This window comes from Tenrec ecaudatus, chromosome 2, assembly GCF_050624435.1.
Source record: "Tenrec ecaudatus isolate mTenEca1 chromosome 2, mTenEca1.hap1, whole genome shotgun sequence".
Classification (NCBI taxonomy): Eukaryota; Metazoa; Chordata; class Mammalia; order Afrosoricida; family Tenrecidae; genus Tenrec; species Tenrec ecaudatus.
The window spans coordinates 60,057,983-60,130,071 of NC_134531.1; the positions used below are offsets into that span (position 1 = coordinate 60,057,983).

A 72,089-nucleotide genomic window follows, 5' to 3' on the forward strand; every position below is an offset into this window, starting at 1 on the left:
GAAGACAAACGGGTGCATAGGCAGGTGTGGTGAAGAAAGCTGATGGTGCCTGGCTATCAAAAGAGATAGTGTCTGGGGTCTTAAAGGCTTGGGGGTGAACAAGCGGCCATCTAGCTCAGAAGCAAATAAGCCCACATGGAAGAAGCACACCGGCCAGTGCGATCACGAGGTGCCCAAGGGACCAGGTATAAGGCATCATGCAAAAAAAAAAAAAGATATAAGTGTGTGTATGTATGTGTATATATGTGTATATGTATATATGTGTGTGTATATATGTATATATATATCATATCAAATGAAGGGGGAAGTGCAGAGTGGAGACCCAAGGCCCAAGTGTCGGCCAATGGAGATCCCCTCATAGAGGGGTTTAGGAGAGGAGATGGGTTAGTTAGGGTGTGAGGTAGTATCGATGAAGAACACAGCTTTCCCCCAGATCCTGGATGCTTCCTCCCCCCAACTACCATGATCCGAATTCTACCTTGCAGGGCTGGATAGGACAGAGGCTGTACACTGGTACATATGAGGGTTGGAGGTACAGGGAATCCAGGGTGGATGATACCTTCAGGACCAAGGGTGTGAGGGACGATGCTGGGAGAGTGGAGGGTGAGTGGGTTGGAAAGGGGGAACTGATTACAAGGATCCACATGTGACCTCTTCCCTGGGAGAGGGACAGCAGAGAAGGGGGGAAGGGAGACTCCGGATAGGGCAAGATATGACAAAATAACGATGTATAAATTACCAAGGGCATATGAGGGAGGGGGGAATGGGGAGGGAGGGGGGAAAAAAAAGAGGACCTGATGCAAGGGGCTTAAGTGGAGAGCAAATGCCTTGAGAATGATTGGGGCAGGGAATGTATGGATGTGCTTTATACAATTGATGTATGTATATGTATGGATTGTGGTAAGAGTTGTATGAGTCCCTAATAAAATGTAAAAGAAGAAAAGAGAAAAAAAATGATTAGGGCAAAGACTGTACAGATGTGCTTTATACAATTGATGTATGTATATGTATGAACTGTGAAAAGAATTATATCAGCCCCAATAAATTGTTAAAATAAATAAATAAATAAATTTAAATTAAAAAAAAAAAAGAAAAGTGCCTTGTAAGGCATGTGAGATTTGTAAGAACCATGCCTTTTAAATTCTCTTATATGTAACTTAACATGGGTCACATTCAAAAGGACTGATTATTTTAAATTGATTTGATTATTTCAAATACTTTGCACATTTTAAAATAATAATGTACCACATATATAATAACATACAGTTATACCTCTTATACATATTATTTTAATTTTATAATCTTATAAATACATACACACAGAATATAGAAGAAGGGAGAATCTTAAATTCATCCAAATGATCATTCTTTTTTAATATCATGGACCTGGAAAGCTTAGTGGTAACCGACGAAGATGGTAGCAAAGCCAGCGTCTCTTTTCCAAACACATTTACTCTTCTCAGCGCTCGATGACCAAGTCATGCCAAAGGCTATAGAACTGGTGTCTCCCGCGCAGAAGATCAATGTTCTGAGTTTGACCCTCCGGGCCTTTTCCAAGGAAGAAGCCCAAGGTCTCCAGGGCCTCAGTCAACCAGTCTGACTTAGTGCTCATTCACTTAAATCAGCACCTCTGGTTAAAGAAGAATTACAAGAAAGTGGACCAGCATGAGGCTCATTCATTGATGCTTTCTTTTCGAAGATTTTGTTCAACTACATATCAAAATCTACAGATAGCAGTGTTTTGTTTCTTTGTTTATTCACTCACAGCTTAACGCCCATGTTTCCCTTGCTGTGAAGGTGCAATCTGAGTTACAGGAACTGGCTGAACTCCCTCCAGACACACATGAACCGTGCTATAAACAGATGTCAATATGCTGCACCTCCACCACTTTTAAAATATGTGCTTCTCCGGTTATAATTTCCCAATAGTGTATTCCTACGAAGAAATCAACTTTGACTGCTGCTGCTGGGTGGCATCAAGGGGGCTCCCCGTCCGAGCGGCCCTGTTTATGGATCACAACCCACCCTGGGCACCGTCTTCATGGTTGTTATGTTTAAGGCGATTGTTGCAGCCACGGTGTCACTCCATCACATCTCCCTCTTTTTCACCGACCCGCTGCCAAGCGTGGGGAAGTGAAATTGTCAGGTCAGGGTCTTTCATCCACAATGTCTGTATCTCTCAGCACCTGATGGTGGGAACATGTGCCTGTGGTGTGTGAAACTCCAATAAAGGGCCTTGGTCGGCCTTGCCATTTCAGCGAGGCGTCTCCGAGGCAAGAAGATAGAAATCCCTGGACAATTCGAAAGGAAAACCAACAGCAGGATGCATTTAAGTCCCTGCTGGCTGCTGCAACAGTCAAGAGAAGCCATCGCACGCAGACCATAAGGCAGCGAGAACCGTGCTCTTCACGGCCCGTTGACCAGGAGACTGGCTTGCATAGTGGGGTGTCTCCTGGCCAGTTATCAGGGCTAAAGGAGGGTTGGTACACTTGCACGTGCAGTACTTAAGGTACAGGGTTCATGGCTGAAGGGCCAGGGAACAGAGAGAGACAGGACTGCTGGTATGACGTGTGTGGCTGGGTACAAAACACTGAATTTTTCATGTATTCTGATCCCTGCTGGGGTGACCTGTTAGTCACCTAATAATCCCCAATAATTGTGAATATTGTCTGTGAATTCTGTGTGTCCTTATGACAGATGATCAAACACGCAGAAAAGCAGACTGGCATAGGAGCAATGAGAGGTACCAGAACAGGATAAAGAAGGTTGGCGGGTGGCCGCAGGGTTCATCTCTGCCTTGTAATTGACGCTGGGCTAGTGCGGAGTTGAATTCTACCTTTCCACTTGGTGTACCCAGAGGAAGTCAGACGGGCTCCCAGTCCATGTCCTCACCAAGCGGGACCTTCCTTTCCTGGTCTTCCTAACATGCTCAACGCACAGGAGATACATCCTTTCCATCATTGTTTCCGAGGAGCATTCTGACTTTATTTCTTTCCACATCGATTTATACTGTCTTCTGGCAGTCTGTGCTCCGTTCAGTGTTTTTCACCAACAACGTGATTCAGACGTATGGACTTTTCTGTAGTCTTCATCTCTGAGCATTCGAATGCAAAGGTGGAGATGGAAAAGACTGGCTTGGGTCAAGCAGATCCTGCACCTGAAAGGATTATTTTTGCTCTTTAAAACAATGGAAAGGGTTGTGTATAACAGATGTGCCCAATGTGGCAGGTAATTTAATTATTTGACTGCTGCTTACATGAATATGGATGGTGGGTTCAAATAAAGACCTTGATAATGTCAATCTTTTCTCCACATGAAGATGATGTTCCCTGGTCCAGTTATGAGGATTTTTGCTTTATTTACATTGAGTTGTCATCCATACTGAGACCTATAATCCTTGATCTGCTTCCAGCTCTCTTGGCATTCAACTCTTAAGGTTGTGGCATCTGAATATATCAGATGTTGCAATCTTCTTCACATAGACCAGCTTCTCTGATCGTTTGTTCCGATGGAGTCAGTAATCGTAGTGACAGCATGTCACCCAGATGCACGTGTTTCCTGACATTAAACTCTGCAGTGTCCTTTGTTCTGTTCAAGCAACTGCCTCTTTGAACAGGCTCCACAAGAGCACAATGAAGTGTTCTGGGAATCTCATTCTTCACAACATTATCCATAGTTTTTTTCGTGTGTGTGATTTGCATGGTCACACATACTTCTAGTATTTTCTGGGTTCAGCTAAATTGATCTGATGTTAGCAATGATAACTCTCCTTTCATGTCCTCTTCTGAATCTGGTTTGAACTTTTGGCAGTTCCCTGTCATAATACTTTGACCACTTTTGGATTACCTTCAGCAAAATATGGTAAGGATGAATGAAATAATTAGAGATGGGGTAGATTAGAAAAATGGGTGAACTATTTAGGCAGATTCAAGTCAGTTGGAATAAGAGAATGATTTAAGTATTTTTGTGGCCAGCAGTTTCATCTTAAAGTTCTTTTTCTTTGATCTAATGTTCTGAAGATTCTTTTATATGCTATAGTCATATATATTCATATATATGTATATCTATAAAAAAAATTCACTGCTGCAGAGTCAATGCTGACTCATAGAGACCCCACCCCTCCCACCCTCCCTGCCATGTGTTTCTGAGACTGCAACTGCTGGTGAGAGCAGAGAGCCCAGTCTTTCACTGCCAACCATGTGGGGTGCAGCCCATGTGTAACCACGACTAGTATATCTGAGAGAAGGAGCTCTTGGGACATAGTGGTTATGCCTTAGACTGCTAAACAGAAGGCCAGCAATTTGAAACCACGATCCGCTCTACTCCTGTAAAGAGGTAGTCTCAGAAACCCACAGGGGGCTGCTCCAACCTGCCCTATAAAGTTTCTATGAGTCCAAATGGACTCTGTGGCGGTGAATTTGGTTTTGTATCCAAGATACTCTGCTAAATAGTAGGAATGTAGTTGTCAACCTGAAAAGAGCTCTTGCCCTCATCTTGTAACTCTCCAACACCTCGTGACTCAAGGTGCACACCCCTGTCTTATTTTAGACTATTTTGACTGGAGACAGTTTCTCTTTGGACTACTGTGTGAAGTCCATTCTCCCATCACCCCACTAACACCTTGCCCAAATAACAATCCCTAAATATTCACCCATTTCCCTTTTTGTCCTGTTAAAAGTCAACGTGTAATTGTGATATTTTTGCACCAGATTGACTTGGCTAGACATAGATCTTGTGTTCAACTACTAACCTAAAAGTTGGAGGTTCATGCCTTCCCAGTGGTGCTATAATGTGATTTGAAGAGAAACCCCTCTTACTCTGCTTCCTTACAGGTGATAGCTGCTAACATCGCACGGAGTAGGTCCACTCTATAATGCATGAGGTTGCCATGAGCCCACATCAACTCAGCAGCAGCAGGTTTTAAATGTCTCTTCTCTAAATAAGTAGAGCAATAGAGAAAATAAATTTAACTTCATGTTCTGTAAGGCCACTATAGGCATTGTTGATTTCAAGCAAAGTTGGGAGTATAGCATATAAGTAGAAGCTAACCACTCTGTTATTTCTTATTTCTTGTAGGTGATCTCTGAAGAGTGGAGCATGTAAGGTGAAATATTCTCTATTATTCAATATGTAGAAATTATATTAACTCTATATGTATCTTTGGATGAAATGAGATCATAATGAATGCCTATTAATGATGATTTAACATGTACATAGATCAATTGTTTTAAACATATGTCTCTTGTAGACCATGGAGAGAAATGCTACTTTTCTGATATGGTTGGGCAGAGTTATAGAAGGGGGGTGTCTAATAGGTTATGTGGTAGGCAATCTGTAATAATCTCTTCAGACCTACATGAACTATTATATATCTTCTCTAAGAATATACCAAACATTTTGAAAAAAAAAAGTAATCCACAATTTGAGGCAGAAAAAGACAAAAGAAACTATAGAAACTGTATGTGGATGGTAAAAAAGGTGGAAACAGAATGATATACTGGAAATATTTCCGAACATGGGGGACTGAAGACAAGCATTTGTGTCCTGGTTTAGCCATGTACTTACCCAAAGGTTTTAGTGTATTCATAAATACTGTAAGCATTCGTTGCTTTATTTATTTAAGAAAGCCGTGGAACCATTTATTTTATATTATTTCACAATATTGCTGAAAGGAGGGAAAGTTGAACATGTTTTGGGAAACTCCAAGAACTAATATATATTTTCAAGAGGTTTTGCACTAATGGTAACTTGAGAGCTGACACAGAAGTTCAAAGGCTTAGAAGGCCTTCTAGGATGATACCTTACAACAGAAGTGCCAGAGAAGGTGACTTTAATCAAATAAATTTATTTTCTCACAATTCAAGAGCTTGTGTCAAAATTCAGAAAAGAGCTCTTGAGAAAAACATTCATTGTCAATTTCAGTTTCTAATAACACCCAATACTTGATTATTGGTGACCTTCATGCAGCGTCAATTTTACCTTGTTTCTTCTCATGCTTCTGGGTCTAATCTGCTCTCCTTTTTAGAGCTAAAGTGCTTAGCTTTAGAATATTTCTGACATTGTTATAGTCTTGTTACCATAAAGAGAAAACCCTCTTATTGTAAAACAGAGCCACATCCAAGTATTTAGGTGTTAGTATTCCAACGCTTTTCTTTGGACATGAAAACAATCCATGCCACATTGGAAAACTGGACTGAGTAATGTAACCAAAGAACTTGAACTTGAAGAGATTAAAAATGAAGAGTATATAATGTGTGTGTATGTGTGTGTGGGACAGGGATTACATTAGGACAGACCAGATTCATAAGGTGGACTGAAGTGGGTGGGAATGTATCTTTAGATTTTTATTGTTGTTTTCTTTGAGCTGTCTTTTGGCCCGTAGGCAGAAAGCTTCTTTAAACTGGAGTTAAGGAAATGAGGACAGGACAGCTCTCGTTGCAGTAGCTAAGGATTCCTGGTTCATTCAAAGTCTTTGCTAAGAACAATAATAAAAATAGAATAATAGAGGTCATACCTTTCCCCAGTAGGACACTCACATCACTGATTACAAACCCATCTCAGCACTTCTGTCATCAGTAATAAAAAGAGGCTGCGCCAGCTATGTATGGTAATTCCAAGTTAAGGAGTCTATTGAATGATGCATTTGTTGCCCATCTAACCGCCCGCCACAGCATTATAGGAAGTTAAAGTTTGTTATTCCCTCATATATCAAAGTCTGCTTGCTGGCGCTATATTTATTGACCTGTCCAACTCCTTTTCCATGATTGATCACTTTTGCTACCCAAAGGTTTTGCCTGTTGCCTTGTCACAGCAAAGTTCTCTACAGTACTTTGGAAATGAAATGCCCCTTTACTCGTTCTCTGGGAAAATTATAAAATTTGTAGGAACAAGGGCATCTGGTAATGGGGCATATTTTGTATTTGCCTGTAGTACATATTCCTTCTGCCTTTATTACCCACAAACCCTCTATTTTATTAAAACTGCAAGTTGCCTGTCTTCAGGTATGATCTCTCAGCCATCCTTACAGCTTACCAATAATTAAGCTACATACTTCAGTTAAAAAGTATATAAACAATGATCTACGGAGTCAATTTTAAGAAAACTCTTTCTTCTTAAAAAGGGAGAAATCACCTAACATTCATCTTGTCTTTCTTTGGCACCACTTTTCCTTGTGGTAGGTGTCCATGCTACACGGTGATGAAAATGACCATATGACCAGGATCGTTTCATACGGATCGCATGACAATGATCCATGAACAAGAGACTGCAACAACTCAGTAAGTTTACTGATTTCTGTATTCCTTATGGCAATTTTAGGAGTCACCCTGCCAGCTTGGATCTGGTGACTTCTGAACTTTTTGTTGATTGAAAGAAGCAAAAACAAAGACAAAACTCCGTATTACATTTAAGACACTGGCATTTGGGTCTTTGGTCACAGACCAGTGAATGCAATAATAGACAGGTTATGAGATCTATTATGTAGGTGCATCATTCCAAAATAGCTGGGCTTTTTTGATATTTTGTATTAGAAGGGCAGTGTCTTTTTCTACATATCAATTTTAAGTTTCAAACACAGTATTCAGAATTATAACAACTTACATACTTGGATTGTTAATATTACATATATAGAAGAAATTATATTTGTCTTTCCTTCTATTCTTGAAAATGTTATAAATATTTTACACCTGACAATTGCCCTATGGTAACTAGTCTGTTGCTAGCCTAGTACTTCTCCATGTTGTTGTTTTTGATTTCTGCCATTTCTCTGATGCATAAATAACTCAGGAGAACCAAACCAAAAATCAAACTCACTTCCATCGAGTCAATTCTGACTTATAGTGACCCCACAGGACAGTGTACAACAGTCTCTAAGTTTGAGAGACTAGAAAGTCCCACTTTTCTCACTCGGAGTGCTTGGTGGTTTTGAACTGCTGACCTAGGTGATTACAGCACAATGGGTAGCCACTACCCCCAGGGCTTCTCAACTCAGGAGGACAGTCTCTCCTTATAGCTTCTCTCCCAAGAGATGGGAATGAGGGACCAAATTACTGTTCTAATTTAGTAAACAGGCGCATGACTGTGAGTCTCTAGTCAGCCTTTTCTCATATAGGAACCAATCTGGTTTGAGAACTTCCTTTTCAAGACTCAGGCCTTCAGGATAAAATATCTAGGCCTAGTAATACAGTCAGAAATGGTGAGAAGTGAATATTAGAGTTTGAAGGGTCGTATTTCCCAACCCACCTCCAACTCAGCTCAGCAGATGCCTGATTCCATGAGATGTCCTATAGGAAAAGGAATCAGTTGTGTAATAAGTGAGAAAACACTGCTCCCTCTGACTCACTTATGGGGAAGTACAGCATGCAGTACCAAAGGCTCTAAAACCTTTACTTATGAAGTACAAATGATAATGATAGAGTACATGAATAATAAATAATATTTGTTAGCTCTATTAACAATATAATATGAGTATTACACCTACTTTGTAGCTTTGTTTCAAGGTTTGAATAAATGAGATGGTACTTGTAAGACATTTATCACACTGTGTAGCATAAGATAAAAATTCAAGAAATGCTATTATTGATTTTATTACCTAACTTTGTTTAACCCAGCATTTCTCTGATATACTAGATTACCATCCATAAGTTTGTCATACTATAGTGGCTTGTATGTAACTGTGATGCTGGAAATTATGTCACCAATATTTTAATCCCAGCAGTCATGTGTTAGGCAGGGTTCTCTAGAGAAACAAAGCCAGGACACTTATGATTAGAGAGATAGTTAGATAATTAGATAGATAAAGATATGTGTATACAGCTAGAAGGAATATTAGACAACACAGTGGTACAGAGGGCTCAGTTCAACTCATTTTCGTGGAAGAGTTAATATACTGAAGGTCCTTCAATTCATGCAGGCTGCCAGTCCAAGGTCAAGGAAGCAGACAGTGGAGTCTTCCCTCGGGCAAGGCAGGCAGAGACAGCCTGCAGGCACAGGCAGCAGGGTGGGGCAGCAGCAGCTTAGTGAAGCAGACCTGATGGGCTCTGGAACTCAATGGATGCATGGGGACACGGGGTCCACCATGTGCACACCAGCAGCGTGGTGAAGCAGGTCTCAAAGGAGCCTCAAGCTCTAGGGACACAATCCATGGGTCGACTTGGCCCACAGGGAGTGCAGCACATGGTTGAGACAAAGAACTAGCTCAAGCAGCAGCACACTATTCCTATCATCAGGGAGGAAGAGAGACAGGATGCTGGCATGGAAAGCATTTATCTCGGTTGCCCTCCAATCAAGCTGCTAGCTGGTTAAACTCTATCCACACGGTCTTTTGGAGGCCTCGTTGGCACAGTGAATCTATCAAAGTCACCTGTGGAGAACAGGTTTTAACAGAACTTCCAGACTTATGACAGGCAAGGAAGAAGAACCTGGCGACCATCTTCTGAAGATAAGTGGCCAGTGAAACTTATAAATAGTTCAGATCATTGGCTAATAAAATGTTAACAGATGAGGCCCTCATTCCTTGAAAAGAATGACTAAGGAAGAGCTGTCCCCTCAAAGTAGAGTTGACTTCAATGACATGGGTGGAATACACCTTTCAGGACAATAGTTTACTAATATGCCACAACTGACAATGAAAACAAATAACTGCAAACATCCATTACTTATCAGAACATAAAATGTATGAAGTGTAGATCCAGAATAACTACAAGTTGTAAAAGGTGAAATGGAATAATTAAAGATAGATATCCGCGGTATTGCTAAGCGGAAAGTGACTGATACTTAGCATTGTACATAAGACAATCATATAGCCCACAATGCTTTTGGTTGTTAGGTGCCATAGAGCCAGAACAAAGCATCGACCATTCCTGCTTCATCCTGCGGCTGTGCTTGCTCACCAATTGCTGCTTAGACTTTATGTAAATCCATCTTGTTGCAGGTCTTCCTCTTTTTCGCCGACCCTCTACTGTATCAAGCATGTTATCTTTTTCCACGGACTGGACTCCTCTGAGAAAATGCTGAAAGACCGTAAGACAAAATCTTGTCAAGTTTATGTGTATGGTGCATGTTAGTTATACTTCCTCGGTGAGACTTCTTTCTTCTTCTGATAGTCCATATTACTTCTAAAATTCTTTGAAAACATGAAGACTAAAATGCATTGGTTGTTCTGTGATCTTTCTTATTCATTCACATATATCTTTCACATGCATATGAAGCCATTGAAAATACGATGGTGTGCTTCTGACACGCCTGGTCCTCAGGAGACATCTCAGCTGTTTTACACTTTATATAGATCTTCAGCAGTGTATTTGTCTGATGGAATTCATTGGTTGAACCCTTGACTGCTACTTTCATGAGCACAGATTGTGGATCCAAGAAAATTAAATCGTTGGCATTTTAAATCTTTTCTTTGTTTATCATGGTACTTTCTATTGGTCCAATTGTGTTATGCAATTTTTTTTCTTCACAGTGAGATGTAATATATAATGAAGCCTTTCTTTATCTTCAGTGGGTTGTGCAAGTCCTGCTGGTCTTCAGCAAGCACAGTTGTGTCATCTGTGTATCACAGACTGGAAATAAGCCATCTTTAGATTCCAATACCAATTTACATTTCATATAGTTCAACTTCTCAGATTACCTACTCAGCATACAGATTAAATATGTATAGTGAAAAGATATAACACAGACATATATTTCCTGACTTTAACCCATGCAATATCCTTTATTCTATTCCAATGCCACTTGGTACAGGTTTCTCATGAGTACAATAATGTATTCTTCTCAAAGTTTCCTATTTCCATTCTCCCATGTTTTCCCTTGTGAGCCAAAATACCCACAGATTACTGCTTTTGGAAAGTCAACAAAACACATGTAGATATATTTTTTGTATTCTCTACTTTATGGATTTCAGCCAAAATCTATGATCAATACTATCTCTGGTCTCAAGTTCTTTTCCGAGTACTGCTTGAGGGGAATGATAAATTAAAGAGGAATGACATGATATTCATTGTCGAAAAGAACAATTTAAAGTGTAACCTGAATATCACTACATATATTTTATATGGAATTAAAACATATATATGATTATAGTAGAACATACAGGGAGTGTGTTAGCCTGGGTTCCTTACTGAAGCAAAACCAATGACATTTATATATGTATAAGGACATTTTATAAATTTCATCCCACAGACAATGTTTTATATACTTGGTGAGTAGTAGGAGCATTGGTGGTGTAGTGGTTACCTGTTGGTGTGCTATCTTGCAACAGTTCCAAACAACCAGCTACCCTATGAGAGAAAAGGGATTTTCTACTCCCATAAAGAGTTATAGTCCATGATAGTGGGGGAAGGAAGCATTAAAGAAATAGAGAAATGTTGTATGTTTTGTCGGTGCTGTACTGCAGTCTAGCCGCCTCATCCCTTCCTTGTGATCCTTCTGTGAGGAATGTCCAATAGTCTATAGGTGGACTTTGGATCTCCAATTCAGCCCTCTTATTTGCATTGATATATTATTTGTTTTGGGTCTTCTGATACCCGATCCTGTCGACAACTTGCAATAACACAGGCTGGTGTGCTTCTTCCATGTGGGCTTTGTTTTTCCCAGCTAGATGACTGCTTGTTTATCTTCAAGCCTGTAAGACCCCAGACACTATATCTTTTAATAGCCAGGAACCATTAGCTTTCTTCACCACATTTGCTTCTGCATTCATTGTTTTCTTCAGCGATTTTATCAGAAAGGTGGGCATCACAGAGTTCCAGTTTATTAGAGCAAAGTGTTCTTGTGTGAGAGACTACTTAAGTAGAGGACTAATGTCCATCTGCTACCTTAATACTTAACATATAAATATATGTACATAGACCTATATCCCTATAATTATATATAAATAGATTTACGTATGTGAATGCCCATATTTATACTTCTATAATTGCCTTTTTCTAGTTCTTTCCTCTATTTCCTTTTACTTTCCTCCTGTCCCACTATCATGCTCAAACTTCATTTGACTCTCAGTAATTGCTCTCGACAACCTTGCACTTGATCAAACCCCACCAGGCATTCTACAGCCTCTCACCATTGATTTTAAATCTCTTGTTGTATTCTTATTCCTGAGTTTGTTGGCTCCCTTCTTCTTTGCCCCCACTTCCACGTCTCCCATGTCTCCCTGAAACCATCGGTCCCATTGTTTTCTTCTCGGTATTGTTTATCCTGCCTCTCTTATATAGATAGACATTTTCAAAAGTCTATAAATATTCCTGATGAGGTGCAAAGCCCTGCTCCCAAAGTTTGTTTGGGGGATTCCTTGGTGACTTCATTGCTTTGCTCCCCTTGCTGCTCGGTTGCACTCCCTTTGTGTTTACCCTGGTGAATGGTGGGGGGGGGGGTTCAGTCTGGGCACAATTTCTGCACTGTGTCTCCAGTGCTGTCCCTCATAGTGCTATGGCCCAGTGAGGGGATGCCATGTCTTGTGTTGGGGCTGGACCTACGGTCCTCTCTGTGCATTGGATACTCTGAACAGGAATGTCACCCTTGAGGCATGGTGGGCCAGGATGTGGTTCTCTCTGTCTGTCTCTCCTGCCTTCTTACTTTGCTCCAGTGTGGTCTGTGCAGACCTGCCTCTCTTCTTGGGCTGTATCTTCAGTGCTGTCCTCTGTAGTGCTTTTTTCTGGAGAGGGGTCCACATAGCTTGGATGGAGGCTGGCCCTGTTGACCTCTCTGTTAGTTTATTGCTTCATGCCAGTGTGTTGACTTCAAGGCTTGGCACAGCAGATTGAAATCTTGTCCCTCTCTCCCTTTCCTGTGGAGACATAAATAATACCATAGTGTGTACACTGATATATATACAAAATCTCTCATCAAATGAATGGAACCCAGGACAGATAACCCCCTCAGGAACAGTAATGGGAGTACCAATACCATGAGGGTAATCCCCCTCTCCACACAGGGTGACAAACAACAGAAACATGGGTCAAGGGAGATAGCAGACAATGTAAGATATGAAAATAATACTTTATAATTTATCAAAAGTTCATGGTGGGAGGGGAGAGAGAAAAAAAAGAATGTGCTGATACTAAGGACTCAAGTAGAAAGCAAATGTTTTGGAAGAGATGATGGCAACATGTATACCAATCTACTCCATACAATGGATGTATGGATTGTTATAAGAGTTGTAAGAGCCTTCAATAAGATGATTTATTAAAAAAAACTTATTAAAAGAGTTATAAACTCTGAAACTCACGGGGGCAGTGCTACCTGTCCTTTAGACTTGCTATGAGTCACCGTCGGATATATGGCAGTGAATTTGTTTTGGGAGATTTTTGATGAGTACTTGGTCTTAAAATTTTTTGAATGGCTATCTAAGACCTAACTATTAGTCTCACCCAGTCTGGGACAAAGAAAAATGGAAACAGACCAAAGACCCATGAAAACATATCACTCTAAGGACTAATCAACCTCAGGAACCCAGCACAACCACCCTGAGACCAGAACTAAATATTGCTTATTCACTACTGCTGACTACCCTGAAAGAGAGCACAGTAGGAGGTCCCTGATAATGTGTGGGGGTGGAGGTGCGGGTGGGGTCCGAGGTAAAGGCTGGTGAGGAAATGGAGTAAAACTCATACTAATAGAAGAGAGTAGGTTTACTTGTCAGATAAAGACTGGTGAAGCCAGAAGCCACCCTTCAAGCCTGGAACTGAATTCAAAGCCCAGTGATCATCTCAAGCCAAAAGTAAGTAGGCTTGTAAGATGGGCAACAACACCAGGGAGATATGCAGTCCTTAGAACAATCAGTCACATGACATCAAAAGGGCCACCTCTGCCAAGGGATAAATCTTAAGAAGCCAGAAGTAATAGGAAAGAATGTCAAATGGAATCAGTAACCACGGGGAGATAGTTGAAGAGCACTGCTATATTGCAGGATCGAAATCAATGTCATGAAACAAAATGTGTAGGGATTGTTGAATGGAAAACCAATTTTCTCTTAAACTTATACTAAAAACACTATTTTAAAAAGAAAAAGGAACATCTGCAAAGAAAATAATTATATAGGGGGGAGCGGGGAGGGAGGGAAATAAAAGAGGACCTGATGCAAAGGGCTTAAGTGGAGAGCAAATGCTTTGAAAATGATTAGGGCAAAGAATGTACAGATGTGCTTTATACAATTGATGTATGTATATGTATGGATTGTGATAAGAGTTGTATGAGCCCCTAATAAAATGTTTAAAAAAGAAAATAATTATATAGCTTTTAAAGGGAGACCAAAGGGAAGGGGACATAAAGACACACAGAAAAGAAGGTCTTTGATGATAGAGATACAGATTAGATTTATTCAACCACAAACTTTGAATTACCAGTCACCACCAACAGCTAGACAAGACAAGGCAACGTCTTCTCTGAGGGCTGTTAGAAAGATGGCTCCTGCTGTCTCCTTGATTTTGGACTTCTCTACAGAAAATGAATAGATAGATAAAATATCTGCCCTGAAGGACAATGCGCTCATCAATAGGATCATATCCATATGCTTACAAGTAAGACTAGTTTATACAAGTATCATTCAAGTCTATGAACCAACCATGACAAAGATGAAAAATTGAAGATTTTTATCAAGTTCTGCAATCTGAAGTGGCCCAAACATGCAATTAGGTGCATGGATAATTACTCGTAGTCTAAATGCAAAAAAAGGAAACAAAGAAGGATCAGTAGCTGAAAATATGGTCCTCATGATAGAAAGTCCAGAATTCACTTGATAGCATTTTATAAAACCAGCATTGTATTCATTGGAATTAGTTGGACCTCACTAGATGAAATGCATGTGAATCAAATTGACTACATCCATGGGAATAGACAATGGTGAAGTCTGATATCATTGGTTAGACCAAGCCAGGGGCTGGTTGTGGAACACATTATTAACTATTCATATGCAAGTTCAAGAAAAGCTGAAGAGAATAATAACAAGTGGGAGCCAAAGGACAATCTTGAGTATGTCTCATATTAATAGAATAGATTTGATACACTGAATATTAATTAATAAGCAAGATCAGAGGAGTTGAAGGATGACATCAAAAACATAACTTCCAATGAAAGCAAAAGATCCTTTAAAAGATAAGAAACGCAGACCTTAATTTCAACCAGTTCTACCGTAAAAATCATGTTAGAATGGCGGATCTACATTGGTACAGACAAGAGCTATTGACACATGGAATTCAGCATAGATAAATCCCTTGGAAGCAGTAAAGGGAGTAATGATTCCATGAGGGGTGGGGGAGGAGAGGAAGGAGGTACTGATGGCAATGATGGATGTATAATCCCCCTGAAGGGGGATGAATAACAGAACTATGGGTGAAGGGATACATCAGATAGTGTAGATATGAAATAATAATAATAATATATAATGTATTAAGTGTTCACTTAGGGTGGGGGAGAGAAGGAATAAAGAGGAGCTGATATCAAGCAGCTTAAGTTGAAAGAAAATGTTTTGAAAATGATGATAGCAGCATTTGTACAAGTTCAATTCATTTATCCAAAAAAAAAAAAGACAAGAAAAAATCAAAAGACTAAATTGAGTGTCAAAAGAAACTCTGAAACATATTCTTGAATATAGACTAGCTAAGGCAAATGGAAGAAATGGTACATTAAAATAGCTGAACAAATTTCAAAGGACAGCTCAAGATGATAAATTATAATGAAATATGCAAAGACCTGGACTTAGAAAACTAAAAGGAAAGGACATGCATAGCATTTCTCAAGTGGAAAGAACAGAAGAAAAAAATTGAGGTTACAATACTGAAAGTTTCTATGGGCAAAATTATGAACAATGTAGGAAGTCTGGAAAGGAGGCAAATGGAGTACCCAGAGACACTGTGAAAAAGGATTAGTCAATATTATGACTAATAGAGAAAAGTTTAAAGTTGTCAGCGATTCTATTTTTATTTGGATCCACAATCATTGCTCCTGAAAACAGCACTTAAGAAATTCAAGAGCACTCATGTCCCTCTCCTCTTCCCCTGCATGCCACGCCCACTCCAATCTTTGGTCCCTTGGCTGTCTCCTTGGGATTCCTTATCCTGCCTATCTTGTATAGATACACACACACACACACACACACACACACACACACACATGAGACAGAGAAAAAGAGAGAGAGACAGAGAGAGAGAGACAGAGAGAGATAGACCATACAAATAGTTCCAAGTCTAACTGGTATACTGACCCAGAGTAATGAAATATCTCTCTGTTAAAATGTGAGCAGAACTTGTTATAATCCATCAGCCCAAACTCGTTTTCTTTCAGGGTGTCATATCCCATGTCCTGCTTACCTAACAACACTTATACCCCATTAGTCTTCTGGGGAATAGCAAGGATTCTAAAATTGACTCTGAGGAGGGTGGATTGTTCTTAGTCATGTTTGATTATTGAGAGTTGATTGATGGGTAAACATGATTAGTGGGGCAGGAGGAAAGACAAAGAAAATAAATATTATGTACATAAGTAAAAACACAGATATGTATATATGTAAACATGTAAATATAGGATATATATATACACACACACAACAGATGGAGTTAATTCTTGCCTATGTAGAAGAACAGTCTGTTCTAAGAATATGGCACTGTATGATACCCACCTTCCCAAACATGATTGCTGCAGGCAAAATGGTGCATAAGCAAATGTGGTGAAGAATGTTGATGGTGCCTGGCTATTAAAAATATAGCATCTGAGGTCTTACAGACTTAAAGATAAACAGTCATCTATCTGGGAAGCAACAAAGCCCACAAGGAAGAAGCACACCAGTCCGTGTGATCATGAGATGTCAACAGGAATGGGGATCAGAAGTTCACAAACAAGCAATCAAATGGGTATGACGGAGTGTAGACAAAGTGAAGACTCAAACCCACCTGTTAAGACAATTGGACAGTCCCTCACAGAAAGGCCACACAAAAGAGATGATAAATCCAAGGTGCGGTATAACACTGATAAAACATATAACTATACCCTAGTTTTTTAACATTTCCTCCACTTACTATTATGGTTTTGGTTTTACCTCATTAATCTTGTTAGCCCTACGTAGGTTCAATTACATAATTAAGATCATTCGATGCATGGAAGCCAGGATAGATAACCCTTCAGAAGCAGTAACAGGAGTAATGTCTTCCTGAGGATGGGGTGAGAGAGGAGGGATGGAAGGGAGAGCTAATAGCAAGAACAACAGGATTGTAGATGAGTGGATATATTGGATGGGGTTAAACACAGCAAAAAGGTAAAATAACGAATAATAAATTAATAATAACAATAAAGGTTCCCGGGGGATGGAGAGGATAAAGGTGAGCTGATACCAAGGAGTTCAAGAAGAAAGAAAATGTTTAGAAACTGATTGTGGTAGCAACTGTACAATTATGCTTGACCAAATTGAATTATGGATTCGTATGGAATCTGTACAGCTCCCTATAAATGGATTAATAATAATAAAAAATGCAATGAGATGAAATGTGTACAAATTGTTAAATGGGCTCTGTAAACCCCAACCAACTCACAATAAAAAGTTTAATATAAAAGAGAGAGAGAGAGAGAGAGAGAGAGAGAGAGAGAGAGAGAAAGAAAACAATATATTGGACAAATCTATTATAAAGATTTCTTTAAAGTGTAGCTAAACAAAGGTGTCACTTAGAACATGTAGTCCTGATGACGGAGGAGATTGGGCCGCTAAGTATCAGGTCAGGAATTCCAATCTACCAGTTGTTCTGGGGGGATAAATGACAGGTGACAGTAGGTTTGGTTTTAGGTTTTGGTATCACTTTGAGGACTAAGGAGCAGTTGAGTCAAGTTACAATATATTCAATTGTTTCAAAAGCATGCAAAAACTGCACAGTTCAAATGGGAGATTGAAGGATTGATGCATTTGAATTATGGTGTTGGCAGAGAATATTGTATAGACAGATCTTATCAAAAGAATAAACAAATCTGTTTTAGGACTACCTATAAGAATATCCCTTACATAATAAAACAATAGTGCATTTGTTTGATTTTTATAATAGATGGTTCTTCCCACTTTGCATTGCTTTATTTTCCTCACTTAATAGCTCAAAATATGTCCACTGGCAAGAACTCTGGTGTGTAAGGCAAGGACATCTTATGAAATATCTAGAATATGGTGGTGTATAGAGGCAAACGTTTATTTGTGGTTACGATGAATAAGAAGGAGGGAGAAAATGGGCAAGAAAAATGGTTTAGGGAGCTGTGAATTTCTATTAAGGGCTATAGAAAAATTTAGAAACAGATAGTAGGGATGACCACATGAAGAATGCAGCTAATGTCACTGGATTATTTAGGTAAACAAAGTTGAAATGCAAGTGTGTTATTTAACATATATGTACACACATATGTGAAAAATAATAATCCATTGGTCTTCAGTCTGTAATTTATGCCAGAAAGGTTGTTTTACCTTGCCTTATTTTTGTATGTAACAATTGGTGTAGTTTAGTGACCTAGTGTGGCCTCAAATTTTGGGGTCTGGTCACATGCCCTACCTTCAATCAGCCTGAGAAGCTTCTCCTTGGAAAGAAAGAAAAGAGAGAAAATCTTCAGACTTGAACACTTTTTCAAGTATCTGATCATATCATTTGCAACGAAATGCACATAACATGGCTGAATCCAGACTAATGAGATGGGTGGAATGTCCCTCCTACAATATAAGAGCACTGAAAACTTAGCAGGGATCCAAGGAGGGTTGAATATTGGAACCATTAAAAAATTAACCTATCATCAGCCCAACCCACTCTTTTTCCTCTGATTGCATGAGAATTTGTTTACTTCTTTTCCATTCTGTTACCATGATTTCATCTAATGCTTTAGTGTAGTTCAGTGAATTCACGCTTTTTAAAGAAGGGTGCTTGGAAATCACACTTCCTTTTATTTTATGTTTTTAAAATGCTTTTCAATTTTTAATATTTTATGACAAGCTTTGCTGGGAATAAATTTCATGGAGGCCATATGTTTTGCATTAAAAATGAACATTGATTTTTGTATCCTAGCATTCAAAGTTACTAAGAAGAAAAACCTATTGGGCATTTTTAATTGCTGTGCTACTCATAAATACTTCAATTCTGAGAACCTGGCTAAGGCTCAACTGTTTCTACAAATGTGGTTGGAAGGCTGCCGGAAATGAGATAACTGATTTCTGTCTTTCCTATTTTAAGAACCAGAATATGTTTATTTTTAGAAAGGTGAATCATTTTAAAAAGTAAGATTATACTTTGCCTGACAGTTAGACTGATCATTTTATGATTTAGGGTTTTCCTACATAATTTAACTAAGTATTGATAAAAATTCTGGACAATAGTTCTGATCAAAAGGTTGGAAATACTGAATCGAATTTAAGCTTTTCAGAGAATCCAGGTGGTCTGGAGCCATTGAGGCTGGATGAAATCCTCAGAAGTGTTTCCATGAGAAAAGAATTACTACAGAAACCTTTGCCCAAAAATTTCCTGTAAAGCTTTCTTTAAACAATAGTTTAATAGCAAAGACTGCCTGCATAGAGATTTGCACTCATTTAAAGAAATATCTATATCATGAGATCAAATTCGCAAGAGCAACTCAAAAGGTTAGGGGCAGTGAGTTTACATTAAAAGGGGACAAACGACTCAGAAAAGGAAGGCAAGGATAATTTGAGATTATGCAAGTAGCAAGATGTAATCGCCATCACTGCATGAAACATGTAGAAATTGTTGGAGTATGTTTTGGTGGGCATGTGTTCTACAAAGTTAAAAAAATACTTCAAAAAAAGGCCCTGGAAAGCAAAAATAAAGGTCACACTCCCAGTTATGAGAGAGAGAGAGAGAGAGAGAGAGAGAAAGAGAGAGAGAGAGAGAGAGAGAGAGAGAGAAACACTTTTCTTACCATATAAAAAAAGAGTCCATCCATCCATGGTGTCAAGCACATTTGTACATGTGTTGCCATCATCATTCTCAAAACATTTGCCTTCTACTTGAGACCTGGATATCAGCTCCTCATTTTTTTTTGGTATGTGTGAATTATGATAAGAGTTGTATGAGTCCCCAATAAAATGATTTTAAAATAAAGCAAAACAACAACGGAGTCAAAATACTGCTTCAGTTATCATTTTCACTCTTCCCAAATCTATTCAAATGAAGGACATCGCAAGAATTATTCCTCAAGATGTCTGTCCTTCCTCTTCACTGCCACAGAAAATCGTTCTTTTTGTAATGTGGAAGTTTATGGCACTCTAGAATATAAGTTGCAGGAGTCGTTCCTTGTTTTCCATGTCAACAACTGCTCATGTATCAGCTGCCTCATCTCACAGTCATATTCTTCCCTTTCATTATATATTAATTTGCACTTCCAGGACCAGCAGTCTTTAAATAATAGCAGAGACTACCACATGTGCAAGAATTTAAGTGTTATCTACTAAGCTTAGTATGTGGTTCAATATCTGTTTGGTAAAATTTTCTCTCTTAACTCAACATTTTTTTCTGATCATATTGGAGGAGGAGAACTGAATAAGATTAATTTTGCATTTTTAATGTTCAAATTTTATTCTTGAGCCAAGTGTTTTTCTTCCCATTATTTTTGATTGGAGCTAATAGAAAAGTGAGTTTATTTCCTGCTTGTTACTTTCCAAGCTGTCATTATTGGAAACCATTTGCTTTCCTCTGGTTTCTGCAACAGACTTCAGTTGGAATTGGAAAGATTTTCATTGGTGATAGCTAATTGCCTTACGTTCTGGTATTAGTTAAGGCAGAGCTGTTTCGTGCATTCAGTTAAAATATGAGATGTCTGGAAGACTTTATCAGTCTTAACAATGGCAAAAAAAACCCCAACCCTTTGATAAGTAAATATTATATCCATTTTAAATAACCAAGCTAGATTCAAAGTTTGGTTACATTTTCCAAATACTGTGTCTAAAACTTGATTTCTTCTTATTCTATATTAAGTAAGCTGATCCTACTAAAAAATAGAATATTTGGCATATCACAGGACAAGTATTTATTTTTTAAAGAAAAGCAAATATAATTGGAAAAAACCACTCAGCATAAATGTGTCTTACTTTTATGATCTTATAAAGAAAATCTCGTTGCTTTATAGGAGATAGGTGCAGTGTTGTTAGTTTTATTATCACGATTTCATGTTATTAAAAGTGTTATGATTGTATATAAAAATAGTAAAAATATAAAAATGTATATTGTTGTTGTTAGATGTCATTGAGTCAGACACCTAGCAACCCTCTGTACAACAAAGCAAAACACCCTCGCGTTTCTAGGCTCCAGCCCACGGTCACAGTCACTGCGTCAGTCCTTCTTCTCAGGGCCGTCCTCTTTTTCATCGACCCTCAACTTTACCAAGCTTGTTATCCTTCTCCAGGGAAAAGGGTCTTTCTGAACAACATGTCCAAAGAGCACAAGATGAAATATTGCCGATCTTGTTCTAAGGAGAGTTCTGGATGTGCTTCTTCCAAAACAGATTTGTTTGTTCTTTGGAAGTCCATGGTACTTTAAAAATTCTGCAACACCACCAAAATTCAATTATTTGTCTATCTTCCTTATTCAATGTCCTATTTCCCCGTCTCATTAAGGTAATTTAAAATTCCATGACTTGGTAAGGCACACCTAAATCCTCAAAGTACCCTCCTCATGTTTCAATACTTTAAAGAGGTCTTTTGCCTCAGTATGTGTTGCGTCTTTGATCTATTGACTGTGGCTTCCATGAGCATTGATTATGGATCCAAAAAGAAAATTCTTGACAGCTTCAATCTTTTCTTAGTTTATCATAATGTCACCTGTTGATCTGTGAGGACTTTGCTCTTTACAATTAAGTTGTCATCCACACCAAAGGCTGCAACCTTCATCTTCATCAGCAAGGGCCTCAAGTCCTCCTTACTTTCAGCAAGCAAGACTGTGTTGTGTGCAAAAAGCAGGTTGTTAATAAGCCCACTTCCATTCCTGATGTCACATTTCTCTTCACATAATCCAGTTTCTCTGACTCTACGCTCCATAACCAGATTGAATACATATGGGGAGAAGATACAAGCTGAGCACACACCTTTCTGGATTTTAAACCATGCAGTATGACCTTGTTCTGTTTGAATTGCTACCTGGTGATCCATATGTAAGTTCCACATGAGCACAATGAAGTGTTCTGGAATTCCCATTCTTCTCAATGCTATCTATAATTTGTTATGATCCACACCATTTAATGCCTTGGCATAGTTAATGAACACAAGTAAACATCTTTCTGGCATTCTGTGCTGTAAGCCCAAATCCATTTGGCATCAGCAATTATATTCCTGGCTCCACATACTCTTCTGATCTGACCCGAATCTGGCCTGAATGTCTGCCAATTCCCTGTCAATGTTTTGCTGCAACCGTTCTTGAAGGATCTTAAGCAGTATTTTGCTTAGCTTACATATGATATTAATGATGTTGTTTCATAATTTGAGCAGTCTGTTGGGTTGCCTTTCTTTGGAATGGACACAAATATGGATCTCTTCCAGTCAGCTGGCCAAATAGCTGTCTTTCAAATTTCTTGGCATAGTGATTGCTTCCAGTGCTTCCTCAGCTTGGTCAAACATTTCCATCTGCATGTCATCCATTCCTGAATCCTTGTTTTTGGAAAAAGTTTTCTGTGCAGCTTGGACGTCCTCCTTAAACACTATCGGTTCCTTCTCATATGCTGCCTCTGAAGTTGTGGAGTGTTGACCAGTTCTTTTTGACACTGTGTCTTCTGTCCACTTTCTATTGGTGCGTCCTGCAGCATTTAATATTTTGCCCATGGAACCTTTCAAGATTGAATCCTGAGGTTTGATTTTTTTCTTAAGTTTTTTAAGCTTTAGGTATATGGTGTGTGTTCTTTCTTTTTGGTTTTCTAATTCTTAGTCTTTGCACATTTCATAATATTTTACTTTGTCTTCTCCAGTTGCCATTTGGCATTTTCTGCTCAGCTCTTTGACTTCATTTCTTTTATTTACCTTAGCTACTGTACAGTTGAGGGTAAGTTTAACCCCTCGGACAACCACTTTGATCTTTTCTTTCCTGTCTTTTACTGACCTCTTGCTCTTTTCGTGTATAATATTCTAGATGTCCTCCCACAGCTCATCAGGTCTTCTTCCATTACTATTCAACGGAGCAAATCTGTTCTTATGATGCTTTCGAAATACAAGTGGAATATACTCAAGATGGTATTTTACCTCTCAGAACTTCTTTAAATATTCTTCACCTTCAACCCGAACTTACATAAAATCAATTTGTAGTCTGTTCCACAATCATCCCTAACCTGGTTTTAGCTTCTGATATTGAGCATCTTCATTCATTGTCTCACCCCACAGATGTAGCCAATTTAATTCCTGTGTAAGGCATCTGGAGAAATCCGTGTGTATAGCTGCCCTTTTCATTGTTGAATAAAGGTATTTGCTATGAATAAGTCATTGGTCTTGCAAAACGCTGTCATGGGATCTCCAGCTTCATGTCTATCACCAAAATTATATTTTCCAATTGCTGTTCTTTCCTCTTTGTTCCCAACGTTTGCATTTCAATTGGCAAAAATTATCAATGCATCTTGACTGTATATTGAATCAATTTCAGATTGAAGACATTTGTAGAATTCATCAACTTGTTCATCACTAACTGTAGTGATTGGTGCATAAATTTGAATAGTAGCTCTATTGGTTTGATTTCCTTCAAGGTCGATAGATATAATCCTATCACAGACAATATTGCTCTTCAAGATAGATCTTGAAATTCCCTTTTTTGATGATAAATGCCACGCCATTCTTCTGGACTGTGTCATTCCCTGCATTGTAAGGCGTATGGTTTCCTGACTCGAGGTGTCCACTGTAGTTCACTAACACGTAGGGCGTTATCTTTCTGTGTTCCCCTTCATTTTTGAGGACTTGGCATGCGCTAGATTTGTGTATCAGACATTCCGTTTGGATTATTAATAGAAGTTTGTAGCTAGCTGTTTCTTTTCATTTTGAATCCTGCTCCATCAGTAAATGAAGATACCAAAAACTTAATCCCACAAGATTTACTCCAGGTATGTCATTATGTTCAACTCTATTTTGAGAAGGAAGATCTTCCTCAGTCATACTGTGAGTACCTTCTGAGTTTAGGGGCCTACAGTCTGGCTCTATCTCTGACAATGCTCTTCTTCTGTTCATAAACTCTTCAGCACCTGACAATGTCCTCATGCTCTGCATGCAGTTTTCAATGGCTAAGTTTTTCAATGTTGCCAGGCAGTTCCTTCTTCCTCGTTTGTTCTTAGGCTGGATGCTTCACTGAAACATGTTCATTTTCAGAGTCTACCTCATTTGAAATGCCTGTGGCATATCTTTCAGCATCACAGCAACACACAAGCCACCGCATCCACCGAACTGACAGGGAGTGCAGAAAACGTCTGTTAAAGCATTTTTATAATTTGTTTGCGTGTGCCTTAAAAGATATATGCTAAGACAAAATCACAAAAATGACATTCATCCAATAATTCGGGAAAAAATGGACCATTAATTCCTTTGACACCATTTCCTCTACCTGAATACATTTATGTAGAACTCTTATCATAGATGCTCACAAATAATCATTCATTCCTTGTATTGTGAAAGTTGCAATATGATTGCCCACTGGAATCATTATCTAAAGCATAAACTATAAATATCATAAATCTGCCTATTCCTTGGAGCTCTGTTGGCACTGTGGAATATGTCACTGAGTTAGGCCAGGTTGACTAAAGAAATAAAACTATATATATATATATATATATATATATATATATATAAAAGAGCTTTATATCAAGAAGTAATTACACATGAAGCAAACATTCCAGTCCAGTCCAGAGCAAGTCCATAAGTCTAATACTAGTCCACAAGTCTGATGCTAATCCATAAATCCTTCTTCAGACTCTCACAGCCATATTCAACGATGCAGAATGCAGGAAGATCACAGGCTGGTGGGTACTAAGTCTCGTGGATCAGATGGTGGTAGTTACATCACAAGGCTAGCAGGTCTCCGTGTGGCTTGCCAGCAGGAGAGCAGAGAAAGAGGGGTAGGTCACACCCACCAGGAGGTACTAACAGACTGTGACCTAATTGACAGGCTAGATTCCACCCCTACACTTTCAAATCTTCAAAGTTGATACGAAATTATATAACTACCACAGTCATTAACTGCTAACTGCAAGGTTGGCAATTCAAATTCATCAGTCATTCCAAGTGAAAAAGATGAGGCAATTTGCTCCTATATAGGTTTATAATTTCAGAATTCCTACATTAGGTCATCCTGAGTCTTGATGGCAGTTAGTTTTGTTTGGGTGTGTTACTCCTTAAGAAGCTCACGTGGTTCAGTGTTTAATGCTCAGCATGGAGTGAAAAGGTCAGTGATTCAACCCCTTTTCCTGCTCTACAGGAAGAAGACATGGCAACCTGCTTCCATAATGATTTCCAACCTTAGAAATCCTCGGGGGGAGTTCTACTGTATCCTCTAGTGCTTCTATGAGTTAGAATAAACTCAACGGTTACATGCTGGTGGTTTTGATCTACTCCCAATCTGAACTGAACTTCGGCAAAACAGTGAAATAAAAATGTTCTGTGATTTCAGCAGCGAGAAAGGTTACCTTTTCAAAAACTTAACAGAATATCAGCAAACACAGAATAAGTTATCACATTGTATGATTGTAAATTGTTCCTAGTTACTAAAGGTAATTTCAGGCAGGAATGGACTCTTCCTTTCCTATTTTTATACACCGAGGCCTTCTGCTTTTGTTTTTATCAGCTACTCATTCCCCCCCACCTCAACTCTGCGCAATAGAGGATCATTATGAGTCAGTATTGACTGAATGAAAGTAAGTTTCAAAAACCAGCATTGTGTGATCACCTTCCTCACATAAACGCTGAAGACGAATGTGTGCATAAGTAAGTGTGGTGAAGAAGGCTGATGGGGCCCGGCTATTGAGAGGTATAGCGTCTGGGGACTTAAAGGCTTGAAAGTAAACAAGTGGTCATCTAGTCCAGAAGCAACAAAGCCCACATGGAAGCAGCATACCAACATGTGTGATCATGAAGGGCCGAGGGGACCAAGTTTCAAGCAACAAAGGCGGGGGAAAACATGATATCATCGTGAATGAGAGGAATGCATGATGGGGACCCAATGCCCATCTGTAGACAGCTGGGCATCCCTTGCATAGGGGTAGTACAGAGGAGATGAGTTACTCAGGGTTCAGTGTAGCAATAATGAAGCTCACAACCTTCCTCTAGTTCTTAAACGCTTTCTCCCCTCCAACTATCATGACCCCAGTTCTGTCTCGCAAACCTGGTTAGGCCAGAGGATGCACAGCGGTACAGTTGGGATCTGGAAACACAGGGAATCTAGGACAGATGAACCCTTCAGGACCAATGGTAAGAGTGGCAATACCAGGAGAGAAGGGGATCTAGAAAGGGGGAACCGATCTCGGGGATTTGCGTATAACCTCCTCTCTGGGGGATGGACAACAGGAAGGTGGGTGAAGGGAGATGCCGGGCAGTGTAAGATAAGATAAAATAATAATTTATAAGTAGTTAAGGGTTCATGAGGAAGAGGGGAATAGGAAGGGAGGGGGAGAGAAAAAAGGAAAATGAGCTGATTCCAGGAACCCAAGTGGAAGGTGAACTTTGATGGACATCAATCCTGGGTTTCATATACTGAAAAGAGAAAAACATAACACAAATTCAAGAGGGTGACCCCAACAATATGGCACATCTGAGTTAAACCCCAATATGAACAAACAAAAAAAATACAGTTAATATTGAAAAACAGATCAGGCCTAATGTGCATCAGAGGGGGGAGGCACTGACAACATTTTAATCCATCCAAGCCAGGTTTATCCTTTGATCTTCTATAGTCATCTCTCCACTCTACTCTGCTTAGTAGCTAATTTCCTCCCATCCCTTTATGAAGGAGAGAGGGAAATCACTGGAAGCTTATTAACACAACAATCCTGGGATGTTAAATGGCATTTTCAAAATGAAAGGCATGTGAGATCCAGGAAAAGGTGGTTTTGGCTTGGGATCCACATACCTCAATAGTCCTTTTAGCTAGGGAAAGAACCAGTCTTTATTCATGAAAACAATTCTTTGGTTTTCGTTTAGTCTCTGGCTAACTCTTCAGAAACTGAACACTCAAACATGGTGTGGTAAGAAATGAGGGGAAAAAGAAGAGCTGATACCCAGGGCTCAAGTAGAAAGAAAATGTGTTGAGAATGATGACGGCAACAAATGTACAAATGTGCTTGACATAATGGATGGATGGATTGTGATAACAGTTGTATAAAATGATTTTTAAAAAAAGGAAGTCATAGAAGTACCTGGAAGAAACACCATAAACTGATATCCTTTTGTGATTCAAGTGGTTGAAAGGCAGGAGGCATCCCTAATCCTGTATCAATTAATGTAAATGCAGTCTCCACAAATCTTTCAGTTGTTTCTCAAGGGGAAATGAATGAAACTGATTTTGTGCTTTGCTTCCTTAATGCATTCCCCAAAGGCCCCAATCTAAGGTTAAATTCATTTGAACGCATATTTGCTTATGAATAGAGAATCCAAAGTGATTAATAAGTAATTAAATATTCTTGGGTGGCAATCCTGCCTCACCTCAGTTCAGCCCTTCTTATTGATAGGCAAAATGGAACATACCTTCAGAACTCTCAATGTCTTTTTGGATTGATATCCGTGAACTCAAAAGAGCAGAAACAAAAAACTGGAAAACTGCTCACAGATTCAGAGAAAATCAGGATCTTCCAGGTAAAAGATAGGTCTTTTTTAAAAGTTCATATTCCCTGTCTAAATATTTTATTTCCTGTTAAAAACCTTTTGCTTCATATGGTTTCAGACAGGTCTAAAACTTTTTGTTGTTATTGCTTCCTGCAAATACTCCTTTAAACCTGAGTTCCCAAAGTTCAGGGATCTCATTTCTGTGTGGAGGGAGACTTGAGATTTTCTAGAACAACATCTGTGGTTGATGGATGCAAAGACACTTGGTAGTGTGGTCATTTATCAATATATGAGAGATGAGTGATTCTAAAATTGTAATTATTTCAGGAGAGTAATGATGATCCACTTTAAAGCCTCAATGTCTAATTTGTAAGGGAAAGATTTTGAAATTAATGTCCCTGGAAATTTTTTATGTATATGGAGAATATGACGAAATTTTCTCAAAAAAGTTTTGTGATTTGAAGATATATTGCCCTAATTAGTTCTTTTTCTTTATTCATCCACTAACCCCGTTATTGAGAAATTATTTATTATATACAAGGTCACCATCAACCATTGCTGACTTGATGGTAGAAAACATCTATTTAACATGAGCCCAATACAACCACTACCCAATAAATAATCCCAATATTAGGAATCCAAGAGTAGGAGGAAGAAATACAATATCAGAATCAGTTTGCTCCACAAATCTCACATGACACATATTGGTTTGTTGGTAGAAAAGCGGGGTTGTCCTTTAACAACTGCCCCTTCATTACATAGGTTTTGCTTTAATGTTGATATTTCTCTGAATTGGTCCTTCTCCACCTTTAAAATGACAAATTTGGGGATTCAATGCCATTATCTATTGAGTTATTAAACAGGCTCTTTGTTCCCCTCTGTTAAAAATAAAGGTGGGGCAAGAAGGGGAGAAAGGGGAAACTGATCACAATGATCAACACATAAACACACACACACACACACACACACACACACACACATACATCCTAGGGGGACGAACAACAGAAACCAAGGGGGAAGGGAGAGAGCGGTCGGTATCAGATATGAAAATAATAATTTATGACTTATTAAGTAGTAACAGTGGGGGGGGGGCGCTGATACCTAGAGCTCAAAAGAAAGTAAATGTCTAGAAAATAATGATGACAATATATGTACAACTATGCTTGATAAAATTGATATACGGGGGGAAAAAAAACGTCGTGACGCGCGTCTCCTGGAGGTGGCCGCCAAGTTTGCCAAGGCGACCGGCACTACCTATCAGGATGCCAATGCCTCTTCCCTCTTGGACATATACAGTTTCTGACTCAAGTCCAACAAGGCTCCAAAGCAGAAGTTACAAGCCAATGGGCTTGTCCCTCAGAAGGCGAAAAAGACTTCCTCCAGTGACAGCGGTGAGGACAGCAGCGACGAGGAGGAAGCCCAAGTGCCTCCAGCTTAGAAGGCTGCAGTAGCTGCCAAGAGGGCCAGTCTGCCCAGGACCCAAGAAAGGCTGTAGCCAAAGCTTCGGAGAGCAGCAGCAGCAGTGACGAATCCAGTGAAGATGAAGAGGGGGACAAAAAGAAACGGCCTGTCCAGCAGAAGGGAATCAAGCCCCAAGCTCAGGCAGCCAAAGCTCCACCCAAGAAAGCTGAGAGCTCAAGTTCCGATTCGGATTCAAGCTCCGAGGATGAGGCACCAAAGAACCCGAAGCCAAAGACAACGCCCGTGCCAGCCAAGGCCCCAGTGAAAGTCCTAGCCAAACCAGGCACACGAGTTCAAGCTGCACCTAAGGTAGCCAAGGGCAACGCCGCGAGCAGCAGCAGCAGCAGCGATGACTCAGAGGATGAGAAGGCAGCAGCCAGCTCTAAGCCTCTACCGAAAAAGCAACTTGTAGCCAAGGCCCCAGCGAAGGCGGTCTCCACCCCTGGCCCGGACAGTTCCAGCAGTGAGGACTCCTCCAGTGAGGAGGAGGAGGAACACAAGCAGCCCGTCAAGAAAAAACCAGGACCCTACAGCTCAGTGCCTCCGCCTTCGGCTCCTCCACCAAAGAAGTCCCTGGGGACCCAGCTCCCCAAGAAAGCCGCGGAGAAGCAGCAACCCGAGGACAGCAGTGAGGAACGCAGTGACGAGTCTGATTCTAGCTCTGAGGAAGAGAAGCAGCGCCCAGCAAAAGCAGTCATCTCTAAAGCAGTTGCTAAGCCAGCGCCAGCCAAGAAGGCAGCAGAGAGCTCTTCAGACAGCTCAGACTCGGACAGCTCAGAGGATGAGGCTCCCGCCAAGCCAGTTGGCACCACCAAGACTGCCCCAAGTAAAGCGCCTGCAGTGGCCAAACAGCCTGCCACTAAGTCCTCCACACCTGCCAAGCAGCCTGCCGGCAGTGGCCCAAAGCCTTTGGCCAGAAAGGCAGATAGCAGCTCCAGTGAAGAGGAGAGTAGTTCACCCAAGAAGGAGGAGGAAAGGGCGAAGATGACGAAGAAGTCTGTAGCCACCTCGAAGCCCAAGGTGGTGGCCAAAGCAGCTCCAGCTCAGCCCGCCAAAGCAGCCCCTCAGGGAGGCGGGGACAGCAGTTCTGATTCCGACAGCTCCAGCAGCAAGGAGGAGGAGGAGACCTCTAACCCCCAGCTAAGGGGACACTGCAGACGGCAGCAGTGACCCCTGCCAAGCCAGCCTCTAAGAAGACAGTGGAGGCGGAGAGCAGCAGCAGTTCTTCCTCTGATGACTCCAGTGAGGAGGAGGAGGAGGAGAAACCCAAGGGCAAGGCCACTCCCAAACCACAGACCCCCAAGGCCAATGGCACCTCTGTTCTGACAGTGGAGAATGGAAAGGGAGGTGGAGACAATGAGGAGGAAGATGGAGCAGTTTCCAAGCCAGAAAAGAAACGGAAGCAGAATGAGGCTGCCAAGGAGGCAGAGACTCCTCAAGTCAAGAAGCCGGAGCTCCAGACCCGCAACACATTTCCCAAAAGGAAAAAAGGTGAGAGAAGGAAGGGCGTCGTCCCCCTTCCGAAGAGTCAGGGAAGAGGAAATTAATGTGGACGCTCGCGTGGCAGACAACTCCTTTGATGCCAAGCGAGGTGCAGTGGGAGACTGGAGGGAGCGAGCCAATCAAGTTCTGAAGTTCACCAAAGGCAAATCCTTCCGTCATGAGAAAACCAAGAAGAAGAGGGCCAGCTACCGAGGAGGCGCCATCTCCGTCCAGGTCAACTCCATCTGTCGTGACAGGAGGAGGTGATGCTCCAGGGTCACTCACTTTCCTCAGTGGACCGGAACTCTTCGCTCTCTTCAGGGCAGCGTGATGTGCATACGAAGACTGGGCTGCGGGACACCCTCTCGGGTCCTGTGTGAGCGCCTGGTTTTGCCCAGGTCTGTGTCCGTGTTCCGTAGCAGAGCCACGCGGAGGGGCAGCACCACGCTCCTCTTGAAGAGAACTTGTTTCAGCCTCCTCCCCTTTCTGCCTACAGGTGGAAGTCCTCCGACTGGGGGGTTTGTATTGTTTTATATCGAGTCACTTCCTGCGGATTGTTGTTGTAATTTTCAGAGGCGAGTTCCCACAGATTAAATTTTGGCTGTTACCTAAAATGTAAAAAAAAAATTGATGTACGGATTATTATAACAGCAATAAAAGCTTCCAATAAAGTGATATTTTAATTTAAAAATTCAAAATAAAGTGCTCTTGTGGTGTTGGAAGAACTGGTTGCCATTGACTAGCTTCACTATGTCAAGAATAGATCTATTAATCAAGGGAACAGGCTTCTTCTTTTGACATTTGCCTCTTTTCACCTTTTGATGCAAAACCAAAAGAAATGCAATTGTGTGGATATAATTCCATATGAGAGCAGTAGTTATTGCATTCACTACTTTCTCCCAGGAGACTGAAAGCACAAACATCTATCCTCTGAATTTATTGGAATTAAGATTTTCACATTCCAATAGCCAGAATGGTTTGGGACCACGACAGGAGCACAATGGCAGCTCAGAAGTAATGCTTAATAGCTTTATAATTAAACTCACTGTGGAGGAGCGCCCTTCTGATTTCCATATTGTTGTTTAGCCAAGATAAAACTCTCAGCGGCATAAGTGGGGGTTTCTAAACTCAAATTCTCAAAATGGCTTTGAAAAGGTGGTTATAAATACCAACGACTCTCTTATTCAAAAGCAATCTAAAATTCTCTGGGACAACAATGCTAATGTACTAGATGGACTCTCAGCTTGAAGATTATGGCTTCATATGCCATATGATAACCTGAAGGAAAATTGGTGATTACACTGAGCATATAAAAGCAAAAATTTCATTCCCAAATACCACATGGTAATTTCAGAATGATTCTAAAGAGTCTAAAAGAGCAGAAGAGTAGAATTTGTTCTCTATTTTTTCCCAACCCAGTTAGGTAGGGATTAGAAGAGGTTAAAAAAAGTGTTCTCTTTCACTCTATTTCTTTTCTAGTTAATTTCAACTCTTCCAGTCAATTCACAAAATTAGCTCCTCATAGGATCTCTTTCCTAAAAATGAAAGTCCTAAAGTAGAGGGAAAAATACCCATAGAAAAGAGGTACATATAGGAGATGAGTGGGGGGGCTTAATGGATCCCTCTTCTTTCTTTATATCATCATAAGGTTATATTGGCTTATAACTAGTAGGTTTTTATAACTACAAATTCTTTATAGGAAGCCATTGCTTTTCAAGTAAAACTTATAACCCGACACAGAGAATCAACATGAAAATTTGGACAAGCTTTAAAATACTGGCATGCAAAATCAAGAAATGAGAATTTGACAGCTGACACTGACCTGAAAACTGCAATATACAAAACAATGTGGGGACAAATTCTACTTGTTAGCTTATTTGTGAGTGTTTTCATAAAACTGATGGAATATATAGTTTGCCTCTTAGGGGAGACGTCGAATGTATGTAGAGATGAAGTTTTAAAATTCTCAATACCATTTGTGTTAGGCTGAGTTGTCTAGAGAAACTAGTCCAGTGGTACTCATCTATGTATGAGAAATAGCTTTATATAAAGAATTAATTATATATCAAAAGGCATCCCAGCTCAGTCCAACTCGTGTTCATAAGTTGGATGCTAGTCCATCAATCCTTCTTCAGACTCATGTCGGCAAAAGCCAGTGAGGCAGAGAAATACTTCAGAAAGCAGGGAGATCACAGGCTTGTAGATGCAGGGTCCTGTAGATCAAAAGGTCAGTGTAAGCATGTCAAGCCTCTGACAATTATTGATCACAGAGTCCCAGCCTAGCAGGAAGGTGGAGAAGCATAGATCATTTCTGTTCAACTTGCTCTTATACAAAAAGTTTATGATACCTGCTAGGTGTCATCAGGCTGTGACTTGGTTGACAGGCTTAATTCCATCCCTAGCCAGGAGTGTCTAGTTGACATAATCCCTAACTATCACACCATTCATGTAATATTTGAAAACTTATTTCAAGAAAAATTTCCCTAAGTTCAAATAAGAGGGAAGATGCCACATTAAGCAATACCATGCAATAAACTTTTCTTTAATGTAAGCAGGTGCTTTGTAGCTTAAGAATATAAATCAACATTCTTTGGAATAGACAGGGCCTCGTTCACAGACTTCATTGAAATAATGGAAGTATTCCCATGATGCAGCATGATATCTATGCTGACATTGGAGTCTGCACATATCCTGAGGGCATCATACTTTGATGTCATTCGATTTCCTCTGCCCGTTCAAGAATGTAAGCCTGAAAAGCAGATGGAAACAATACACTGAGTCACTCTACCAAAAAGAACTAATCAACGTGGTGCTGAAGGAGGAAGTTGAAGCGTCACTGAAAGCATTAGGTAAAAATAAGGCTCCAGGACTTGATGGAATGCCAATTAAAATATTTTAGCAAGCTGATGAAGCACTAGAAGCACTCATTAGTGTATGTCAAGAAATTTGAAAGACTGCTACTTGGCCAAATGGAAAGAAGAGATGCATATTTGCACCCATCCCAAAGCAAGGTAACCCCAACAGGAAGCTTGAATTATAAACAAATATTGATAACACATGCCAATAAAAGGTTGCTGCAGGTAATCAAGAAGCCAGAACAAAAATTGATGCGTTTGAATTATGGTGCTGGTGAAAAATATTTAAAGTACCATGGACTGCCAAAAGACAAAACAAATAAACAAATCTGACTTGGAAGTAGCACAACCAGAATGCCCCGTAGAGGCAAGAATGGCAAGACTGTCTCATGGACTTTGACCACGTCAGGAGGGTCCAGTTCAACACTAACAAAGGCTCCGCAAGATCTTATCCATAGACATGTTTTGTTCCACCATTTAACCTGCTCAGTGTTTTAAATATTAGACAATATTTACACATCACAAACATTTACACAATGGTACAGATTTCTGCTTTACTTGAAAAGTCATCTCCGTCAAACTTGGATCTCTATTCCAGACTGTAACACTGTGGCATTAGGTCTAGAACTGCAGCCCTTCTCTTATATGGCATGCATTCTCCATTCTGAACCGGTCCCTTCGCACTGCACATTTTCCCCTTAGAGAAATAGGCCAATTCTTCTATAGTTATAGTCTTAGGATTATACTCTCTTCAGTTCTGGCTGGTATGTACCTAGCTCCTATTTTACCATGTCCGTATCCCACCGCCCCCACCCCAGTCCTAAACCTTTCCAATTATCCAACCGAGGACACGCCACCTTTGCCTATGTTCAATTGTACCTTGAAGACTAAAGGTACCGACTGAGGCCTCTGAAAAATGAGTCATTGGGGTCCAAGGAGAAGTTGGCCAAACACTTTTCAAAAAGAGCGATGTTAACAGATAAAAGCAAATGCAATTATATAATGCTGAGTGACCTTTTTGCATTTTCTTTTAGGTCTTGACTTTTTCCCAGAGGTCTAAACAACCTGACATTTTCACTTGGCAACTTAACACATCCAAACTTAACACACTAAAAAGAGCACATTTGTTACTTTACTCCTCAACCTACTTCTCTGACAGTCCTCATTTCAGCACCGAGTCTCTGTAAACCCGCAAAACCCACTGCTTCTCTCAGATCACCTTCACCTCCACCTTCACCTTCCCCCATCCCTCCATCCCTCTGAAGCAAAGCAGCCTGATCTTAGATAACCAGGGCCATGGCATATTGTTGGAGATGTTCGCATCTACATCCCTAACGAAGATTAGCATTAAATTTTCCTCCTTTGTAAAATATTGGATAGTTTGGGTACTATAATGAGTTAGAGAGATTTACTTACTATTTTTTTTTTTTGAGTGGGAAGAGGTTGTGAAACATTGATGCTAATACCTCCTCAATCATTTGCTAGAATTCACCAGTGAAACCACCCGGGCCTGGGTTTTTCTGTTTTCAGTAGTAATCAATATCTTAAGTTGTTATAGATTTATCAAGATTTTCTACTATTTTAAGGCAGTGTATAGTTGTTTTTAGGACTTCCTTGTACTTTCTGTGAAATTGGTAGTAAAATTGCTTTGTTGATTTCTATTGTTAAGAATCTAAACTGTCTCTATTTTTTATATCAGAATAGATACAGATTTGTCAAAAAATTTTCTTTTCAAAATATCCACTTTTGATTTTAATAATTTCCTCTTATTTTATATATTTAAAACCTTTCATTCAAATCTTCATTATGTTTTCCTTATATTTTGTTTGTCACCAGTTTTGTTTGCCTGCTTTATTTTTCCTCCTGCACTCCTCCTTTGGACATGTTATTAGGAAAGACCAGTGTGCTTGATAAAACAGAGTTCAACAACAAAGAAAGACCAGAAGAGATGGATCGACATAGTAGCTACAACAATTGGCCCAAGCACATTAATAATTATGAGGCTGGTGCGGGACCGCACTTTGTTCCATTCTCTTGTACACGGAATCTATGAGTGGGACCTTTTTAGATGACGTCTAACTGCAATACTAACACTGCTTTTAAGGTGCAAAGTTAAAGACAGTGGTGGTTCATTGATAGAATCCTTGGCTTCATGTGGAACACTTAACATTTTGTTTTTTGGCCAATGCACCTTATGTGTATGTCACTCCATCAGTGGAGGCTTTTGTGTTGCTATGAAGTTAAATCAATTCATTAGTCCTTCCAAACAGAGAGACTAAGCAGAAAGGCCTGGTGAACTTCTTACAAAAACTAATCATTGGGGACCCTATGAATCTAAGTAGCCTGATCCTAAGCAGTCATGACTAGGGCACTGGGCTGGAGCGAAGTTTGTTTCTTGTGCATGAGATCACTATAAGACAGAGGCCAACATGATGGAGAATAATACCAATAAGGTAGAGAGATAGGTTATTAATTTTATCTTTCATTAAAAATAAGGATTTTATAGGTATCCATTTTTATATAAGTATTACTTTAGCTACATCTCATACATTCTACTATGTCATATGTTGTTTTTATTCTTCTCAAGAGCATTTTCTATTTTCTTTGTTTTTTGACCCATTTGTTATATAAAATTGGGGGGAGCATGTAAAAGGGAGCTGATGTCAAGGAGTCCAGAAAGGAAAAGAATGTTTGGAAACTGATGGTGGGAGCAGTTGGACAATACCGCTTGACATGATTCAGCTATGCAAAGACATGATATATGTATTAACTCTCAAATTTGTAAAAGAAATCTTTTCACTGACTTCCTTCTAGATATTAGTCCATGGTAATTCCTAAGCATATACAATTTAATAAAAATTATCATACTGTTAAAAAGAGTACTATTTAATCTCCTCATATTTATGAACATGAGAAGCTTTCTTTAGATACTGAGTTCTTCTCTGAGTGTGTTGTGTGTGGTGAGAGGAATCTTTGTGGCACAATGGTTGAAACACTGAGGAGCTAAGGGAAAATCCAATAGTCCAAAAATACCCGAGGCTCGTTGGGAGAAACGTGGTAGCTTGTCTCCATAAAGATGTGGACCTTTGGAAATCCCATAAGGAAGTTCTACTGTGTCCTATGAGTTTGCTATGATTCCGATTTGACTTGAGGCTCGTGGGTTTCATTTTGGGGGTTGGTGAATTGGGAGTATATGCATACATTGTATGGTTTCAATTCTTTTAATTTTACTGAGCCTTGTTGTTTGGTCCAACATATATCAAATAGACTATTCTCCATGTACATTTGAGAGTAATATGTAATATGCTGTTATTGGGTAGAATTCTCTGTAGCTGTTAGTTATGTCTAGTTGGTTTATGGTTTTTTTTCAAATATATTATTTCCTTCTTAATCTTGTACCTATTTGCTTCTTTCATTATTGAAAATTGAATATGGATTTAATTATTAGTGCTCAATTGTGTATTTATTCTTTGTTTCTGTCAGTCATTGTTTCTTCAATATGCTGGAGGACTCTTGGTAAGTGTGCCCATGTGTATAATCATTTTCACTTCCTGATGAATTAAATCTCTTATGATTATACGATGTGCTCTTTCTGCAATTATTCTGATCTCAATGTAGGTTTTGTGTAATCTGAGTATAACCTCAGCTTTCTTTCTGTTATTTTTTATGGCTTTATTTATTTCTTCCAATACTTTTCACCCCCTTTAATTAAATTAAATTAAAACTTCATCTCCTCTCGATAGAATGTAGTTGTTGCTGTTGGGTGCTAGGGAGTTGATTGTGACTCATAGCAAACCCATCTGGTTTTAAAAAGCTATGTTCATTAGTCATTATAACATTTGATCCAGCAATTTTCAACTTAACTTTTCATAAAAATAATCTGGGCCCCACCTTGGTTTAATGCAATGAGCTCCTGACATCTGTGTGTCCCAAACTCTCTGCATTTCTGATGTGTAACTGAGTTTAGGATTCACCCCTGTAACGGACCCCTTCATCTTATATGCTAAAGAAAGGGAGTTTAGAAGAGAAGATGAACTTATTAAGTCATTTCAAGGTCAAGATAATAAACCAATTTTTCACATTTCAAAATGAATGTTACTTACCAGATTGTTACACAACAGTCCTATCTAGGTGTCTGTTTTGTCACCCCCAGAAAGACCATAAGGGTTCTAACAGCTATCCCCGCCCCCCCCCCACCCCCCCCCGCCGCCGCCGCCGCCAAAAAAATAATTCTCAACGTATGCCTTCCAGATTCACAATTTGGCTGGAAGCTGAAATTTGTTTAGATGTTGGTTTAGAAACATTGACCATTAAATTTATCAGAATCTCTGTGAGACAATCAGAAGATAAGATAAAATAGCCTTTGTCTCAAAATGTAAAATTGTTCTTTATAATGTAGGGCTTATCATTGTAGGTGTTAAGAAACACAGGTACTTTGTTCAATTGTCACCTTTGTTTCCCAATTTACCAACACCAATTTATAATTAGTCTTGCTGCGCAAAGGTGAAATTTCTAGTAAATAGAGAGTACTACCAGATAAAAGAACCTTATTAGACCCTCAAAAAGAAGAAACTCACAGGTGGCTACTTGCTCATGAAGAAGCTCTCAATCGGTGGTCTATGCAAGGAGCTATCACTGTCCCCTCACCGATACCTTTCTCAACTGCTGAAGGTCATGACTGGATTTAATGCTGTCATTGACCTCTCCCAAAACTGTGAGTATTTTAGGGGACCTGCCCTCTCCTTTTTCCTTAAAAATAAAAGTGCCATTAGCTGAAATAAAGACTTGATATTTTATAAGAAATATAGCAATCATTACCTTAATTAATCTGTAATGACTCCACTTTATTTTAAAAGTATACTTAGACTTGAAGAAAATCGATTTGCAAATCATTATATATGTATATTAGTTAGTAGAGTCAATATACCAATTAATATATTTAAATAGAAAACCTGAACGCAGTAAAAATAATTTCAATGTTCATTTACATGCTCACTTCAAAACACCCAACTTAATTCTGCTGTGCTGGCACTACGAAACTTTTTGTTTCTTTGTTTTTTAAATTTAGTATTAATTGGGAGTTAATACATATATCATATCATTCCAAAGGTGACTCATGCACTGGTGGTTCAGTGGGAGAATTCTCGCCTCCCAAAGGTGACTCATGTCAAACAGAATTTTACAATTTCTACCACAATCTGTTTCCAAACATTCTTTTTCTTCCTAGACTCCCTGCCATCGTCTCCTTCCTACCTGATGTTTGGAACTTTTATGTGTTATCATTTCCAGCATGTTACTGCCCACCCATTATCACTGAATTTACTCTGAGTCGCGTTTACCTTCAGGAGGTTACTAAGGCGGTCAACCTAACAAGCATGCTGCTGTGGTGTGTAAGGCACAGAAACAGTGGGTGTGTGATATTTGGGGCCCTGTATCTCCTGCAATCACCCACAAATTCTGCACATCCTATTTGTTCCATCACTTCTCTCCTACTTGCTCGTATCCCTGTCTTCAGCAATGTTCTCTTCTGAGAGGGTCTCTTGGGCTACCCTAACTCACATAACACCATTGCTTTTGTTTGTTTGTGTTTCTCACACCCTGGTTTATAAGCTCTACAGCCTTGTCAGAATTTTGATGTTTATCTGCATGATTTTTAATAGGATATTACTTCCTTTCTCTATTGAACTCCATGAAACCAAGATCTGAGGCTGTCTTACCACCCCATTTCCTAAGTCCGCTCCATAAATAAATGCTTGAGAAATGATTGGCTAGAGTGATGAGGTGAATTACTTAATATGTCTCTACTAGCTATGGTCTTTGTAACAGCCAAATGGCTGGTTAGGATTATGCAAATATGACACATGGCCCACCTAGGCATTTGGTTAGATTGCTAAAATTGTGAATATATACATGACACCCTTGTAGGGACAGAACCATGTAAGGAAAGTGCATGCAATCCTGACAGTGGGATCAGACTATTAGACAATCCTGCTTGGTTTAAAATGAGCTTCACCAGAGGCAGAAAGGAGGACACTGATTGTCGATAAGACAGGAGCACTAGAATTTGAGCACATCCTTTAGACCCATAGGGCCTGTTCTGGGAATCGTCTTGATCCAGGAGACAGAAAGCTGTGACACTGGGGTGTTGAAACATGTCAAGAAGCAATAGCAGAAGAATGGTAGCAGCAGAACCAAGAGACTGGCAGGAGACAGCGTGGCAGGTTTCTCAAGCATGGAGTGAGAAAGTTGAGTGCCTGTGAACAGAAGGCTTGCTGGCACAATTAGATACCTTTAAATATTTGTTGGGGGAGCTGGTTTTGCCAGCCCATGGAGATAGAGCTGCGTCTTACTGAAAAAAATGGGATGACCCAGAGCACTTAACTGCAGAGCTAAGAGTGTTATAGTACTTGCTTGAGCAGGGTAGAGGCCAAGGAGATGTGGAGCTGAAAGGACAAGGGCCAGAAAGGCATATTGCAGGCATAATAGAGGACAGGCTGTCCTGTCCAGAAAAACTGTATCTTCAGAGTTATTATTTTTTGAATCATTCTATTAGGGGCTCACACAGCTCTTATCACAATTCATATATACATCCATTGTGCCAAGCACATTTTTACATTTGTTGCCATCATCAGTTTCAAAATATTTTCTTTCTAATTGAGCCCTTGGTATCAGCTCCTCATTTTGTAGCTTGATATTTCTCTAATAATCTCCATACTTGCGAGTACTGTCTATGAGTTCCATGGAGCCTTTGAAAGATCTTATCAAACCCAATAGAGAAGGAGAGAGTGCCATGGGTGAGACAGTTGGTGGCTGATTGATGAAAGGATTGGAGTGGAAGTGTGTCTGACTGCCACTGCATAGGAATCGCCTTTGGTGGCTAATGATGATAATCTTAATTCACTTGCACTCCCTAAAGATAAAGGTGGTCAGATGCCTCCACCACACCATTTGTACAGATGGTCTAGCTGTTAGGTGTTGATGAGAGGGCTCAAACCCCCAGCGACCCAACGGACAACAGAAAGAGACACCACCAGGGCCTGCACCCGACTCACGATTGTTGTATTTCAGCTCATTGATACAGTGACCTTAAACATTCATCATGTGAAGTGTCTGATTAAGGAAAATACAGTTCTCTTCAGGGACCCACTCTCTTACAAAGCACGCTGTCCTCCTCCAGGGACTGGTCTCTCCTGATAACATGTCGAACTACACCCGAACAGTCTCACCATCCCCTCTTCTAAGGAGGATTCTGTTTGTACTTCCTCAGAGAGGGATTTGTTTGTTCTTCTCACAGTTCATAGTACTTTCAAGGTTCTTTACAAATATCAAAACTCAAAATCATCAGTTCTTTTGTGGTGTTCCCTATTCATTGTCTAGCTTCCTAATGTGTATGAGGAGATTAAAATACCATACCTTCGATCAGTTGCACCTTAGACTTTAAACTACCATCTTTGAAATTTAACGCTTTGAAAAGGTTTTGAGCAGCAAATTTGCTCAGTGTAGATTGTCATTATTTATTTGATGGATGTTTTTTGAATTCGAGTAAAATAAAATTCATGACTTCTTCCTCTTCTATGTTTATCAAGGTGCTGTCTATTAATTTGGTGAGGATTTTTGGTTTCTTTGCACTGAGTTGTGATTCATACTGTAGGTTATAGACTTTGATCTTTGTCATAAAGGCCTTTTGGGTTTCAGCAAGCAGTTACAGCAGATGCCTATTGGAGGCTCATACTGAGCCTTCTTCCGATCCTGTTGTTGAATTCTTCATACAGTTCATCTTCGTAGACTGTTTGCTAAGCATACAAATGGAGTAAACACATTGATGATACAAACTCAGAACATAATTTTAAGTCATGCAGCATCTTATTATTCCATTCAACAATTGCCTATTGCTCTATGTACAGGTCCCATATGAACACAATGAAGGCTTCTGAGATTCCCATTTTATTCTAAGGTTAGTAATCTTTTCTTGTGATTCAGGAAGTAGAAAGAATTTGAAAAGGCAATACAACATAAGTAAACATATTTCTGGTGTTTTCTTCTTCCCACCAAGAAACAACTAATGTCAGCAATGATATCTCTCATTTCAAGTCCTATTGTGAATTTAGCTTGCACTTCTGGCAGCTCTTGATCAATTTACAGTTGTATCCATGTTTTTAGTAACATTTTGCTTGCATGTGACACTGTTTGATAATTGCGTAATGACATTGTTTGATATTTTCCATGCTTTGCTAGTTCACTTTCCCTTAGAATAAACACAAATGTAGATCACGTCTAGTTGGTTAGCCAAGTAGCTGTCTTCCACATGTTGTGACTTAGAATGGTGTTTCAAGCACTGCACCAATTTATTGAAGTATTTCTATTATTCCATGTATTTCTGGGGCCTGATTATTATTAATTTTTGGTTGTTGCTCTCAGTGCAGCTTGAGTATCTTCCTTCAATACCAATAGGTCTTAATCATACAGTACTTCTCAAAATGTTTGAATGTCCACTAATTTTTGGTACCGTGACTAGGTACTCCATCTTCTTTGATGCTTTCTCTATCATTCAATATCTTGCCCATCTGACTATTATTAGGTACTATTGAGTTGGATCAGATCCAAAGTGACTCTATGCACAACAGAACAAAATGCTGCATGATCCTGTGCCATTCTCACAACTGTTCCTGTGCCCGAGCCCATTGATGCAGCCACTGCGTCAGTCCATCTCATCGAAGGCCTTCCTCTTTGTCACTGTCCCTCCACTTTTACCAAACACGATGTCCTTCTCCAGGGACTTGTCTCTCCTGACAGCATGTCCAACTAATGTAAGATGAAGTCCTGCCTTCCTTGCCTCTAAGGAGCACTCAGGCCTTACTGCTTATAACGCAGGTCAGTTTGTTCATTTAGCAGTTCATGGTACTTTCAATATCATTTTCCAGCACCACAATTCAAATGTATCCATTCTTCTTTGGTCTTCCTTATTCAATGTCCAACTTTCACATGCGTGTGATGCAATGGACAGTATCACGGCTTGGGTCAGTGCACTTTGGTCTTCAAAGTAATGCCCTTGCTCTTCAAAACTCTAAAGAAGTCTCATGTGGCTGCTTTCACAATAGTCTATGTCTTTTGATCTCTTGACTTGGGCTTCTATGAACAATGATTGTGGATCCACATAAGACAAAATCCTTGAAAATTTCCAATATTTTCTCCATTTATCATGATTTTATCTATTAGTTCTGTTGTGAGGATTTTGATTTGTACATTGAGTTACAATCTATACTGAAGTTTGTGATCCTTGATCTTCATCAGCAAGTACTTCAAGTTCTCCTCACTTTCAGCAAGCAAGATTGTGTCACCTGCATATTGCAGGTGGTTAATAAGCCTTCCTCCAATCCTGATGCCACAGTCTTCCTCATTTAATCCAGTTTTTCTGATGATTTTCTCAGTAATTGATTTGTAAATTATTTGCAAAGCAACACAGAAGAAAACCTTATGCATAGCTTGGAAGCATTTTGTCCATAGAATATTTCAACATATCAACTCAAGTCTTGATTGCTTTTTTTTTTTACAATTTATTCAGCTTAAGATATGCTGAACATGCTCTCCCTTTTCATTTTCATATTTCAAGTCTTTGCATATTTCGTTATAACACTCTACTTTCTCTTCTTAAGATGCCCTTGAAGTTTTCTGTTCAGCTCTTTTACTTCTTCATTTCTTCTATTTGTTTTAGCTACTCTACAGTTAAGAGTAAGTTTCAGAGTTTCTTTTATTGTTTGCTTTGTCTCTTACTTTCCTGGTTTTCTTGAAAGACCCTTCGTTTTCTTTGAATATGACATCATCCCACAACTCATCTGGTCTCTCGTTCGTGCTCTATGTTTCAAATCTGTTTTGAGATGGTCTGTAAATTCAGGTGAGATAGACTCACAGCCACACTTTGACTTTTACATATTTGTTTTAATTTTCTTCAGCTTCAATCTGACCTTGCATATGAGCAATTAGCCATTGGTCTCATTTTGGCTGATTATAATGAGCTCCTCCATTATCTCTTCCCACAGATATTGTGTCCAGGGTGTTACATCTGATGAGATCCACATCTATAGTTGCTCTTTATTTTATTGAAAAAAAATACTTGAACTTAGGAACTCATTGATATTGTAAAATTCTATTATGTGCTTTCTAGCTTCTTTTCATTCACCACAATCATCTTTTCCAACTTCTGATGCTTCCTCTTGTTTCCAATATTTATAATACTTATCAATGTATCTTGATTCCATGTTTGATGAATTTCAGACTGAAGAAATTTATAGAAGGATTCAATTCATTCATCGCTGGTTTTATTTGTTGATGAGTAAATTTGAAAAATGACATCTGAACTTCCTTGTATGCATCCAGATATTATCCTGTTACAGGCAGCTTCTACTCCAAGACAGATATTGCCATGTCCTTGTTTCCAACTTGAGGGCTTAGCCTGCGGCACTAGCTCCGACAATGTCCTGCTGCTATAAATAACGTTTGCCTTCAGTAATCCCTTATAAGTGGATGATCTATTCTTGCTTTTCAGTTTTTCATAGTCTAGAAATTCCACCTAGACCGGTTCAAAATAGGTGACCCTAATTGTATTTGAAATATTGGTGATATAACTAGCTTCTAGTGTCACAGCAGAATGCAAACCAGCACAGTATAACAAACTGACAAACAAGTGGTATTTCTATAGATAGGTCCATACATTTTCACTGTTGTTTATTCTTACAGCTATCTCTGCTTTGGTCGTGCTAGCAACACGGTACATTATGGGCAGCAATCCTACCTTTGAGGGAAAGCTAATACTTGCAATCACAGATAAAAACTTTTATGTGTTTGGTATAGTTTTTCAGTTGCATGACACAAATCATAGTGATCTCTTGGGAAGAATGGCTAACTGGAGCTTAAAATGTACTATCGTGACTTGCTTCGAATGAAGCATTTCATTTTGATTTTGGTGTTTGTCATTTTATAATACTTTTATGATCAACGGGTCTTTTATTACCTATCAACATTTCAGCCTTCCAGGTTCTGGGAAAACTGCTCCCCCAGGTGTATTGTGTGCTAGAGCATGGTGGGCATATCAGTAACTGTGCCAATCTAAAGAAATAGAAGTCCCAAGGCCAGTCCCACCACCAGAGTTCCTGTAGGCCAAATGTAGGGATTCCAAAAAGTTCATGAAAAGTGGAATTAGAAGACAATAGAGTTTTTCAATAAACTGTCCCACATAATTTTATCAAAAACCCATATTCGGTCAAAATCTTTTACTTTGATTTGAACACCTCTTCCATTACTGAAAACACATGATATCAACAAACAATCAAAAACATGAAATCATTTGGACACAAAAGAGTTAACTCCCACATACAAAGCTGCTGAGCCATGTTAGTCTCACTGCTGTAAGAATGGGATTCACAATAAATTCCTATTTGCTAATGATATTGAGTTCATGTTTATAAAGTGTGCTTGATACATCTTCAGAAAACACATTTCTTTCTGGTATCAAGTTAATAGCAAATAATTTATAGCAGTGAAATCTGAAAGTACTTTGCCAGTTTTATGAATTTTCATTTCATTGGATGATTTTCCCCCAGGGAATTAGGGGGGGTAGGGGAGGAGATACATTTAACTTAAAAAATATTGTTCCTAATAATTCTCCTTGTGTTTTCCATATCAACTAATAGAGCCTCTGGTATTGATGTAACTTCTGATGAAGTATAACCCTCTGATATAGTTAAAGTTGATTGTGCCAAAATGGCTGATAAACACATGTGGGGTTAATTGAAGGGCAGAGAGATAAATGGCTCAGTGAGCCTCACCTTTCTAGTTCTCAGATCTCTTGCTTTGTGCTGCTGGTCAGACCAGGGTGCAGCTGCCTTAGCCATATTCCTGCTTCAGCTGTCAAGGCTCACTTCCTGCAATAAATCCCCGAGAAGAAGTCACATGGACCTACCCCAATGCAGCCCTGGGTGCTGGAGCAGTTGTGTGAGACCTCTGCCAGCACTGAGATGCTTACACATTCACTAATTCAGCTTCCCCCCCACCCCACACTCGGCATCATTGTGCGTGCTTTGTGAGATGGAGGAGGATTTTGTGGATTGGTGTCAGACAAATGGGTTAATGTTGGACTTGTGGGCTTGGGCAGCACTGGGTTGGGATGTTTTCTTGATGTGCACTTACCCTTTATATGGAACTTTCTCTTATACATATGAGTTTCTGTGGATTTATTTTTCTGATGTACCCAGACTAACACACTGTCCAAAACAAAGAAACAAGCACTTTGCAGTCTAGGCTAGTTCAAATCACAGCAACCTCTAGGACTATGCAGAACTGCCCCACAAAGTTGCCAAGGTGTGAACTGTCATGGAAGTCAACTGCCACATGTTTCTCTTTTGGAGCAGCTATTGGGTTTAAGTATCAGAGCTTTCAGTTAACAGAAAATGATTTTTAAAACTTTTTTTGTCATTAACTCCAACTTGCTACCTTTAAGTCGATTCCAGACAAGGTGTGACTTCTGTGGGTTTCTGAGGCTATAATTCTTTGGGGAAATAGAAAGCTTCCTTTCTCCCCCATGGAGTGGTTGGTGATTTCAAACTGCCAACTTTGTGGTTAGCAGCCCAGTCAATAACCGCCATGCCACAAGGGTTCCATCTTTGTCACTCAGGCTCAATAAAGTTCCCCAAATCTGGTAAATAGTAAGGGTCAGCAAAAATGATTGACCCAAGCTTCTGGGTGTATCCTGGGGCCCCAGGATGGGTGCCGTGGAATGCTGGGATACTGAATCAAGGATCTTCAAGGTGCAGAAATTGCGTCAGTGAGATACCATGCGGGAACTCCACTGGGGGAGCTGGATTCCACCTCAGACACACATGTAACTTATTACGTTGGCAAATACATAGCATTTGAGCAAGAAGAGGACAACTGTACCACGATTGGTGAACTGTTAGTAGGTAGACAAACAAGGTCTTGTTACTCCTATGCCCTGTGTGGTGTATTAGCATATGTAGTATTCCTGCAAACCTGTGATGGACATTCTCTACTGCTTTGTTTTTGATTTTTCATATTAAGGTGTATCTCAGAAGTGTTATGTCATTGGGGGTCACCCTATTGAAATTGTGTTACATGTTTTCCTGTTTTTCGGTAAATGAAACCCAGAATTGATAAACATATAGGGACAAAAATAGAATAAAGGTATCTAGGGAGGGTTGGAGTTGTGATACTGGGGTAAAAGGGAGATGAAGTCAAGAAACCCAGGAAGAAAAATATGTTTAGAAACATTGTGGTCGAAATTATGCAATTCTGCTTGATTTTATTGAACTATGTAATGATATATGATAACTCCCAATTACTAATATTAATAAATGATAGAGCAATATATATTTAAAAAAAGAAAAAGAGTAAAGTCTTGATACATACAGGAGGGCTCAGAATAGAACAGTGAGTTGAAAACACTGGCAACCACTAAGAATGTATACATAATAAATAATTAGCTTTTTAAAATAACACAATGCGAATAATAAAAACACAATTGCATTCCATTGACTTGTAAAGTTGCTGCAGGGTAAATAAAGTGGTCAAAATACATAAGCAAACAACAAAAAACAGTTGTTGATGAAAAGATTTCAACTCAGGGTGATGTCATTTGTATCAAAGTAGAATAGTATTCTTTGGGTTTTCAATTGCTGATATTTCAAAAGAAGATAAGCCAGGTCTTTATAGGCGGACCTGGATAGACTTTAACTGTCACCAGTTTGCTTGGCATCTGAACCTGATAATTACTACGCCACTTAAGTGGCTCTGAGGTAAATAAATGGGAGAAAAAATTAGTGAGAGGACAATTTTCAGTCTCAGAATTCCAATATGAAAGCTTCATTTGGAATTTTTATTTACATATATACGGTAAGTATTCTTGGAAGGAAATAAGTGTCGAAATCATAAAATATATCTAAACTGGTGGGATTAGTTAAAACTTATCATTCTTTAACAATTATATTTAATTTATGTGACTGACAAAAATTGGCTGAGGTTCAATTATGCCTCAATATTATTTAAATATATGAAACTCCTTTTAAAAATATGATTTATGGTCAATAACAAATCAAAAGTATCCATAGATGCCTTGTTAATTAATATGGGACTTGATATTTTCAGAAGTAATTGAGTTAATTTCTTTTGGATTATTCCCTGATCTTAATGAATATCACATTATATCTGAAACTCAAAAGAGATGAGGAGGAGAAATCTAAATCAAAGATTTTTTAATTTCTCCAAAGTATTTCTCAAATGAATCTAACAAATCAGATTAGCTAGTGAAAATGAACATAGTCTCTCTCACAGCTTGCATATCTGGGGAGAAAGTTATTGTTTTTTATCTGTAAATTGGTATACATTTTAAAAATTAGACTTTATATTGCAGAGTGCAATAAATACAACTGAAATAAATATTTGAAAAATCTAATTGGTGTGAAGCTTTTATAGCCTGAATTGTTTTTCCTGTCTCTGTCAAACATATAATTACATTATGGGAATTATAACAGTGAACTTGGAAACAGAGAGACTGTTAATTCATAAGACCTATAAGAGCTATAACTTACATTATACCATCTGGTACTGATAAAACAATAATGAGAATTCAAAAGGTGTGGAAATAGGAATTTACTAACAACTAAAGATACTTTATTAGAGACCGTTCTTCTTCTGTATTTAAATAATATATGTTTCCTCTTCAAGGGTAGAAAAATGTTTTTAATATCTATAATACATAAAGCATTTCACTATACAATGTAGTTTTAATTTTTAAAACAATACTCTTGGATAATATAGTATAATTTCCATTTTAAAGAAATTGTCCTAGAATCTAGGACGGATGAACCCCTCAACACCAGTGGAGGGAAGGGGGTGTAGAAAGGGAGAACCGATCTTGGCGATCTATGTGTAACCTCCTCTCGGGGAGATGGGCAATGGGAAGGTGGGTGAGGGGAGACACCGGGCAGTGTAAGATAAGATAAAATAATTATTTATAAACTATTAAGGGAGCAGGGGGAAGGGAGGACTGGGTAGGGAGGGGGAGGGGAAAAAAAGGAAACCGAGCTGATTCCAGGAACCCAAGTGGAAAGCGAATTTTGAGAATGACGAGTGCAACGAATGTATAAGGGTGCTTTGCTCAATTGATGTATGTATGGATTGTGATAAGAGTTGTATGAACCCCAATAAAAAGATTTATTAATAAAAAAAGAAATTGTCAATGAGACTCAGAGAAATTGATTATTCAATGGCTGGAGAAGTCCTCTGCCCTTCCTTCTTCAAATTTTCATAAGGGACAAGCATTCTTTTACTCTATGCGGTAGAAGAATAAACACTGAAAAGTTGTGAGTCCTAGGTTCCCTAAATTTCCTTGTATTAGAATCATCTGGAATCTACATTACTGATGCTAGGGCCTGTACATATAAATCCGTGCAAGCTCCCCCCAGCCCCCATGCCAATGATCAGAAGAATAAGGAAAAACTAACTCCAAATTAACCCATTTATCACTGCTCTCAAAAGGCGGGCGGGAATGAACACTGACATCAAGTCCATTCCAACTCATAATAATGCTCTGGTTTATTTTCCCATGGAGTAGCTGGTGAGTTGTTTTAGTAGGCCAACTCTTAACCCTAGGACTAGCAGTAATGTCCACATGTTCAGATATTGCATTATTACAGTATTACCGTAGCAATATCCACATGTTCAAATATTGCATTATTACAGTATTACCGTAGCAATATCCACATGTTCAGAGATTGCAGTATTACAGTATTACCGTAGCAATATCCACATGTTCAGATATTGCAGTATTATAGTATTACCGTAGCAACATGCACATGCTCTGGTAATTTATTTAGGAGGAAATGCTCTTTATTTGGTTCTCATACAGATTTAATGTTTAGAAGAAAACAAGATAGTATACATAAATACATCTTAATAAATTTTATAGTATCAAATATCCATACACATTAGTAGCTCTTTTTATAAACTTAAAGTTTGGGAGGGGTAAGGAGAGGAGTCTACTCTCAAAAGATGTAAATGGTTACAACTCATTGTGTAATTTTTAAAAATCCATTGAGTCTACAGTAATACTTCAAATGCTGCACAATAAAGTATAAAACACGTTTTTGATGTTTGGTGACATCAAGTCAGTACCTACTTTCAGCCATCCTCTCCATTAAGGAAGAAAACCCTGCCTGGTCTTGTGCCTTCCTCTCAATCGCTCCTGTGCCGGAGCCCCTTGTCACCGTCACAGTGTCAATCCACCTCAGTGGAGGCCTTCCTCTTTTTCACTGTCTTTCTACTTAACATGCAGAATGTCCTTCTCCAAGTACTGGACTCTCCATGCCCAAATGTGAGAGATGAAGGCTCACCATTCTAACTTCTAAGGAACACTGGCTTTACATCTTCCAACACAAATTTGCTTAGACTTTAGAAGTCTATGGTACTTCCAATATTCTTTGCCAGAACCATGATTCAACTCATCAGTCTTTCTTCAGTCTGCATTACTCAATATTCAAGTTCAATTGTATATGAGGCTATGGAAAATACTGTGGTTTGGGTGAGCCCCACCTTAATACTCGAATTAATATCCTTATTTTTCAATACTCTAGAGAAGTCTTGTGTAAAAGATTTACCTAAAGCAACGTTATTTTGGACCTGTTGACTCCTGCTTCCATGAGCATAAATTGTGGATTAAGCAAGGCAAAACCCTTGACAACTTCAAACTTTTCCCCATTTATCACGATGTTACCTATTGGTCCAGGTGACGATTTCGGTCTTCTTTCCATCCGGGTGTAAGCCATACTGAAGACTGCAATCCCTGGTCTCCCCCAGTATTTGATTTCAGTTCTCTTCACTTTCAGCAGGCAAGGTTGTGTCACCGCCATATCTCAAGTTGTTAATAAGCTTTCCTCGAATCATGAAGCCTCATTCTTCCTCATATAATTTAACTGCTCTGATTATTTGCTCAACATACAGATTGAATAAGTATGGTGAGAGGATACAATCTTGAAAAACAATTTTCCTGATTTTCAAATGAGCAGTATTTCCTTGTTCTGTCCCCATGGTTTCCTACTGAACCATGTTTAAATTCTGAAGGAGCACAATGGAATCTTCTGGAATCCCCATTCTTCTCAAGGCTATCCATAATTTATTATGATTGATGTAGTCAAATACCTTGATATTGTCTATAAAACACAAGCTAGTATCTTTTTGGTATTCTCTGCTTTGAGCCAAGATCCATCTGACATCAGCAATGACATACCTTGTTCCATGTCCTCTTCTGAATCTGTCCTGAAACTATGTCAGCTCCCAATGTAATGCTGCAACCACTGTTTAATGAGCTTCAGCAAACTTTTAGTTGCATGTGATGTCAATTTGAGCATTTTGTTGTGTGTTTTTCTTTGCAATAGGCACAAATATGGATCTTTTTCAGTCAGTTGGTCAAGTAGTTTTCTTTAAATTCAATGGGGTAGATTAGTAAATTCTTCCAGTTCTTCAACAGCCTGTTGAAATATTTCAGTTGGTAGTCAGTCTATCATTCCTGGAGGCTGGCTTTTGCCTAATGCTTTCAATGCAGCTTGAACTTCTTCCTTCAGTACGATTGGCTCTTGCTCATATGCTACCTCCTGAAACGGTTCAATGTCAACCAGTGATTTTTGGTACAGTGACTGTGTGTATTCTTGCCATGTTCTTTTGATGCTTTATGCATCATTCAATATTTTTTCAAGAATCTTTCAAGATTGTAACTCAAGACTTGAACTTTTTATTGAGTTTTTTTCTTTTCAGATATACTGTATGTGTTCTTCCCTTTTGGTTTTCTAACTCTAGGTCTTTGCACATTTCATTATAACATTTGGCATTGCCTTCCCAAACTACCCTTTGAAATTTTATATAATAATTTTTCTTCCATTTATCTTAGATACTCTCTAATTAAGAGCAAGTTCCTGCATGATCATAAAATCTGGTTCTGAAAGTAATATGTCTTGTGCACTTCTTCAGATTCCATTTGCAAAATCAGAAGCACATCAGGAAAAAAGGGCTGTTATTAGATTATGGGATGTCTTGAGTTGGATACATTAGAGAATCAAAGCCAGTTTTATTTGAATATGCACATAGAGAGATCAATCTATGCATGTAAAATGGTTCACACAGTATAGAAGAAGGCAAGTCCAAATCCTGATAAATTCCAAGAGCCTGGGTCACAAGTGAAACTATTGACTTCTAACTTACGCAGTCGCAGGTGCCGATAAACCCAGGGCCGGCTGGAAGACGATAGGTTGCTGGTTGCCTATTGGTAATGAATACAAGGCCATTATGTCAGGCCTGTGCCTGTAGAAGACAATGACTTGAAGATCAGATGGCAGACTGCTGACAGTTTTCAGGATCATTAGGCAATATAACATCCAATTGACTCAAGTCCAAAGAATGATAGGTCAGTGATTTAGACCAGGCAAAAAGGAAGCAAGTTTTCCAATCCTGTTGACTTACACTGGAAGCAGGCCATACTGTGATGGGTATTTCCTTTCAGCTGATTGCCAAAGGATTGTGATTCGAATCAGAGTGTGGCATCCCACCCTAAGTTTTTTACATTAGATTGACTGTGGTTTTATTTTGTTAGGTTAAATTTAGAAGGATTACTAGGTGCTAACACTCAAACCACTAAGAATCCTGGCCCAGTCAAGTTCACACCAAACATTAAGTCTCACTTGGGGGAATGGAGTAATTAAAACCTCTGAAAACAGATAAAGGTTACAGCCCTTATGAGGAAGACACCGAGAGGTAAGTATATAGGTAAATATAGGTAAGTATATTTATCATTGGCAGATATTAGAGATGGAATTGTCCCCATAAAATGTTTCAACTTGGTAGGACTATGATTCTCAGTGGTACAGCAGCTATGTAATAATATAATCAGCCTCCATATGTGAATAGCCAATGCATTTTAAGGGGATTCCAAAGGATTCAATAACATTGATCCAATGAAAAGTAGTTTTTAAAAATCTTACATGAGGTAAAATAAGAGCAAAGTAAAAAGTGAGAGAGGGGCCTGGCTACCACTTACAAAGAACTGGGAGTAGAGCTGGTCCTTTGGAAACAGGATCCCTGCAGTGCGGACTTCCTAAGAGCAGGGTAAGATTGTTACAGAGCTCCACCTTTCCCTAGGCCCACGGATGCTGCAAGGAAATGAAAAGTCTCCCTACAAAACTGCCAGAGAAAGAAATCAATCCCAGACACAGCCCAAGAATCCTGTAAGTTATATCCTGCCCCATTACCACCAGAAAATCAACTTCAAACTCACTGCCATTGGGTCAATTCTGACTCATCATGACCCTATAGGACAGAGGAGAACTGCCTCTGTGGGTTTCTATATAGGAACAGAAAACCTCATCTCTCTCTCTCATTAAGTGCCTGTGGGTTCAAGTTGACTTTGTGGTCAGCAGCCCAACATGTAATCCACTAAGCCACCAAAAGTCATTTTTAAAACACATATGATAATTACATCTAATCACAAAATGGAGCATAAGGACATAATACTGAGAATCAAGGCCTAACCAGGTTGACAGACAGACATTTTGGAGGAACACACTTGAACTCATGAAACAAGCCTAACTTGTAGAAAGGAGCATCTAGCACTTTGTCTGGCATTACTCCTTTGCATTGTCTCAGTGGCACACATCCTTTCATCTGCCAGTTTCTATAACTTTCATGTCGACTCTGAGGTCATAAAAAGTGCTTCAAGGGAGTAATTAGAATGGAAAAATTCTGTATATATCTTTTTTAAATACCCGTTTTCTCTTCCTTAGAGGTACCGTTAGAAACTGGAGAAAGCAAAAGGGGAAGTGAGGGAATATTCTTGGCAACTTCTTTTTCTCGTGGCCTACTGCTTCTGGACTCTTATTCCCAGTGGCTCTTCAAGGTTTCTGACCCTTCCACAAATGAAGTGCAAGAAGCAGAGAGAGGAGAGAGGGGAAGGAAGGGCATATTTGAGTGACAGCTTTCAGTTCACTAGCATTGACTTTCTGGGCTTGGAAGGTTATTAAGTGGAGTTGGTTTTATGAATGCGTTTGTGTGTTTTGGGATAATTTCTTTCACGAGATGTCTCTTCTTTGGTTTCACTGAATCTCTTTGCATTCTTTTGCTTTCTTCCATAAAGAAGGTGCATTCTCTATTTGTGTAAATCAAGTAATTATTTAATCTTTACCTTCAGAATTCTGTTCACCAATTATAATAAACTGGTCTCAATGGAACACAAGTATCTCGCTCCAAAATTACATTTCAGAAATCCTCTCCTCATCTCTAGTAACTGAGCCTTTTATCCCTTTGATGTGGATATAGGATTCAAAAATCATTCCATTTGGTTAAACTTATTTCCTTTGAAAATAAATAACTTGACAAGCACCTCGTCTAGCTTGGCTTACCTAAAAGAATTTAATTAAAGATGGGATTGTCAGAATTTAGGATTATGTATTGATTCCAGTAGTAAGATGCTCCTTTAGTAATAAAATGTGGCCAAAGCAATGGAGGTAGTTTACCATGCCAACCTGGCCAATAAACACATCTGGGGTTATTGAGGGGCAGAGGGATAAATGGCTCGGTGAGCCTCGCCTTTCCAGTTCTCATGTCTCTTGCTTTCTGATGTTTGGACCAGGGTGCAGCTGCCTTAGCCAGTTCCCAGTTTCATCTGGCAAGGCTCACTTTCTGCAAGACATCCTCAAGGAGAAGCGGCATGGACCTACCCCGATACAGCCCTGGGTTCTGGAGCAGCCATGTGGAGACCCCTGCCAGCACTGAGATGCTTACACACTCACTGATTTGGCTTTCCTCCTGAAGTTGGCAACATAGTGTGTGTTTTCTGAGATGCCGGAGGACTTTGTGGATTGGTGTTGGACAAATGGGCTAATGTTGGACTTGTGGGCTTGAACAGCACTGGGTTGGGATGTTTTCTTGATGTGCACTTAACCTTTATTAAAAAAAAAACTCTCTTATGCATGAATTTCTGTGGATTTGTTTCTCTAAAGTACCCAGACTAAGACATTACGGTGCCTCGGGAGTAGGGCACTGGAGAAACAAATCATAAGATTGAGAGTAGATGTTTGTTTGACCGCTCCCTCATGGTGGTTTTTCTTCTTTGTCTAGCCAAAGATCACATAAAGCACACTGTTTACTCTGTTGTTTTCTGGGGAAAATATGGGAAGTAGGAAAACAGAAAGTTTATAAGCCCACTTGCTTTCAGTCATTAAAATTTGATTTTTGGACAGGTTTAGGCCATGTCTGCAAATAAAGCTATGCAAAGAAAGATATGCCTCACCCAGTGCTTTGGAATACTCTAGAACCAATGACCTTTGTCAGAAGTTGGAAAAATCTGGAACCATGAAGAAAACTTCCCTCTAGGACTGAATGTTAAATGGAGCCCGAGAGCAGGCTAAAATACTTGCTAGGTGGCCACCTGGATCTACTTGTTGAGTGGAAGTGGGAGAAATGCAGCAATAGACAGGTTGAGTTTGGTCACTGACACCTGTGGGCTTGGTTTACAGTAAAAAGAGGAGAAGATGAGAGTGGGTTGACGGGTCTAAAGTTCATGACCTAGCACGAGGGCACTAGGCTTGTTGAGTATTGGTGAGAGCCCGTGGTCTAAAAGCAAGGTGACCAATAGATACCCTGAGGAGGCTGAGGGTGGCTGCCCACATTGAGTTGACCAGAACCATTGAGTTGACCAAATGGAGATTTTTGAGCCCGTGAACTGATGCATACTGTTGCTGACTTTATGGATGGCCTGTCTGGATTTGACTTTGTTTATGGATGCAGGCTTCACGAGGTTCCAACTGGAATGAAGATTCTTCATGAATTTGCGTGTCATCCTTGCGCAGGAGTCATGCTAATCTTCGCTGTCTCGTTCCACTTTTAGAATGTATGTTGCCAGACTAACACAGCAATCTTCAGCATGGTCAAGAGTCACCGACATAGCAGGGAAAGTTAGAAATAAAAAAGAAAGGAGCAATAGATTATATCAAATAGATTTTGTGAGGATTTTTGGATAGATATTGGTGATAAAGCCAATCTGCAGGGGGTTGATTAGGGATAAAAGTAAGAAAATGAATGTGTCCCCCTACCGTGGCTAGAGAAGACCTAATTTCACATACTGGTGAGCACAATACACCTGCAGCAGGTCCTGGAGATGACCTTGGACTCACTGTTCCACTCTACCCACCTTGTGTGTCTATTCAATTCTGCAGCCCATTATACGCGGGACTGCAAATGGACATTCTGACTTTGTTCAGAAGCATGTAGGCTAGAGCTGTGTGCAAAATTACCAGGCATTTCTCTTGTTCCTAACCTCTTACCAGACCATTAAACCCAACCTGAAAGAAACCATCCATGCCGAAAAGTTAGCCATTCCGTCCCTGAGGATTGCTTGCGAAACAGTCTTGAACACTAGCATTGCGTTATGCAAGCATCACAGATTGGTATGGGAAAGGAACAGGGCCGCTTTGTAGGCAGCGTGGGCCTGCTTGACGGTTAAGTAGTGTCCTAAATTGCAGCCAACAAAAACTATGAGGACAATAGAGCAGGCGAGGATTGGTGCACTCTAAAAGAGACCCAGGAGGACAAAGAATGGATGTATACTCATCACGTCTCCCTTGGCAGCAAAAGATGCAGGTCCTCTTTTTCCTAGAGTCACATGGCTCCTTTATGATGAATGGTTTAATATAAAACACATATGGACACTGTAGAATTGAATAGGTTCGAGCAATAGTTAATATCCCAGACTTCTCTAAAGCTTAATGAATCGTCTCAAAGTAGCGACATGATTTATCAGCTAATTTATAGTATAAATTGCAAAAAATATCGTGATCTTCAGAACTTTAAGGTTACTTGTGATGTCATATCTCTCTCTTTATCTTTCAAACATAAAGTATAATCTGAAGTCATTATAGATAAGAGGTTGCCAGAGAGAAAAGTTAATGTATTTAAACCAGCTTCTTACACTATATTGTTCTTTTCCCTTTTTCTTCCCTTTCCACTCCTCTTGTGAGCTCACATGCGTCTTAAAGCCTGAATTTTTATTTCATTCTAACTTTTAGGATGTTAGCCTCTTTTATAAGGAGGAAGTGATATGTGTTAGTCCGGATAGACTAGAGAAACAAATCCGTAGAAACTCATATAAGACAGAGTTTTATACAGAGGGTAATTGTACATTAAGAAAGCATTCCAACCCAGTCTAGTCCAAGCCCATAAGTTCAATATTAGCCCATATGTCTGATACCCATCTATAAAGTCCTCTGCAGACTCATGAAACACATATCATGATGCCAAATGCATGATAATCACAGGCTAGTGGGTAGAAAGTTTTGGATCCAGTGATGTTGTAAGCATCTCAGCACTGGTAGGGTTCTCTATATGGCTTCTCTGGCTTCATGGTCTGGTTGTGCCAGGGTAGGTCCATGTGGCTCCTCCAGCTGAGGGCACTAGTGTAGTTCCATGTGTCTTGTCAGCTGCAATGTGTCCCAGGGAGTGAGCAGAGAGTCTCTCCTGCCTCCAAGGGGAAAACCCAGATTTCCCAGAATTCTCAGGAGAAGGTCATGTCCACACAGAGACCTCATTGGCTAATCCAAATTGACAGACAAGACTCCACCCCTATACTCTTAATCCTCAGACTGACAATTATGCAATTACCACAGGATGATTATCTTATATCCAGGTGACATAAATGTAGACCAACAGACACCCTAGGGAGCTAGTTTGTGTTTAAGTGTAAGCTTTAATATCCTATCAGAAGAACACAGAATTCAATCAGCTCTTTCAATGTAGTGTTTGATAGACAAATATCCACTTCAGCTCATTAACTTTTTTGTTGTGTTTTTCATTAATAAGTAACCCTTTAATCAAAACTACCTTCTGTAGTTTAAAGTTTGGAAAACAGATGAACTAATTCAATAGCTTTTCCCTCAGGTATTAATGTTTGAAAATTCCCTATGACCCTATTTATGAAGGTAAACTCTAATCCCCTAGCAAAAATATTAACTTGTTTATATAAACCCTTAATTCTATTTCATATTTCAGCTCTCCTTTCAATTACTGAGATGACTTTTATGATTGTCACATGTATGTAACACTATATTCAAAAAGTCCATCTTTTCTCCTATGTATATAATTAAGTGGCACCAGTTTTGATGGGGTTCATCCATGTTAAGTTTGTCAATCCCACTAATCTATAAATGAGGCTTTACACTCCAATTGATGTTATATGAAGCACTTTACCAAATACAGAGAGATCATCAAAGGACAAACAAACAAAAACCAATGCTCTATGTCTGAAGCTTCGTAATTCCAGCAAACAAACCTCCTCGCTGTCAGCATGGGCCAGAAGTAAGGACACAAGGCAATGAGAGCATCACAGCAGTACCAACTGGATGCCATCTGTTCCCACGTTTCTCTGCTCTCACAAATGTTCCCGATGATACTCACTTGCCTGCTTCACTCTTAGGGGTCCCCCAAAGGTTTTTAACAATTCTGAGAAGCTTACTGTAATACCATACCTTTCTTTCTTACCCAAGGAAACAAAAAAGCGTGCAGGTCAATGAGAGCAAAGTCACCATTAGAAGAAGTGCAGGGAAGAGTAGTTTACACCTTGTTTCTGTATCAATACTAAGTTATAGCTCCTGTTAGCTACTGTCAAGTGGGTTACAACTCACAGCAGCCCAAGAAGCCGCCGAAGGCGCCGCGGGAAACACTGCTCCAGTTGCTGCTATGTTTGGCCTATTGTTGCAGGTCCTGCCTCAACAGAGACTGACTCACAGTTGGAAATACATCCTGCAATGGTCCTACTTGCCTTCGTGGCGAACAGGACTGCTCATCCCGCTCAAGTTCCTGCTTCGAAATGTAACACACTGCTTGGTTTTAAAGACTTTCTGAACTTTTACGATCCGTAGTATGCTTTTACCTTCATTTCAAAAGGTTCTCGGGAAATGATGTTATAAAGGTTTGGACTATTTACTTTTAAAAAGTTGACAAAATGCATAGTGAATTTTTGCTACATAAATTCACATCACTTGATAACACAAGGCCTTTTTCTAAGAGAACCGCTAAACACTAGTGGAGAATGGAATGAAGAGATAATGGATTTATCCTGGATGGCCAATTTCAGTCTAAAATTTAGAAAAAATTTTAATTAAGTACATTTTAGATGGACATTAGCTACCCAGGGTAAAGACTATATTTGTCAGTCCCTTTGAACTCTAGAGAACAGGGCACAGGTTTATTTTTACAATTACACAGTATGGAAGTCTTTTCTAATATGATGCACAACCCACAATTCAAAGAAGAGCATATTGATAAAAGAAGAGAAACAAACAACCTGCAATATAATAATAGTCTGATACAATTATTAATCATAGTATAAACCAATGAATAATTTTTCTTAATATATTGGCAACTTCGCCATCTCATCATAGCAATGACAAACTTTTTCATAATTCCATATAAAACAGTCAAATTCAGGAACAGGAAGTTCACATAAAAGGGAATACAAATGATTCTTTTTTATTCTTTAAAAAAATTTTTTTCCAAATGATTCTTAAACAGGAAAATACATAGTACACCTCATTCTCACTAGAAGCATATATCAAAGTTCTTCAAAAATTTCCATGGAAAATGGAATGAAAAGATAATGGAATTTTGAAGCTCCCTGGTATATTTTTAAAATTGAAAACAATAAGATAATTTGACAATGATTTTACAAAGGAGGGGGAAACTTCAATTTCAAAAATAATTAGTGAATAAATAATCTAATACTATATTTACTGATAGAATTTACTGAAACTTATGGAAAGTATTAACACTTATCTGTTTTTACTGGCAATTGTATTTCTACTGAAAAATCTATACAATCAAGAAAATGTGTAATTGCTTTTCCTTTTGTAATTGTGGAAATTAAAAAATGTCTCAGAGTCCATGATGATATATCCATGTATTGAAATACTATGAAAAATACAATGTAATTCTATGCAAATAACATTACATACAACCATCACTATATGCAGTTAATATATAGCTCTAGGTATGTGTGGATTGTTTGTATATGTGTGTGTATGAGGGTGCAACAAAAAGTTAATGGAAAAATGGAATGAAAAGGTAATGAACTTTATTCAGTTACCTTTTGGAGGCCTAAATAGGTAGATAAATAGCTAAAAGAGCTATATCTCTGGGTTGTGGAAATGGCTGGACCACCATTTGAAAGCTTGCTGGTTTAGATCTACCCAGAGGAGTCTTGGAAGACAGGCCTGGATATCTGCTTCCAAAAGACCACAGTCTTAAAAAAAAATTGATACACAGGTAAACAGAAAGGCAACATACAGTAAGGTCTTGACCAGAATGATATCCATAAAGGAAGGGATACTGGGATGTACAAGAATTGATCTCCTGGGAGTGATTCTTCTGCATGTATGGAAGTCCCATGAGTCAGAATCAAATTGAGGGCAACTGACAACAAGTTATATAATAATGATTATTTCCAAACTCTATTATTAAGTTAAAGAAAGCAGATTATAAAACACTATAAATAGTGTACTGTCAATGATTTCAAAATAAGATTAAATGTATAAACATACCAAATAACCACTCCTATTTCTGAGGTTATTAATGTGACCGAAGCCAAGTAGTAATTAAAATTTTACCCTTAGCTTTATTCTCTTTGTTTCTTCAGGCTTTTATTTTTTGCCATAAATGAACTCATTACTCACCAAATTTTGAATTATATTTTCTTACTGATTGCACTATGCTCCTCTTGACTATCTGCCTTGGATTTATTTCCTACTCCGCCGAGCTTCACTTCGATGTTTAGTTGCATTAATAAGGCGATGGAGAAAGGGAAAATTAGCTGAAATTTCTTGAGGACAAATTGTTTTTCAAAGGCAAGTGCATTTTAAATTTACTTTCATGGACTTCAGACATGTGACTAGGAAGAGCCAGTCCTAGGACACAACAGGCTTGGAAACATAGAGATCAGTGAAAAATTGGAAGCCCCACAATGAACTTGATTGACAGAGCAACTAGAGTGAGCTTAAACACAGAAAAGATTGAGGGCATGGCGCAGACCAACTGAGCAGTGTTACATTCATATTGTACATGAGCCAGAGCCAAATGATATAAGTTAACAAAATCAGTATCAGATAAAAATACTTGCTATTGGGAGGAAAATGATCTTTCTTGAGTGTTTTCAATGTTTAAGGTACTTTACATATATCTTTTTATTTCATTCAAACAAAAGTCCTGCAAAATGAGTCTTCATACCACACTATAAATAAAAACAATAAGAATAACGCACAGTCGTAACTCAGAGGTTTTACAGTTTTGCTTCCAGGCTGCTGCAATCAAGCTAACACTGCAATAGTTGGATAAGGAGCGAGGGACTCGGAATTCAAACTTAGGGAGTTCAGCATAAGCTCGGGTTTGAACGTGCTTAGAGTGAACAGTAAAATACTGGTCTAGGAGAGAAGGAGTTTCCCAAGCATGTGAAAGAATGATAAAGCCAGACACCAGCTGTGATGGTTGGGTTTTATGTTGGTATGGTCGGGCCAACATACTCAGGAGTTTGGACCTAACGTGATAAACAACCCCAGGTTGCCTTGCTTATCAAGACACAGACTACTGACAACTCTTTGCGGGTGTGGCCTTTTTGATACCTACCCCCAAACCTCAGCAAGAACCCTCCTCCTCTTCTCCCACCTCCCCTGCTGGCCTGGATCCTGCATTTGGTTCCTGGGATGTGGGTCTGCTGCCTGTGATGTTGCCTGCTCATCAGGGGAGCTGCCTGCCTTAACAGCTTCTCTGCTGATCCATCACCGCACTCACTCACTCACCATCATTTTCCAGCTCTGCTCACTGCCTCGGGCTTTATTTTCTGCCTTCTTAGTCCCGCCAACTATGTGAGTCGAGAAAAGCGTCCATCATAATAGCCTTGCATGCTTCAGAAGAGGGTTCCAGATGAGCCTCGGAGCCATGGATTTATGCTGAACTGGGCTGGCCTGCCCTGAGGACTTCTCAGATGCAAACGACTCTTTTAATATGAATTATTTTATACACATATATAAGGATCACTGGATTTCTTTGCTGGAGAACCCAGTGTAACATACCAACTTCACACTTAACAGTTAAATACTCGAGATGACTTACAATCTAGTATTTACAATGAAAGTTCCCCCTCAGACAATATTCCTAATTGAAAGCTAACTTTATTCTGAATTACTGGTATGAAATTTAACTATTTAAATTTGTAACTCTTTTGAATATTGGTAGACTATTCTCTGGGCATTAAATAATAAAGTATACAATAAAGTTGTCATTTTATACCATTCTCCCATCTAGAAATGGGATACACTACTAATCAAAGTAGACACAGTAGGATTATGGAACTTATGATGTAAATATATATATATATATATATATATATATATATATATATATATATATATATATATGAAACTATCAAAGATTCTAATTAATACACTCTTTCAACTTGTGTTAAATTATATAAAGGAAAAGAACAATGTGCTTGGGGATAATATCAAGAGGCTATAAATTAGGTTGAGAGACCAGGGAATTCATGTGGTAAGGGTGAAATTTATTAGAACATTAGGTAAAGTGAAAAGAAGCGTGTCAGGCAAAGATTAGATGGGTAACTCCTACAAGTAAAAAGAATGGCCGATCTGCATTTATGTGGCGGGAACTAGTAACTTTACAAAGTCGGCATGATTACTATCGAGTCAGATGGCCAAAAAAGTGCCTATATAAAAATAAAACTACCTCATGTGAGACAGAATTAGCCTTTTTATTTATATTATCTCTCTCTGTGTATAATAACTTTGTAAAGGTATACTTCATTTTATTGAACTTAATTTTATTGTGCTTATATGATTGATTTTTTTAAAAAAATGATGGTTTGATACAAGCAGAATTTGGTCTTAAAAACAATTAACAAAAAAAGTTTTCAATAAATGATATGGATGTTTTCCAGAATGTATTTGTTTGTTTCAGATCCTTGCTCACATCATAGGTCAAAGTACATGCCAGGTGGAATTGTTAGTCAAGTATGCTGCAGGGGGAAAAACAAGGATTTTAATTTGTTCTTGAAATGTGGGAATGACTTTCTAAGATTTCTGTAATGTACATACTGCCATCTTGGTGGTGCTGTTGGATAGTGTTGCATCTACTAACTGTAAGTTTGGCAGTTCAAACCCACCACCTGTTCCTCGGGGGGGAAAATGAAGCAATCTTCTCCTATAAAGATTTGTACTCTTGGAAACCCTATAGAGGGCTGATATGAATCTGAATAGACCCAAAGTCAGTGGTTATTATTGTTGATTCTGACTCAAAACACCTCGATAGGACAGAGCTGAACTAACACTGTGTTTCAAAGGCTGTAAATCTTTGTAGGAACAGAACGTCTCAACTTTCTCCTTCACACATCTGCGGTAACTTAGGGAAATAATAAACGGGACTACTATGCCATTAAGGCATATGATTTTTATATAAATTATCCTTGGTCACCCTGGATATATTAACCTATGTTTCATAAAGACAGTACTTTTAGCTCTCTCATAGTATACATCATAGCAATGGGTATTTTTTAGGCATACTTCCAGTTAAAGCTAATAGTAATGAAAATAACTGACTGTGGTTTTTTAAAAATCATTTTATTGAGTGTTCTTACAATTATTATTATAATCCATAAATCAACTGTATCAGGCATGTTTGTACATGAGTTACCATCATTCTTTTCTTGACAATTACTTTTTATTAGCTCTCTTTTTTCCCCTTCCCTACCCCCCACCATTGTGATCCCTTGATAGAATATAAATTATTATTTTCATCTCTCATACTGACCACATCCCCTTTCCCCATGCGTTCTGTTGTTCTTCCCTCTGCAGGGGGTTGTATGGCTGTGTGTCAGTCATTATGATTGGTTCCTCTTTCTTCCCCTCCTCCTCCTCTCCCCCTTCTCCCTTCCCATATGGTATCGCTATTCCCATTCCTACTCCTCGGTTGCGTGTGGCATGAGCTCTTATCTCATATCTACAGCTGCATACATGCTCCGGTCTAGTATGAAGGGAGAGACATCACTGGGTCATAGTAGTGGGGGATGAGGAAGCTCATGGAATCAGAGGTATATTGTGTGTTTCATCGGTGCTTTACCATGCCCTGGTTGACTCATCTCTTCCCTGTGACCCCTCTCTGGGGGATGTTCCATTTTCTGCAGATGGGCTTTGGGTCTCCACTCTGATTCCCCTTGTTTGCATTGATGTGATTGTTTGATGGGGTGTCCCACAGATAGTGCATCTCGCAAGTTGAGGCAGAGAACTAGCTAAGGCAACTGCACACTAATCTGATCACCAGAGAGCAAGAGAGACAGACGGGGTTTACCGAGCCACTTATCTCTTTGCCCTCCAATCAAGCTGCGACCTTATTAATCCCACATGCTCCTACTGGCCAGGTTGGCACAATAAACCTACCTATAACACCTGTCTATGGCATTGTTTGCTCACTGCCCCCTTCCCTGCCCCCTTCTTGCCTCTTCCCCAAGTCTGCCCCACCCCCAGCACTGTTGGTCCCATTGCTTTTTTCTCGAGCTTGCTTCCCATGCCTGTCCTCTGTAAGTAAGCATACCAACAATGGCATCGACCAAACACATATGAACAAATGATTGAAAAAAAAGAAAAGGAAAAAACAAAATCATACATAATTCCAGGTCTGTTCACTGACCTTTATGACTATCTCCCCACTGTTCCTTGGGGAATTCCAGGAGCTGATCCTTCTAGCCTCAAGTCTATTTGGGAGGCTCTTTGGGGGCTTTGTGGCTTGGCTTTGTTCCAATTGCTGATCTATTGTGCTCCCTTCTTGCTTTGCAATAACTGACTGTTTGGAGGTCCATTCTAAGGAAGAGAAACATAAGGTTGAGGGAGATAAGTACCTCGCTGAAGGCTGTCAACATATTAAATAGAAATGATAGAAAAACAAGGAGGATGTGAAATATTATAGAAAGAATGAAGAAATTAATTGATGTGGATTCCAATGAGTTAGATTTTACTATTTTAATTTAAAACATTATTATATTCTTAATTCACTCCTATCTTCAACTTCCAAAGCTACCTATTTTAATTTGTTTTAAAAGAATATTGTGTAGCTGTTTTTCAGACAGTTTTACACTTAATCTATGTTTCTAATGTTTTTCTCTCTCTCACTGATAACCCTTTGGGATTTCTGAACTTCAGCTTATCTCTCACTTCTGCACAGTTGTAAAGAGAGGAGTGAGTTTGAGAAATTCACATTTTGCTTTATTACCTGTTCCCTTTGTTCTCTGCTATAATACTCTGTAGTCTGTGCACAATCCCTCCGCCTCCAAGGAAGCTCCTACTACAAGACTTTGCAGCATTGAATGCCTTGGCCCTGGGGACACAGATATTTAAAGTCTCCTGGCCTCAGAGGAAAGCCCGGGCAATTTTTCAAAAGGTCTCAATTCTAGGGAACACTTTCCACTTTGCAATGCATAGAATCAGTGGATTATAAAGCAACTGGGGATTTTTTCTTCTAAAACTGCAGTATCTGCTGGGACAGGGGTAGTGAGTCCCAAATCCATTCATATATCTTTGCTTCTGGTTCACCTTAAAGACACCATTTCATTTTATGTTAGAACACGTGATCAATCATCCACCTGGGGCAAAAATTAGTTCTATTGATAGTGTCCTTAATTCAGCTAAAGGTATAGAATTTATAACACTGTTGAGAAAATGACATTAGACAAATACAGGGCAGCTAAGAACCTCTTTACACTGAGTGAAGCTAGTCAGACAAACATTGTCTGAGTTCACTACTGTCAGGATAAAAAACAAAATGAAGACAGGTTTCTGCTTCCAGTCCATGTGATCTTCTAATCTGGCATCCCGATAACTTTTTTAAAATGGAAAGGTTTTAATATTAAATTAATTTGACCATTCAATTTCTAAAAAATTTTCCTGGGCAAGTTTTCCCATGGGTTATTAATAGTTCAGTACATATGTTATATTACTATTTTCTTACCTCCTCCCAGTCCATTTCAGTCTATTTTTTCTCTAGTTCTAAACCTTTCTCAGTTTCTAAAGAACAGAAGTTGTGTTATGTCTTTTGTGACTTTCTTTCTGAAAAACCTGTCCTTCAGGACTAAACTTTCTACCTTTAAATAGATTGTTACTGCTGTGGTTTCCTAAGGAAAGATAAAGTCATTTCTAAAGGAAATTCTAAGAAAAATAATTTATCTGTATGTGTGTGAGTCAACACATATCCAAACACATTTTCCAGTTTCCCATCTTTTATCTAATAACCATTTGCATAATTATACATTTATTTTATAGTGTCCAGGACTAAGAACCTAAACACAGCCATTGTTATTCTTAAAAGAGACATCTGGAGGCCTCCTTGCTTGCAGTGTGAGTTTCCTTGGGTCCTGAGGTGCTGACTGCTTCCATCTCTAGGGAAAGAAGGCATGTGTCAAGCTGTCAACCAGAGTACTAAAGGCAGCTGCTCTTAAAGGAAGATGCTGATAGAGAGGCAGTGGAAAGCTTGGGCCTGCACGTTTTTCAAAAGGACAACAGGCTTGGTCCAATATGGAAATCGTGTCTTCAACGGGAAAGGATAGGATCATGGCTAGGAAAAAGCCTATCTAGCGGTGGTCATTTTGCAGGGAATGTAATCGCCCCCCCCCCAATGTATCCAGAATGAGAATGCAATCTACATGTGAGTTTTATTTTCCCATTTCGAAATGAAAGTTGCCTCTGGTTCAGGATTAAACGACTTTGATACAAGAAAATCCAGAGATTCCCTGAAATAAAGTAAAACAAGATTGCCTTAATTTTCTATCCAGTTCCTTTTGCTACTTCGCAGAAGCAGTTGGAAAGCGAAAGCATAGGATTTGCTAATAATAATTTTTCACCCATGCAGCACACAGGGTAGATGATGGCTTTCGGCACAGCTAAGTTGGAGACCTCACCGCTGATGACTGACCCACTGTGTGAATCCAAATGATCCTGTCGGTGAGATTGCATGAAAAATATCACTTAAATGATCACATTTTGTTATTCTCTCTATCGTTAAAGCAATTTTAGGAGAAATATTCGTGAGAGTGAGTTATGAAAGCAAAATGTTCCCTTTTTTCCTTCCATATTCCAGTGTTTACTATAATTTCAATGTAGTAACCTGTGACTTTCTTCTTTGTGTGGCAGGTAATTCAAGAAAATGCTAAAAGAATTGTTAGGTGGAACTTGGGCGGTGGGCAGAGCGGCAGGGACCAGGCAACGTAGCTTTGAGAAAGTTCTTGGTGCCCTGAGGCCAGCTGGCATCCAGCAAGTGCCCTCCCCGCAGACAAAATGCCCTAGCAGCATGGCAGCACAGGAGGAGACTGGCAGGGTGTCAGAGAAACCTGATCCTGCAAAAGCAGAGAGATAGCCAAAAAAGATGGCACCTAAGGATGCAGCTTCGGACAAAAAGTGCCAGCAAAAGGGAAAGGGGAGCAAGGGAGAAGAGGCCGAAGTAGCTGACCAAGAAATGAAAGAAGGTTTACCTGCTGAGAGTGGAGAAACAAAATGGAGGAAGTCCAGCCTCTGATGGAGCAGGAGAAAAAGAAGCCAAAGCTGATGTTTTATGACTGGGGTCTGTTCATCTTTTTTCTTGTACCACCAGAGGAATGTTTTTATCAATGATTTTGTCAATGCGAGTTTTTTCGTAGCTCCATAAATGTTGTTGTGGAGAAATCCCAACTATACCCATTTTTAAAAGTGAAAGTACTTTATTTTAAAGATGTGAAATCATTTTACTGGTCGTTTATTTTTTGGTACAACCAGAAAACAGTGGGACAATGAATCTGTGGAAAGTTTGATTGTCTTGGGTGTCAACATAACATTGCATGGTGCGCGTGGGGGTGTTTCTATCCCTAATGCTAAACAGGCTTAATGACAACTTGGAGTCACTGTCATGCATTTATCTGTATGAGTTGAACATTTCAAATTTTGTTCTTTGAAAGAATTGTATCTGAAAACCATTCTGTCTTCAGGGCATTCTTGTCAGAACTGTGTGCGTTCTGTAACACCTTGGGTCATGGTGGTCCAGGTTTCCCAAGAACTTTGTTATGTGCTGTGCAGGGTTGAACTTTTGAGTGTGAGGTGTGCGAATTAGTGGGACTTAAAACATAACAACTTACAAACATTTGAAGATAATGGTACTTGAAAAACTCATTTAAAATATTGGCCTTCACATTTAAAGCTTGAAAGTCACTAGAATTTATAAATGAATTGTACCTACATGCCATTTTAGGATTTGGGTATGCACATGAAGAATTGTGTACAAATTGTTCATGATGTCTCTATACTGACCTCCAAACAACCAATAAAATGCAAGTCACCAAAAAAGAAAGAATTGTAAGGAACACAAAAGTAACACCTGACAACTTTCTTTGAATTATGAGTTTTCAAAAAAGTTGTTTCAATCCATTTTCAGTTTTAATTTACTTGTAAACATTATCAGAAATAATTTGCATATATTTTTCTTTTTCAGAAGTCTAAATTGTCATAATGTTTTGGAATACATGTGATATAGTGCTATTGGCTAACGTATGTTTTACAGGTTTATTTGTGTTTATACTCCTGGGTCGCTAAATGTCTGCTACTACTTTTCTTGCTATCCTTCTTTATTTCTAAACTAAATGTTGGTAGTCAAAGTATACTGGCTTTTTTTAATTAAAAATTATTAATCATTTTATTGGGAGGCTCTTACAAATCTTATAACAATCCGTCTTTAATTGTAGCACACTTGTACATATGTTGCCATCCGTATTTCTGAAACATTTTCTTTCTACTTGAGTCCTTGGTATCAGCTCCTCTTTTTTGTCTATTTTTTTCCCTTAATTGAATACTGTTTTTTTATTTTTAAATCATTTTATTAGGGACTCATACAACTGCTTTTAAAAAAATCATTTTATTAGGGTTCATACAACTCTTATCACAATTCATACATACATCAATTGTGTAAAGCATATTTGTACATTTGTTGCCCTTATCATTCTCAAAACATTTGCTCTCCACTTAAGCCCCTGTTATCAGCTCTTCATTTTCCCCTCCCTCCCGCGCCCCCTCCCACATAGAACCTTGATAATTTATAAATGATTATTTTGTCATATCTTACACTGTCTGACATCTCTCCTCACCCACTTTTGTGTTGTCCATCCCCCAGGATGAGGTTATATGTAGATCTTTGTAATTGGTTCCCCTTTTCCATCCCACTCTCCCTCCACCCTCCCGGTATCGCCACTCTCCATACTGGTCCTGAGTGATCATCCACCCTGAATTCCCTGTTTTTCCAGTTCCTGTCTGTACCGGTATACACCCTCTGGTCTAGCCAAATTTGTAAGGTAGAATTGGGATCATGATAGTGGGGGTCGAGGGGAGCATTTAGGAACTAGAGGAAAGTTGTATGTTTCATCATTGCTACATCGCACCCTGACTGGCTTGCATCCTCCCTGAAACTCCTCTGGAAGGGGATGTCCAGTGGCCTACAAATGGGCTTTGGGTCTCCACTCCACACTCCCCCCTCATTCACAATGATATGATTTTTTTGTTCTGATAATGCCTGATACCTGATCTATTCGACCCCTTGTGATCACACAGGCTGGTGTGCTTCCTCCATGTGGGCTTTGTTGCTTCCAAGCTAGATGACCTCCTGTTCACCTTCAAGCCTTTAATAAATACTATTATTAAAACCCCTCTTGTATGCCCCGCAATCTTCTGCTCCTGTATTCAGCATCCTTCCACTCTTTCCATTGAAGGCATGCAGACACTGGGAAGAAGCAGCTTTCTCATTTTCGAAAATTTGCATGATTTTGTATCAGCCCTTCTTAGGCAAAATACTTTGTGTGGTGAGAGATACAATTGAAAATTTCAAAATCTTTCCTGGCCTTCAACTGCTGTCATAGTAAATGCTGAATAGGAAAGAAAATAATATTTGACTATATATTGGATGTGGGATTTTATAGAAAATAATAACATAATTATGATTCATGCCTTTGAGCACATCATCATTCAGTATTTAGTCTGTAGTACATAAATTTTGATGGGTGTGATTAAATTCACTGTGTAGTCCTTCCCTGCGTGACCAGGAAACAGCACGTGAAGGTGCAGCTCCAATTACCCGGGACTGTCCTTATAGGCAGTGCCATTTCAAAGTATCACCCGATCTCATTGTTTATTGTGCTCACTCTAAAGATATTTATAGAGAGAGGATGAAGCACATAACATTTGTGTTTCAAATGGAGAGGTTATTTACTTAAAGTTTTACTGCATTCTCATTGATTAGGATCCCTGTGAAATCATATGCTATGATATCACTGAACATAATAATTTAAGCATGAATAAATCACTTGTTGGGTTTTCATATTAGATTCAGAGTAAGATGAAATCAATATAGGCTGTAACTAATGGCTTATTTCACAGACTATCTCTGATTTTTATTTCATGACTTCATACCTTATAAAATTCCATACTATATGTTTTAGTGAACTAGGTGAGAATCTGTAAATCAACAATCCTGGCTTTAGCTAATCTGTGTGCAACAACTTCATTACCATTGGGAGTATATTAAAATGTTAATTATTTTGTTTGGGCTGATTCCAAACATTTTATAATAAACCAATACTAATTTAGGTTAAGGCCAAGATTTATTGATTCAAAGGATTAAATATGGAATTTCACTATAATATATATTAAAGATTCTGAAAACACAGAGTATATTTAACAGGTGAATGAATTTTTTTCTGCTTAAATTTTTTTCAGTATAGATAGATAGATAGATAGATAGATAGATAGATAGATAGATAGTTTTATGTCAGGTACCCTTACATCAGTTCCAACTCATAGCAACCCTATGGACAACAGAATGAAACCTTGCCTGGTCCTTCGCCATCCTCATTTTTTAAGGCTGGGCTCATTGCTGCAAACACTGTGTAAATCTATGCTCTTGAAGGTTTTTATTTTCACTGCCTTTCTACTTAACAAGCGTGCTAAACTCCAGGGAGTTTACAAACTCCAGGGAGTGACCTCTCTTGGTATGTCCAAAGTATGTCAAAGGAAGTCCTTGCCTCTAAGGAGCATTCTGGCTTTACTTCTTCTTTTTTAAAAAAACATTTCCAACCCACTCACCCTCCACTCTCCCAGCATCACCCCTCACACCCTTGGTACTGAAGGTATCATCCACCCTGGATTCCCTGTGCCTCCAGCCCCCATATGCACCAGTATACAACCTCTGCCCTATCCAGTCCTGCAAGGTAGAATTTGGATCATGGTAGTTGGGGGGAGGAAGCATCCAGGATCTGGGGGAAAGCTGTGTTCTTCATCGGAACTACCTTGCACCCTGACTGACCCATCTCCTCTCCTAAACCCCTCTATGAGGGGATCTCCAGTGGCCGACACTTGGGCCTTGGGTCTCCACTCTGCTCTTCCCCCTTCATTTAATATGGTATACACACACACACACACACACATATATACATATATGTATATATACCTCTGTTTTTGCATGATCTGCCTGTACTTCTTCTAGGACAGATATGCTTATTCTTTGGCAGTCTATGGCACATTCAATAATCTTTGCCAGTGCCATAATTTGAATGAACAGATCTTCTTCAGTCTTCCTTAATCAATGTCCAACTTTCACATGCATATAGGGCAACTGAAAATACCACGGCTGGGGTCAGTCTCACCTGAGTCCTCAAAGTAACATCCATGTTTTCCAACATTTTTTTTCTTTTTTAACAGTTTTATTGGCATTTCATCCACATATCAAACAATTCAATAACTCAATCATATCAAGAAGAGTTGTACAATCATCACTGCAATAAATTCTAGAACAATTTCTTCTTTGTATTAATTATTTATATATATTTTTTAATTGTCACAAATATACACAAACCAAACATTATCCACTTCAACAAATTCTACCTGTATAATACAATGCCAGTGATGTACAATTACCCTCTCTAAAAAACTCTCTCTCTCTCTTTTTTTAACATTTTATTAGGGGCTCATACAACTCTTATCACAGTCCATACATATACATACATTAATTGTATAAAGCACATCCATACATTCCCTGCCCCAATCATTCTCAAAGCATTTGCTCTCCACTTAAGCCCTTTGCATCAGGTCCTCTTGAGTTTGGCAGAGTGGCAGGATACAAGATCAACAAACAGAAGTCCATCGGACCGTTATATACATCAGGGTTTTCCAACATTTTTAATAGGTCTTGTGCAGAGGTCTTGTGCAGCAGACTTACTCAGTACTATGCACCATTTGATATCATGACGGCTCTTTCATGAATATTGACTGTGCGTTCAAGTAAGATGAAATCCTTGACTGTACAAGGTCAGTAGCTCAAAATCATTTGCAGATCTGTGAGAGCAAGATGGGCTTTCTACCTCCCTAAAGAATTACGGTCTCAGCAGCACGGAGGCATTT

At 39.1% G+C, this 72,089-nt stretch overlaps 1 non-coding gene and 1 pseudogene across 1 annotated transcript; one reads left to right on the forward strand and one right to left on the reverse strand.

Moving 5' to 3' along the window:
• Positions 1–28,892: 28,892 nt before the first annotated feature.
• Positions 28,893–31,210, forward strand: LOC142439998 (nucleolar and coiled-body phosphoprotein 1 pseudogene; annotated as a pseudogene).
• Positions 31,211–55,385: 24,175 nt separating this feature from the next.
• LOC142441993 (U6 spliceosomal RNA) lies at positions 55,386–55,491 on the reverse strand. The gene has a single exon (XR_012783265.1). It is a non-coding gene; the product is annotated as a U6 spliceosomal RNA (small nuclear RNA).
• Between the last annotated feature and the right edge of the window lie 16,598 nt (positions 55,492–72,089).